The sequence below is a fragment of the Protopterus annectens genome, chromosome 2.part1 (genome assembly GCF_019279795.1).
Source record: "Protopterus annectens isolate FY-2018-M chromosome 2.part1, PAN1.0, whole genome shotgun sequence".
Lineage (NCBI taxonomy): Eukaryota > Metazoa > Chordata > Ceratodontiformes > Protopteridae > Protopterus > Protopterus annectens.
In genome coordinates this window covers 166,729,361-166,801,449 of record NC_056729.1, presented here as the reverse complement: position 1 = coordinate 166,801,449, position 72,089 = coordinate 166,729,361, and positions in this window count along the sequence as shown.

Sequence of the window (72,089 nt, the reverse complement as noted above, 5' to 3'; positions counted from 1 at the left end):
ACCAATACTCAACTGTGTGCAAACTAAATGCTCTTGTAGTTAAAAAATATGTCTAGATAATAATACCACAAGAGTGTACACCACAAACCTTCCTAATGTAAAATAAGTGGGTTGGAGCCCAAGTGCTTAAACCAGAACAAATACACTTTTAGAATAACAGGCACAATAAGCCTTCTCCAGCAATTCTCAGTTCAGAAGGTTGGAGGCTACCCTTTCCTCCCACAAGAGTGAATATCACAAACCTTCTTAATGTAAATAACTGGTTGGGAGCCCAAATGATTAAACCAGAACTAAGACGCATTTAGAATAACAGACACAATAAACCTTCAACCAGCAATTCACAGCTCAGTAGGGTGTAGGGTACCTCTCCTTCCACAGGAGTGTAGGGTGCAAACCTTCCTTATGTAATATGACTAGTTTGAATTAACACTAAGAGGTTTAGAGTAACAGTTATAATGTAATCAGGCTACTAACAAGCAGTAATAAATGCAGCAGATTAAATGCAGATGAGCACTTTAAAAAATGTGTGGAAAACAGCTAAATAAAGTAGGAAGAAGCACTGAATAAAGTGTGTTGTTTTATTTAGTAAGTGGGAAGGGAGGAAACAGAAGATAATTCAAGTTTAAAAGACTAAGAGGGAGGGCCTTCCCAGCTGATCTCTCAGTGCTGAGTACAATGAGCTGATGAGATGGGAGTGGGAAAATTGTTCAAAATCAGATTTATGGTAGGGGCAAGAACTCAAAAGCCACCACATAAAACAAAACAAAATGCAATATAAAAAAGATAAAAAAAAGAAAAATTAGAAGTCCAGCCACGGTGTGCACCCAGCCTCACTTCACTCCTGAGCCTGACCGATCCAGCCCTTAGAGCCAATCCTTATTCCAAAGTTACGGGTGTTGCTTGCCGACTTCCCTTACCTACATTGTTCTAATAAGCTAGAGGCTATTCACCTTGAAGACCTGTTGCAGATATGAGTATAGTCCAGCATGAGACTTACACCCTCTACCCCAGATTTTCAAGGGCCAGCGAGAGCTCACCTCACGCAGCCGGAACAGTGGCACTTTCCAGGGTGTGGGCCCGTGTCTCAGGGCAAACCCATTCCAGGGTGCCCTGCCCTTTACAAAGAAAAGAGAATTTTCCAGGGGCTCCTGCTAGCTTCTCTGGGATCATTTGCATCACCACACTGGACACCACGAGGCATCCTTCTCTGCCGCTCTGCATTCGGGGATCTGAGCCCGACTCCCTTTTGATCGTCTGAGGGCGACTGAGGCTATCACCTGTCCCTTTGGAATGGCACTCTCCTATCTCTCAGAACTGACTGACCCATGTTCAACTGCTGTTCTCCTGGAACCCTTCTCCACTTCAGCCTTTAAAGCTCTCATTTGAATATTTGCTACAGCCACCAAGATCTGCACCTGCAGCAGCTCCACCCAGGCCCCTCAGCTCCCAGTGCTGGCAATAGCTAGGTATGGGCTCAATGCTCCAGCATCATCCATTTTCAGTGTTAGTTGATTCAGCAGGTGAGTTGTTACACACTTCTTAGCTGATTCTGACTTCCATGGCCACTGTCTTGCTGTGTATATTAACCAGCACCTTTTCTGGAGTCTGACGAGTGTCAGCATTGGGCGCCTTCACCCAGCGTTCGGTTCATCCTGTAGCGCCAGTTTTGCTTACCAAAAGTGGCCTACTGGGTGCTTGCATTCCACTCCTGGCTCCAAGCCAGTGATCTGGGCTTCTTACCCATTTAAAGTTTGATAATATTCAGCCCATGGCCTCTAATCATTCACTTTACCAGATAAAACTGCATCCACCAAGTGCCAGCTATCCTGAGGAAACTTTGAAGGGAACCAGCTACTAGAGGGTTCGATTAGTCTTTCGCCCCCTATACCCAGGTCAGATGACTGATTTGCATGTCAGGACTGGTGCAGCCCTCTACTAGAGTTTCCTCTGGCTTTGACCTGCTCAGGCATAGTTCACCATCTTTCAGGTCCCATCAAGTACGCTCATGCTCCACCTCCCTGACAGAGAGCAGCAGCTGGAGTCACCAAGGAAATCACTGCAGGGTCTGATCTGGGGTTAGAAAACAGAAAATAGAAATTAATAAGTCTGAGGAACCTTATATTGTCTGCCTGTTTTCTAGGGGCAGCAGTTGGCTATCAGGCAAGTTACAAACTCTGATAAATACATTTGCCAAAGACAGAAGATCAGGAAAAACTGAAGTAGGTTCACAAAATTCTGGCTGCAACAAATCATAATCATTAAAAACAGTGGAAGATAATTATGTTCCCACTAAAACAATTGATTCAGTTTGTATATATTTTCAGAAAAAGAAAATCCAACCAAGGGAATAAACAGTCTCCCCAGAATCAGAATCAGAAATCTGAGGAGAGAAAAACAGAATTTGCCCCTTCATAATCATTTTCCTGTTCAATGTCCTGAACATCTCCAGTCAATGAAGAATTCAATTCTCTCTTACCAGTAACACCAGAACTGCATGAGCCTGAAGTGAGTGCTGAACTAAGACCAATACATTAGTCCAATCTAAAGTAAAGTCTAAAGTAGCTGAGACAGGCAAGGATACATTATTACATTTTTTTCTTCTTTTGAAATGCATTTCTGAAGATGCAGAACCTCCCTAAGACAGGCATCCTAGCCTGACTAAGCAGATAGGCATTGCCTACATCTTCTTCCAATATTGACAACAGTGGTTCTCCCTAGACCAGCAAGGCCAGCCACAGAGGACATCTGGTAAATGCTAATCCCCCCCTCTGAGAAAGATGGAAAAGCCTTTGAAAAATTTGCATTCTTCTGCAACACTTATTTTTATAATTCTTTAATTTGTCAAGTTCACATGTTAAAGTTTATGCTTGCCTCTTTTGACAATATGAGAAACATCATCACTCATTTTCCCTCATCCGAGGAAAATTCTTCTTTATGTAATCTTATTGCATCTGTACCTGAAATAGCTAAAACATTCTTTGAAATGTGCTTATGATTCAACTGATGCCACTTCTAGTGCTGCTGATACTGGAAGGATAAAGAGGAAATTTGCTTGGTTGCATACATAAAACCTTTCTCAGGATGTTAAAGCTGATGTTTTGAATACTCCCATACATTTCTCCATCTTAGAGCCAAAAATCTGGACGAAGCCATAAACAATGGTGGGACAAAGGCCCAAAAATAGGGACAGTTTTTAAGCATTGCTCTTACAAACTTAGAAAGTTGGTAGAATGAGAGGTTTTGCATTAGCATGAATTTTAGTAAAGGGTATGGAGTCTAAAACTCAAATTTCTGCCATTATTTTCTGACTTTATTCTTCAATGGTTTGCCAGAAAACCACACATTTTGGAGAAATAGATCAAAAATAAGAGGAAAAACATCTGAACATCCTGTAAAAATCTGGACAGTTGAGAAGTATGAATACTGCAGTAGATAGAGAGGTTGTATTTGGACCACCTACTGCAGAGGTCCTTAAAAAGGATGATGAAACCTCTGATTCAGGGAGTTTCTCAGATTTTTCAGCCTTCCTTCTCCAAATTTGTCAAGGTTTTTACAGTTATCTGTACAACATTTTATGAAAACTAAAGTAAGCAAACACAGCAAACTGCTTTCAAGCAGACTTTTAAAACACAATGGCAAGTGGGCTTGAAAATGATAGTAGGCATTCCCAGAAACAAAGACAGTTCATCAAGTCTGAATAATGATCTACAGAATCCCCCACATACCCTTACAAGCATTAATTTCTTCCTAAAAAATTGGCCCCCCATTTCTCTCTTTAGCAGAAGATAGTCTCAAACTGGTCAGGAATTCATATGTTAGTGGGAATCTTTCCATTCTTTTCCGGAGATTCCTCCTCATCCAAAAGATCAGACCTCTTGTGTCTCTCCTGTCATTCATTATCTTCTAACTTAGGTCATGATAGAAGCTGTCCGGAAAAAGGAGAAGGTTTGATTCAAGAATATTTCTGGTGCAAAAGTAAGAAGCTTCATGGAGACCAGCCCTAGATCGTTCCTTCCTAACTCAAAGTTCAAAATGTTACCCCTTCATGAACTGTTACCTCCTATTCCCCCATTTCACATTCCTATAGACAGATCTCAAACATTTCTTAGAGTTACTATGTCTAGATCACACTTTCAGTTCTCTGCGTTACTTTTTGGATTACCCACCCAAGCTTATTCATAAAGTGTCCAGACTCAGTGGTATAATAGGTAGACTGGTATAAACTACTTAGGTAATGGTCAAGTAGTCACTGTTTTTAATGGCGCATTGAATATAGTCTAGTTTGGTAAAAGGAGCTGCTAAATAAAGGTAATGTTTTCAGACAATCTCAGTTCAGTCTTTTGAAAAGGATGGAGAAAGAGAATTATCTCAGTTACTTTGGAAATTTGATGAATAAAGGCAAAATAACTTTAACCAAACTAAGGGAAAATTTTTCTCTTACTTTGTTTTAGTCAGCTGTAAATAATAAGAGAAGAAGTCTCCCTTAGTTTGGTGAATAAAGGCAAATGAACTGTAACCAAACTAAGGGAGAATTCTTATTATGTACAGCTGACTGAGACAAAGTTCCTCTGCAGACCCTGCTTCATTTAGTGAGTTATTGGCAATGTTATCAAGCTTTTAAATATAGGATGAATGTGGAGTGGGAAAAACGTAGTGTTATATATGTACAACAATCCTATGAGGTTAATACAAAATTATATGCATAGAGAATGAAGAATCTTAACCCACAATCAACAACAGCTATTATTATGATTATTTGTTTTTTGTACTTCACAACTAAAAAATGTGTTTCTAAGTGTTTTTTTTTTTTTTTTTTTTTGTGTCGGCAAACCAATGAGTGTATCCTTATCAGGCATCCCCCAACCCACTGTATAGTACATTGAGAGGGTGAGACATCACTTGGAGAGAAGTAATTCAGTCTCAGCAGTGCATTGTGCCTTTGCTCACTCCACAGTAATGGCAGTGAATTTATATAGGCCTGTCCATTCTCTTCTCTGTATAGAGAGACACATAACCCTCATCACCACAGGACATAAACCTATCTGCAATGTGTGTGCAGGTCCTATGCACTCATGATAAGAGCTATTACAAATGTTGTTTAGTTACTGAACACATACCCCAGGATAACATTTTGCAATGCAAAACCTTCCTCGAGTGACTCTGACACTGGATAGGGCAGGATATTGTCTCACCCTTTCAGCATGGGCATGTCCATTGTCTTCTTCCAGCTTCATTAAGTGCCTGAGATGCAAACTGAGCAGAGGTTGTCTTGGCTGTAGTCAAGCCTTTATCCCTCAGTGCAAATGGAGCTAATTGGTAGTCAAAGAATATTTCCTGAGAAACAGAATTAAATGAATAAGAACAAAATTCAAGAAAAAAGAATGTATCAGGAACAGTAAACTCCCAGCGACCAAAAATCCAATAAGTATAAACAGAAATCAGTGGGACAAACACGGCAGTAAAATCCACAAAGGTTTAATGGTAACAGAAGGTTAGCGCTTTCATGCCCAACAACTAGACACTTCTTCAGACAAATGCATTTAAAAACAACACAGATACTTATAATATAGTCAATAAAGAAATTTACGTTCCTTAAGTAAAGGCTTTAAAGGAACATATCCATTCAAGCTAGGACTCTTATGTGCTTGTAAACATACTATCCATTTAGTTTCAGCTTTCTTAATAAAATTATTCAAATCACCACCTCTGTCATTTAATTTAAAACACTGTAATACTAAAAACAAAACGTGTGACCTACATTATCCTGAACATGTTTAAACAAGGCGCCCCATTATTGGTTGGTCACCCCATTTTTGTTTTAAAACTGGAATGTCATTAAAACGACAGCTTTGTTATGTTGATAGGAGGGTTAATACATTTTTTTCTAATAGGAGAGGTACTTTTGCTTGTAGGAATTGTGCTGCATGTCACTATATTTCAGCATCAAAAGATTTTCAACATCCTGTTACAGGGTACATGTTCAAACGTAGGTTTTATGCTGATTGCTCTACACATGGATTAGTGTATCTTGCCTTATATAAACAGTGTGGCAGTTTTTATGTGGGAAAGACGAGTAGAACCCTAAGAGAACATCTGTTAGAACACTTGGGGTACATTAGGCATAGGGACCCTACTAGTGCCTTGCTTAAACATGTTCAGGATAATACACACACACACACACACACACACACACACACACACACACACACACACACACACACACACACACACAGATATATCTATATCTCTATCTATTTATCTCTCTCTCTCCCTATATATATATATATATATATATAATAAATAGATTTATATGTTCCTAAATAAATACTAGGCAATCAGTCTGCAGACCATTATACATCAAGTCAATCACAAGAGTGTTACCAAAGATGGGAATCAAACCTTGGACCTTTGAGGTAAACAGTAGCCATTATGCCAAATAAATACATTCTCACACACACACACACACACACACACACACACACACACACACACACACACACACACACACACACACACACACACACACACACACACACACACACACATATATTTATTGCATTTGTTAACTGGGTGATGTCCGATTGGCTAGGAGCCCATTTTCAGTGGAGACCCGGGGAGAAAAGCTTCACAAGTCACAATATAAGCATACAGAATATATATCCAATACATTACAGAACATACAGGATTAGAGTTAGGAACTTCTAATACTGACATGATACTAAGTAGGCTAAAAGCAGCATGGCAAAATTACAGACTACAGTCAATACAACTTCAATTGCAATCCAGTAGAAAACTTGCAAATAACAGTGAGAGAATTCTGTATACAGAAGTATAGTTAAATAACAGTGAACAAAATATATGATAAGTTATTACATCATTTTTTTGTGTTTGTTGGAGTTTTTCTCCCCGGGCCTCCACTGAAAATGGACATATATCTAATTGGACTTGCCCGGTCAACAAATGTAAAATAAATAATAAATAAATAAATAAATACAATATGGGAAAAAATGAGAGTTGAATGTAATAATAGAGCCTGGATGAAATTATCCTGGAGAATAGCAGGAACAAAGCCAATGATTGGATAGGTGATGTTTTAAGAGTTTTTTGAATTCTTGATAATTGGGGTTTTGTGTGATTGGCTGATGAAGTATGTTTCATAGTTTGGCAATTTTGTAGGACTAGAGGGAGTCAGTGAGAGAGAGAGAATGCAACCTAATACTGAGGAAGTGTATTTTTCCAGCTTAAACAGTAGTGTGCAGTTTCTTTAAAGAAGAACAAAACAAAAAGGGGAACAGGTAGTTGTATAAGAACTGTTGTGATATCAACACACACACACACACACACACACACACACACACACACACACACACACACACACACACACACACACACCATCTACAATTCACTTCAATGTGTTAAAAAAATAACTATACATACAGAGGCCCTCAGTTCAAACACATTCCAAATATATGTCAGGTCCAGGTTTGGCTATTACTAAAATACTGATGGGATTCATGAAAACAGAACCATGGTAATGATATGGCACATTCTTCAAATCAATCTGAGATGTGTCCAGCATACTGCACAACCTCAGTATCCCATAAATATTCAGAGCACACCACTGAAGACAAGAATTTTGAATGATCCAGGGCATTTTTTACCAAGGATTTAAATACAGTCAAATGCAATACATTTGTTTATTTGTCCATCATTCAATTATATTGCTGCATTTTGAACAGAAGCCCTTCTAATGGACTGTATGTAGAATGCACCCCTAATTACGTCTTTCTACTCTTATACACTCTAACACACTCCTCATTTTGTTTAGTCACACTATGAGCCAAGTCTCCCTTAGTTACCTCTTCCTCCACAACGTTTCCATTAACTGCTTCCCTTTCTGGCAGTCTTCTAACGTCATCAGCTCCAGATGCCTCTTCTGTAATATTCAAACATTTCCCTCCTCTGACAGGGACATGGTTTAAGGCCATGGAAAGCACCCCAGCCATACTGGGCTATAATGCATTCCCCACATTCAGACCACAAACTGAAAGTGTGAGAATTAAAGGAGGTGGAGTATCAGTATTCATCAAAGATAAATATACCTCCAGATTGGTTAAACAACTGATGGTAGGTAAGACCCTTCTCCAAGTTATTGCCAGTTATAGGATCCCCTCCATGAACCAGGATACCCGCACTGCATACTTGGATCTACTTGAATCACTCAAGATACAACCAAACACCCTAGTTTTAGGTCACTAACACACTTGCCCAAAGGTTTTTGGACTTTATCAGCTCCAGTGCCCTGGACCAGTTGGTCAACACCCCCCCACAAGGGGCCCCGACATTCTGGATCTGATGCTCACTAACATGGGTGATCGTTGCACCACCCCATGTGTGCAGCCATTCCTAGTGAGGTCTGATCATAAAGCAGTCTCATTAGAAGTAACAATAACATCTGATCCCCCCATTAGCAACAATTAGACTAAAAAAAACTTCTCCAAAGCCAATTACAACCTAATACGTGATGGCATTAATAGCTTCATAGCCCCTGTCCTTAGTGATGGCATGAACACCTATACTGGGGTTTACACCAATGCCTTGTATAAGCATCTCTACAAATGCATTGACTCAGCTGTACCTAATAGGATCAAAACAAGATCCTCAAGAAAGAACAAGCCTGCCTGGTGGTCATCTGCCATTAACAGGTTATACAATAAGAGAAAGAAATTGCTATCCAAGAGCAGGAAAGAATGGTCTGTAAATTGGAAGCATCCCCTCTTCAGCTTAAACAATCATATAAGACACCTCATATGGCATTCTAAAGCTAACTATGAATTAAAATTAGCTTGCTTCACTAAGGATAACCATAAGGCCTTCTTTAGCTATGCCAGTAACCTTAAAGGAAAAACCCATATCTGCGAAGAACTTGGTAATGGCACCACATATTCTCAGCCTGCAGAAATGGACAAACTGCTAGTTGACAGGTTCAGTGAAAACTTCTCCCACTTTTTCCACCACATATCCCCCAAAGCATCCATACCACCTGCCCCCCACATACTATTTCCAAGGAGCAGTTCATAAATGCTCTCTCCAAAGTCAGAAACACAGTCTCTATTGGACCTGATACTATCCCATGCTGTGTTCTAAATAAATTAAAACAGGAACTAGCTGTACCATTGGGCACTCTTTTTAACTACAGTCTAAGCACTGGTTTTGTACCTGCTGAATTGAAAACAGCAACCATCATTATACACTTAGTCAATAAAGGAGGCACCTCCACAGACCTTGGGAACTATAGACCCATACGCCTGACCAGCCTTAGGTTGTGGAAAGAATAATCATGGACTTTATCAACAAAGATATAGGAGACCTCCAAATGCTTGACCCAACCCAGCCTGGCTTCATTAAAAGGCGATCCTGCCTCTTAAACTTGGTGGACTTATTTGAGACAGTCACCAAAGCCCTGGATGAAGGCACATCCATGCATATGGCCTACCTGAACCTTGCCCACATCATAAGTAAGGGCACTGCATCCAGAGCAAAAGAGGTTATAACCCCCTTGTACACCTCACACATCAAGTCAGTAACAGAGTGCAATGCTGCCTTTGGTATGTATCTTATCAGGCACCTGCAGCAACTGGAAAGACCTCAGAGGTTTGTTATAAAGAAACTTCAAGGTCTTCACATATGTCATATGTTGACAGACTGATATCAGTGTCACTATACTCTGTGTCTTACAGACTACTCAAAGGTGAACTTGCCTTGCATATAAAGCAATCTCGGATCCTGCTCTAATGGAAATGCTACACATTCGTAGATCAAATGGTATAAGATGCACTCACTCTAGGAAACACAGCCTAGTATGTGACATAAACAGGATTTGCTGGAAAGACAGTTATGTCTCAAAGAAGTTACCTCTCCTCTGGAGCAAGCTTCCAATTCATGTAAAGCAGAGCCCCTCACTGACCCTATTTAAGTGTAATTTAAATGATTGGATGGAAAACTGCAAATTCACTCCTGGAGTTTCACCTGTGTGCCTCCTGGACAGGGGCAATAGTTGTTGGCTTAGTTCCACTTAATACCTTGATATTCTTGGAAACAGGGGTTGTACTTGGCTAAGCTTTTAAGGGCCCTAAGCCCATTAGTCTAGTCACCTTTTATGATCTGATGATCCTGTGTAAATGCAGAGTCCCTACATGTTTTATTCTATCCTATCCTCAGCTAGTAAGGCAATTGAATAAAAACAAAATGTATGTATATTTTCTTTGAAAATTGAATGAGTAAGAATGTTTCTGATTTCAGACATAACTATAGTTCATCCTGCAGAGATTTACTTGGGAAAGGCTCATTTAGAGTTCTCTAAAGTAAATCATGATCTAAAGAGGATTATAATATGGTATTTTTTTAATCATTTTTATTTTTAATTTTCTATTAATATGAGTCATATATCAAACATAACTGACAAGCATGACCAAAAGTACAGTGGTATCCATTGAGATTCATACCATAAGATATAGGTCAATCAACAAAATTATCTACACTATATACATAGATGTTTTCACAGTTAAGTCGTTTAGGTATAACAACAGTACATATATTTGTAAATCAAAACCATAAAATATTTTGAGTGGTTGATCATATGTGTCGTTCTGAATTCCATTATGGTATATTTCTAAGTGTCTCTGTGGTGGCTTATGCTAGTATAATGTTATAGGCATGTTCCCATATTTCCCTATATCTTGTATTTTTGTCTTTTTTATCCATTACTATTTTGTGGGCCAATAGATGTTTTATGGCTGGCTATCTGAATCCCTCCCAAGAGATACTACTTGAGTCAAGCCACTTAAACTCTCTATATAGTTTCATTAGGAGAAAAAATTTGATCAGTGTGGTGGCTTGTTTCACTGGAATGTTGGGTGAGAGAATTAGTATAGTAAATTCCCATGTTAGTGTAGATGTCTGATAGCCTATTTTTTTGTAATTGTAATTTAAGAGAATTCCAAAGTTTGTAGACACATTTACAGCTCCAAAATATGTGAAGTAAGTCAGCTGTTTGATCTTTACAGTGTGGACAGAATGGTGATCTCGATGCATTAAGTTTAAGAAGGAATACAAGTGTGAAATATGTGTTATTATTAATCATGAGCTGAGTTTAGGCCAGTTTTTGGAGCGGTATGGTCTTTAGTGTTAGGTTAATTGCTTGACTTATTTGCTGGTTTTCAATAGATGGATTCATTTTTCTCCAGTAGTTCGAGAAAAGGAGATCCCTCTGGAATTTAATGTCATTTATTATTTTGTATGAATTTGTAGTGGCTTTCTTTGTTAAAAGGATATTTTTCCAGAGTAGGTTACAGACTTCTATGTCATTGTTAGTTATATTAGTGTTTTGGAGGTAACTGGAACACAATTCTTTAATTTGTCTTAGGACCACCGTGTATGATTTGGGAAGGTTTAAGTTATTCCTCATTTCCTGTATCAAACAATTAAAATATGGATATATATCTTGGATAGTTTCATCTATTAATTGGGGGCAAGGGTCCAGATTCAGCATTTAATTGTTTATTTTTAAATTTGGGTTTTTATGGAGGGGTTGTAGCATTTTCATGGCTTGTGTGAGGTTCAAGGATTGAAAGAGTTTTTGTGTTAGATTGATGGAGTGTTTTAGGGAATCTATGATATTGTAAGATTGCATTATTTTTTGGTTTAGGAATGGTAGTCCTTTAGGATTGATACCCAGTGCTTTAATATATCTATAATAGATTGTTACCTAGGTAGGAGACCAAGTTTTAGTTGTTGGATTGTGTTCAGCTATTCTCAGTATTCTATTAGTGTTGATAATTAAGTAATAGGTTTCAAAATCCGGAAGGCCTAGTATAATATGGTATTATTTTATAAGTTTTTGGTGGCCGGGAAAGTCCAACTGGGCAAGAGCCCTTTTTCAATGAAGCCTGGGGAGAAAAGCTCCACAAAAGAATAGTGAGCTTAGAAATGGCAAATATTTAATATTACTAGCAGCACATTAAATCTAGAGTAATACAAAAATGGCAATGGTTTTGGAAATTAATAATTAGCCCATAGTTGACAGAGCAGTCAAAACAGACGTAATACATTTGAGAAAAATGAATTTACAGGTATGAATTCTGAGTTAAGAGGGGATAGAAAGAGGTGATGAGAAGTTAGAGTGGGGGGATAGGGCCTTAGGCTGAGACAGAGAAGTAGTGATGAAGAGTGTTAAGGGTGAGGTGTATTATGTTGTAGTGTAAGAAAGAGTGGCAGGACAGAAGAGGTGTTATATGCATAGTGAGTAGAATGAGAGGTAGGAGAGAAGATGAGCTGGGTGTGTATCAAGGCAAAAGAGAAGATTAGATAGACATTTTGATAGGAGAAAGAGAAATGGGGCTAGGATTGTTTAGTGTTGGGTAGAATTATTTAAGATGGTTAGCTTGGGTAGAAGATAGTTAGAGTGGGTAAGTGAGGCTTTAAGAATGAGATTTAGACAGGTCTTGAGCAGGAGCATAGCCAGTTGTTCTTCAATTACTTTTTCAGTTGTTTTTGGAAATGTGAGGGATTAGTTGCCGCTATGATGGGTTGAGGGATAGAATTACAGATTTTGGAGATATAGTTGGAGTAGAGAGAGTCTCCAGAGCTGTTATTGGATTTGGAAACTTGGAAGAAAGATTTGTTAGAGAAACTAAGGTCCTGTCTATTGGCGGCATTTATTTGTTTGGTATATAAGGCTGTGGGCAGTGATAAGCTGGGTATAGTTTAAGTAGTAGTGTCATTCAATCAGTTCAGTTGTAGTGCAGTGCTGTGATACAATCTGTGTGCAGGGTTTGTTGCAAATTTGGCTATTTTGTTGTAGCAGGCTTCTAGTTTTGCTATATCTTTTTTCTTTAAGTTGGTTAGAATTGGGGAGGCATATAACAGAGTGAGAGCAGATGAGTTATGGCAATTGACCATCTGGTAGCATCGGTAAGGTATGGTTTGATTTTACATAGGGATCCCAGTTTCATATGTGTATTTTTGATAATCCAAGATAGATGTTGGTCAAACTTCATTTTTTTCATAAATTAGAACAATAAGCAGCTTTGTTTGCAATACTGTTGCTATTATGGTATTGTTGGAGGAACAGATGTGGAATGTGTATGTAGAATCTACCGACTTTTGGGGTCCAAACAGCATTATTTTAGTTTTGTTTGGATTAAGGATCAGATGTGAGTTTTTTAGCCAGGATTCCACAGCTGAGAAAGACAGTTGTGTCATTTCTTGAAGTTGTGGCAGAGTAGGTGCAGAGCAGATGAGTGCAGAGTCATCTGCATACTGAACTATTGAGGCAAGCTGGGTTACAGTGTGAAGTTTATTGGTAAAGATACTGAAGAGAAGTGGTCCAAGAACTGAGCCCTGAGGGACCCCCATAGTGACTGGTAAGAGTTGGGAGAATTCTTGGTGCCATTTAACTCCTTGTTGTCAAACATTTAGGTAGTTATACAACAAATAGTGATGAGAGACTGATCTAAGGGAAGAGAGATTAGTAAGGAGTTTCTGATGAGAAACCATGTTGAATGCTTTGGATAGGTCCAAGAAGATGGAGGACACTAGTTTTCCTTAATTTCTGTGTTTGTTGATTGTATTTGTAAAACTAAGAAAGGCAGCAGTAGTACTATGATTGGGACAGAAACTGTGCTCTGTATTTGTTTAGAAGGTTTTTAAAAGAGAGGTAGGTCATGAGTTGGGTATGAATACATTTTTCCAGTATTTTTGACAGGGCAGATAATATTGCTATTGATCTGTAGCTCGAGAGTTCAGTAGAGTTTCGACTTTTATGTAGTGGGATGATTTATGATATTTTCCAATTTTTGGGACTGTAATGTTCTGTAATAGGGTGGTTACGTTTGCTGAGCAGTTTTTTATGGTGTAGGTTGGGATAAGTTTCAAGGAGAAAGTGTCATTTATTTCATTGGATGGATTTGAGATCATTTGAGGAGCTTTGCCTTTGGTCTTAGCAAATTGTATAGAATTAGTAAAGTATGTGTTAACGCATTTCCTCCACTACTGTTCTTTTGAGTGTGTACCTTTAACTCTCAGTGGGTGTGGCTTTAGCCTTTAAAAAATTATCACCTTACAGTTCAAACAAACATTCTTATCTCTGGAACCGTAAGTGTTACTAGAAAACTGTAAATGGCAAACTATTCAGGATAAATTAATCTTGATATTGGTGGCATGCATTCAGTTTAATGCTTTAAATTGAATTTTATAAGACAAAATAAAGGCAGTGAATATTAATTTTGTAATGTTATATAAACAGCCTATGATATGTCACCGCGGTGGTGCAGCAGTTAGCATTGTCACCTCACACCAAGAGCTTCTCCCGTTTGATTCTCGGCTGGAGCACCTGTGTGGAGTCTACATGTCCTCCCCATGATCGAGTGATGTTAAAGACATGCAGGTAGGTGTGTGTGTGAATGGGCGTGCCTTCTTTGAAGGTTGGGCATTGGGCTGGTAACTCGGCACCGTAAAAATCCACTGCCCATCATGAGTGGACCGGAGTTCCGCTGTGGCGACCCCTAACCAGGAAAAGCAGAAAGTCTAAGATATCTCACTGACTAGTCAAGTAACACATACTACCAACAGGATTTGCTTCATACAGCTGTGAGCTTTCATATGAGGCTATGCAGTTCTGTCTGTGTTTCCTGAATGTTGAGATATTTAGAGAATATGAAAATGATTATTATATAAATAAACAGTATACAAATAATATTCAATATCTCTTTAACTTCACTAGACAGATGTCAAATATCAATACAATTGTGTTTGCCATCATTTATGCTTTAAAATGAAGTCTTGTATTTAGCATTGTTGTGGAATTATTAATGCAAATATGAATAAGCAATATTTGACGCCTAGAGGCATCAGTAGGAGTTAACTGCAGGAACACCTGGTGGCACACTAAGCTGTAATGAGTTAAAATGTGTTGTTTTACTGTCCATATTGCTTGTGGTTGTTGGGGTTGGTGTAAGAGAATGACCAGGATGGAAGAGTTTTTTGATTGAAGACCAGAATTTTTGTGAGTTATTTTGGTGTTTTTGTTGAATTTCCGTATAGTAGGGTTGTTATGGTAGGACTGTTTGTCTTGTTTGACCTGGATTTTAGATTTGTTTCTACATTGTTGGTAGCTTTCTAGGCAGACTTGGATTTTATTAGTATGCCATTGTTTCCAAGCTTTATCTCTTTGTTTAAGTAGTTGCTTAGTGTCTTTTGTTAGCCTAGGAGCAGAATTTTATTTTACTCTTATAGTTCTGTATGGTGCTAATTTGTTTAGAAAGCTTAGGAAAGTGCTATTAAAGTAATCTATGGCAGTATCTAGGGGTAATATTTTTAACAGAATCTAGTTACAGAGCTGAAACATGGAGATGAAGGTTTGTGCTTTAAAGGATTTCAGATTGTGGACTTGTCAGTATGTGACAGTTCTATAGAGACAGAGGCATTGTCTCAGTAGGTAGGTTGGGAGGTTGCCACTAATAATATCAGGGAGGCATCTTGAGAGATAAACATTTGAAGCTTTGTTTGTTAAGATCCAGTCTAAAATCATGCGTCTTTCAGTAGATGTGCATACTCTGGTTGCAGATTGTTGGGAGGGTGGCCTAATGGTTAAGGTGTTTACCTTGTAAACACAAGGTGCAGAGTTCGAGTCTCACAAGGGATAATTGGCTAGGCTTAAAGTGGCTCGTAAGGGCAGTTAGCTTAGTACTAATCTATGAACCTAAGATTGTATTAACTGGGTGAAGCCATGCAGGATTATGAAATCTGATGGGGATTCTGAGTTACAGGATAACCAGTGTTAAGATCATCCATTATGATGGTTTCTTGATGAATCATTAAGGAAGCCCAGTGGAGAATATCCTCAATTATATTTAAGTTGTTGCCTGGAGGAATGTATATTCCTATAATGGTTAAATATTTACTGAAGTTTATTTTGAGTTTACTGAAAATTATTTCTGCCTTGTTGAATTATGAGTTGTTCAGTTCTAGAAGTTTGAGGGTTTTTTTTATATAATGCCTATTCCCTCTTTGTGTTTGTTTATTCTATGAAGTCTGCATATATTATAACCTGGGGGTAGAATTTCATTGCTGTTTATTTCTGGTTTTAGCCATGTCAGGGGAGTGCTGTAAGATCCTGGCATGGAATTCATGTATCTTATTTGCTATGCTCGTGAGATTCATGTTGAGGAGCATTAGGTTAAAGCCTTTAGGAGCAGCATCTATTGCAGCATGGCGGTGAAATATAGGGAGGTTATGGGGGGGGGGGTTATTGTATTATTTTGGGGCCAGGATTTGGATGAATGTTACCACTAAGTTTGAGATGAAATACTAAGTATAAGTGTGATTTTGATAATTTTATTATTAGTTTGCTATACTTATATATTTTGGGATGTGGGATATAGGCTTTACATTTCTAAATGAGAAATGTTCTGTATATGTAGTAGTACAGAGCTCTGTTGATATATCAGAGTTTATGGGTTTTGTGTAGTGTGGGTAAAGGACATAACTGGTAGTTGAGGAGAGGATGGTGGGTGATTGTGTATGATAGGATGTTAGGTGAACAGCTAGAGAAAAGAGTGTAAGGGGAATTATGTAGGTGAAGAACATTTTGATGTGATTAGGGATAGAGGTAAGCTTTTACCACTGTAGAGGGGTTGAGGGTTAACTGTTGAGGTAAGTGTATAGATGGTGTTTGATTTTGAAAGAAGAGTTGTACTGTGAGGTGAGATAGAGTTGAGTTGAGGGGGTGGAGCAATGTAGTAGAAGGTTTATTAGTTAGAGAAAGGTGGAAGGTGATGTTAATTTGGTGGTATGGAAATTGGGTGTTATGAGATAATTGTGGAGGGGGGGTAGGGATTATGCGATGGTAGTTTGGTTTGTGATTGGGTAATCAATAACTGTTGGGTAGATAAGATAACAATGGGAGTGAGTAGGAGGGAATGATGGACTGGAAGCCCACTGTAATTATACTGGGATGAGAAATGGGAAGAAAGGGTGACAAGAAAACAAGGTAAGGGAAGAGATGTATATGAGAATATTGGTGTTAGCAGACAAATGCATAACAGTACAGACAGGTGGCTGTTCTGACACTAGGATGGGAAGACATGGGATGGATTGACACAAAAAGGGAAGAGAAATGCTGGTAATGAAGATTGGGCAATGCACAAGTATGGGACTGCTCAGAACAGGAAGGGAGCACACCTGGTTGGGGAATACGGTTGTGTATATGCAGCATGTTAGATGCTACCTATTCCAGAGAGAAGGTTCTCCCTCTTGTGGCCTGATGATCAGGGTCTGCCAGGTAGGTGAACTTGATGTTTGCATATAGCAACTTGTCAACCACAGACTCCACCATCTGCTATTGTTATAATAGGCTCTTCTACAGTTAATGCAATATGGTTAGCTGCTAGTGGGGTTGGAATCCCCTTTTTAGTGAAACACACTTAGCCGGATCATCCTCCCCAGCTACAGCACTGTAAATGATGGGTTGTGGTCAGGACACTGCCTCCATCTCTTATTCATCTGTTCTCAAAGAGGCACAGTATAAAGAGTGCCATAGGTGTATTAATCTAGTAACTACAACTGCTATGTACTACAGGACAGCACACATCACTTATACCAACCCTGCTTTACTGATAGTTTTACAGCCTTTTTCTACAGCCAATGTGATTGATATCCTGTTATGCTCATGCAGAAAGAGAAAGTTGTGCATCTGTGAACTGTGACAGATAGAGGTGAAAATGGTCAGTGTAACATGGACAGCCCTCAGACCTATACCTCATAGCCTGTTGTATGGATGCAGGCAAGCATGTGTTATTAGTCTGAAATACAAGATGACAGACAAGCTCATACACTGCAGACTAAAATGATCTTCCATAACTTTCATATATGTGATCTCCTCATATTACCCCACTATAAATATCAAGTATATGTCACAGACAAGTCTGCCATTAACAGTAACACTTCTGCACAAGGCAGTGATGGTACTGCCCATTACCACCTCCTGCATACATATTAGCTCCTCACATTAGCTCACCATAAAACACTTACCTATGTCAGAACAGAACTTTTTTTTCCAGGGTACCAGGCTTTCCAGGATACCCGTCCACAGCAATGCAAGATACCTGTGTGAAACTTCCATCAAAAGTACTCCTGAAGCTCCATTTCTTCCTCCGCAACTGGGCCTGCAATTCCTCTCTGAATTTGCTTGTAAGCTAAAGTATGTGTAACCTAATTATTTTCCTGCTTACACCAGCCTGTGTACAGCTGCCTGCACATCACTACACATCTCCTATTTCTACCCTCTTTTCCTTACTCTGCTGTTCCCAGTCTCATTTTTATCGACTCTACCTACTGCTTATCCCTACTGTAGTTGCTCATTCATTCCTTGTTCTTAACTGTTGCTGACACTAGTGACCTCTTCCTCTTATTTTCAAAGCCACTAACAGCAACTCTGCTATACCTTTGTCCCACCACTTAAATTACTTTGCATCCACTCCCATTGGAGCTGCAACAGAACACTGATTCCTTGCTTTTAATAGCCTCTACTTACTGTTCTCACTGATTGTTTCTGTTGCTGATCCACCTTTTCAGGTGTAGCCCTGCTCCATTCACCCTTTCTGCACTTGGGCTCACTCCGCTCCCCTACCCTAACCCAATTACCACCCACACCTGAATATTCTAGCATTATACTCTAGCTTCCCTGTATAGGCCCTCCTCCTCACTCCAACTATCCAATAACTATACATCCCTACCCCTTATCACTAGACCCTTCCCTTCTTTACTCACCTTCCCTCACATCACACTACCCCCCCTTCTTTATAGCTCTATAACACAATTTAAATTTCCCTCTCTCCAGCTCTACCTAACCCAGACTTCTAACTCCTTACTTTTTTTCTACCTCCTCTTACTTATTGCTGCTCCCTATACCTTCTTAACTTTCTTACCAAATCTCCCTACAGCAAAAACTCCACTCTCCTCATCTCAGTAATACACTCCCATAAAATAACAGCATGCTAGTGGATTTACACTTACCACCCATCCTGTTCCTCCCCTCTGGGTTATCATCATATCACCCTAACCTACTTTACCCTCCACTATCACCCACTCTTACCCAAGCAACATTCTCCTTTAATTTAGCACAGCACTTCTCTATTTCACCCTCTCTCTATACCTCCTACATCCAGTTTCACAGATTAAAACATTTAAATCCTTCTTTCACCTCCCCTAAACACAAGTTCAAACCCACTACCTAGTAATTTTAGTTCTCTAAACCTAATTTACTTCCTATAACACACCTACCAGATGGGGACATCCACTCCAAACCTGGTCCATCCCCTTCCTCCAACTCTACCTCCTCCACCTCACCTATTGTGCACCAATCTTCCACCTCCCCCACTAAACACCTATCTACTCCATAAACCTACAAAGCCTCCCTAACAAAATAACTGAATTACATGCTTGGATTGCCCACCACTCTCCCCACATCTTAACTCTCTCAGAAACCTGGGTCAAATCTCATATCACAAACTCAGAAATTCTACTCCCCAGCTATAACATTTTTCAGCAAGACAGACTTTCCAAAAAAGGGGGAGGTTTTGCTATCATGTACTCAGAACAGCTTAACCTCTCCCCTCCCACCTTACCCCTTCTTGACGTCTCCCCTGTGGAACTTATCTTTCTTAACTGTCACCTTAACCAACACAAAATATTGTCCATAACATCTATTTATATACCTGCTGATAACACTATCCCAGTTCTAAACTCTATTTTATCCTGTATCTCTCAACATCTTTCATATGAGACAATCATACTAAGTGATGTCAATATTGATTGGAATAAAATTTCCCTCCACTCTCCTAGCCACAATATTAACCTTTTTGGTTTCAGTCAACTTATTTCTACTCCCACTCACATTAATAAAAACTCCAGCTTCATTCTTGATTGGATCTTAACTTCCAACCCAAATTACTACCATAATCCCATCACTTTATCAGACTCCTTAAGTGATTACCTCCCTATCTCAGTATGAAGACTACCTTCGCAAACATCAAAATCTCACCTTTAGAGAGACTGATGCAACCTGTCCAGCTTCAATGCAGAAATTTTTAACAATCAACTCTCCCTTTTCAATTGGTCTCACCTGTACAACCTTCCTCTAAATTATGCTGTTCTTGAGTTTAACATTTTTTTAAACATACTAAATGCCCTAGCACCCATCAAAAAAATTAGGGTTAAATCGAATCCAGCGCCCTGGCTCTCCAAAATACCCTTTCCACAATTAAACTTAGAGACAGTACCTGGAGACAATGGATACAGCTGAAATCTTTTTCTCTCCTCCTTAAATTCAAAGAACTAAGAAACCTTATTAAAAAACGCATTATCCATAATAAGAAAAACTTATATCAAGAAGCTCAATCTACCATCACTTCAAACCAAAAAAACAATATTGGAACACCATGAACAATATTCTCCACCCAGGGAAACTTTCTACCCCCAATCTTTTCCCCAACAGAACACCTCTTGAAACTGCCACTCTACTAAACAATTACTTCATAGACTCTATCCGCAAACTTACTTCCCCCAACAATAACCAGTCACAGCCCCCACTTCTTCTACCACCTCCCAATCAGCATTTTCCCTGAAACTTGTTTCTAGTGCCTATATAAAATTCCTTTTGCAGAAACTTAAACAATGCTCTCCCTCCTTTGACAACCTACCCCCCCCCAAGTTTCTCAAACCTGCAGCCAATGCTTTCAACTATTCCATCTCAATCCTTATCAGGCGTTCTATCAAAGAATCCTCAATCCCTGATATTTGGAAATCCTTTTATACAATTCCACTTCACAAAGGAGATAACTGCACCAATCCACCCAATTTCCAACCTATACCCATCCTCTCCCCTCTTTCAAAAATTATAGACAAATGCATTCATAGACAACTTCTTAAATATCTACTCTAGGAAAACCTCCTCACTCTCTCTCAACATGGTTTTAGGCCCCATCACAGCATGTCCACAGCCCTTCTAATATTAACCCAGACTATAGCAGAGGCAAGAGATAACAACAAACTGGTGTCATGTCTATTCCTTGACCTCTCCAAAGCATTCAACACTATTTCCCACCCTAAGCTCCTTACCAAACTAACTCAACTCAACCTCTCTGCATTCACTCTCTTTGGTTCTCTGCTCACCTTACTTACCTATCTAAACTGATGTCCCCCGAGGCTACATTCTAGGACCCCTTCTCTTTAACATTTTTACTAACAATCTATGCTCTGCCTGCTGTACCTCACCTCTGATCCAGTACGCAGATGACTCTACTCTTATTACCCTCTCTGACAACTCTACTGACCTTCACTCCCTCACACAGACTTCTTTTATCACCATTGAACACTAACTAATCAATAATCAACTCATCCTTAATCCTAAGAAAATTAAGCTTCTGCTTTTCCTTCCAAAATCAATGTCCAACATTAAAACTTCCTTCAGTCAGTCTTTCTTCCCTAGACAACACCGTCATTCATCCTGACTCCCATACCAAACTTCTAGGAATTACAGTATACAAGCAACTGAAATTTGACCATCATATCCAACAATCCATCCTAAAGACCAATCAAAAACTTGGTTTATTGTATAGGAACAAAAAATTCTTAACCAGTTCCTCGAGGACTTCTCTTGCTCAAGCCTACCTCCTCCCCTGCCTAGTCTATGCTTTCCCTATATTTACCCACCTCCATGCAAACCTTTTAACAAAACTTGAGCAAACTTACACCAGATAGCCAGATTTGTCTGTCACCTCCCTTACAAATTCCATCACTGTCTTGCTCTTAAACAACTGCAGTGGCTCAAATTCCCTCAGCTACTTCGACGTTCTCACTTACAGATGACACATTCTCTACTCTGCAGACCTGCAGACTATCCCTCTCTATCAACCGTCCTATCCCAATACATACCTTCATGATCCCTCTATAGCACTGACCAACTGTTATTTTTTATTTATTATTTATTTATTGGCATTTGATTACTGGGAAAGTCTACTGGGCCATGCAAAGCCCATTTTTAGTGGAGGCCTGGGGAGAAAAACTCCAGGTTGTACATAAACAGAACATGATACATTTCTTTCAGGACAGTTTACAAGATTTACATAAAATAAGTTGCTTGAAAATTATACAATAGAATAATCAAACTCATGCATAAAGATCAACTACAAGCATATAGGTAGAATTTACAACAATGGAGTATTGGTTTGCATAACATCAATAAGGCATTAGACAATACTAGGAATACATGGACTATAAAGTGTAAACAGGATGAATGATTAACATTAAGTTATACTACTAAATAAAATGTAGAGGTAGACTCCAAGTTAGAGAGAACAGGCAAGTAACAGGTAGTAATTGTCTAGGAGAGGTAGGAGGGTTTAAAATACAGGTAGGAATTTGATGACAGATATGATATATTAGTGTAACAGAATAAGAAATATAGCAGGAACTAGGTAATGACTGACTTAGTTCAGTGGAGAAGTTAGGTAATGGCAAACACCTATAGGCCTAACAAACCAATAGGCAGATTACTTTATAAATGCTCCTTATCTCAAATGTGGAACAAACTTCCAACTTATATACATACTATCCAATCTACTATACTTTTCAAAAGAGAATTGAAAAACTTCTTGCTAACTCTCCCTCCTGCACTTGTCACCACCCTACCTAACATATACTCCCCAATTATTAGACTATAACAATTCTCCTCTCCTTGCTTTAAAATAACATTATAACTAGTACTGTGGCACCTGAACTGAGAAACTCTGTACTAAAATCTCACCTTTTCTCTTCCTTAGCTGCTATACTTTTCTCCCCTTTCTCTCTTCTCATGTTTTCTTTCACTCTCATGTCTTTCCCAAACACTCCTCCCCTACCCCTCTACTTCAACCCATCTACTTAACACTTCTTCTTCCTCTCTAGCAACATGGTTTAGTCAGTATAGATGCCTCTGGGGCTATTTTTGTTTTCTAATGCCCTATTGTAGTTCCACATTTATACTTCATGTTTCTACAATTTGTAAATTTTTAGCTATTCCTTTTGCTGAATTATACCCTTTTGTCAATTTCCATTATGGCATGAATGTATGTAGTTATGTATACATCCCATGTATGGCATGAATGTATGCAGTTATGTATTGATTCAAATTACTTGTAATGTAATCTTTGTTGTTCTTATTTTTTATGTGTGTGGAGCTTTTCTCCTTGGGTCTCCACAAAAATCCCAGTTAACAAAAGACAGATAAATAAATAAATAAATAAACCAATCAATCAGTCTGCAAGTAGCAGGACTATATCTGTTTAGGGCAGTCACTATAGTTCCTAAAAAATAAAACAATTGTGTAACGACAGTTTCAATACCACTCGTGTCTTGCCAAACTTCATGTTGTCACTGCCGGTGTTATTTAGGGTTGTGGAGTGATAGCACAAGGGTCATCATATTTGTGCCTGCACTGTTCTCCCATCCAGAATATGCTCACGGTCATAATCAGAACCTCAGCCATATTTTATTATGAATTAATTTTCCTAAGTGGGTCATCACAAAACCTATAAAGCTATTTCTTGCACTGTCTGTGACTGAAACAGAATTAGTTTTGTCTCCTTCCTGCAACAAAGATTTCACAAAAATAAGCTCTCCAGGAACTTCTATAGCAGTTAACTAACCAAATAAAATGAACAAAGCACACAAGTTGAGCTGACTCTACGGCAAGGAGATCCCATGGTAAAAATAGGTAAAAACTTTAATCACAATGAATAGAATACTTTTGAAGCAGATTGCAATTAATAAAAATGGTCTTATTGCCAAAAATACTACATGTAGCATTAGCAATGCAGTTAATTCATGAAAAATGCATTCTTAACTAAATAAACTCATGTTTAATAAATTTTTTATGGTATCCCAAAAAGAATAGATTAGCTCTAACTCATTACATTAGACCCTGGAAACAAGGAGGATTGAACTTCCCAGAAATAGAAATATATATAAAAGCATCTATGCTTAAAACTACAATAGACTGGATAAACCCAAATTATTTTGCCAACTGGAAATAATTAACAACGGCTATATTAACAAATTAATTTAATCTGTTAAAAAAATTTTTAATAGTAGACAAATCAAACAAACCCTGGTATATACTATGCATAAGTATACAATATCATATAACAAAACCTTCTAAAACAACACTGATTAATCATTACATCAGTTCCCTTAGGAAACTTATCAATACAAACATAGATCTAAAACTTTGGTTTGACCTTTTAACCCCATTTACCATCACTAAGAACTTTCCTCACAAAATACATAGGGAAACAATAAAATCTTTGGAACAAAATGGATTCTTATGCTGGTTTCAGTGTATAAATAAATGAAATGTTTTAGATATACATATGATAAAAACTGCTTACAATATTCCAACACAGGACTGGTTTGCCTTCCAAAGCATTCTAATGCACACTCTTTATGCAGATTAATTAATAATTCCTCATTTAAAGATATTCCAAATCTAATAAATTCTCTGTATGAATTTATATATAATAGTTGTGAAAAAAAAATCCATTTCAAATCTATATAAAGAGTTAATAACATCCCAAACCATCATACTGGCAGTTCTTAACAAAAGGTCAGTCATTGCAGTTAACAGAAGAAATTAAAACTAACATCTTATTATCAGTTAATTATACTTCTAACACACAGTACTGGAAAATATTTAACTGTAAATACTTACATAGAACATTTTTAACAGCAGATAGAATTAAAAAAGATCAGTGCTACTACAGATGGTTTTTGCTGGAGGTGTGAAAAGTCAAATAAAGCAGACTGGATTCATATATTTTATGAATGTAATAAAATTAAATCATATTGGAATGGGATCAATCATTTTTTACAATATTTATTTAATGAATCCTTTACCTTAACTAAAGTATTGATTATACTAAATGTAAATGAAGGTCCCTACCTGAATAAAACAAATATGTATTTGTTACGGACAATACTTTCTATATCTAGGAAATGCATAACCAGAAGGTGGAATTCAAATACACCCCAAACCTTGGAAGAATTCTACACTTTATTGAAGACAACTGCATTGATGGAAATAAAAATCAAAGAACTACGAATCTATCCCAGGCCATTGGTAAATAATCCTTGGAAGAAAGTTATATCTTTGTTGGACACTGCAATAATCAATATTGTATCTCTGATAACTGATCTGTTAATGCTATATTTAATAACATGCAGTGTATATAACTGAAAGTCAGGCTATTGTAAATATTTTATATAGCTGTTTAAAATTATATTTAAAAATATTATGTAAATGTTATTTTAATTGAAAATAAAAAAATATTTGAGGACGATGAACAGAATATAATAAAATGAAATAAAACAACAGGAGATAACGCTTCCAGCATTTGCCTTCATCAGATTTTAATAAAAAACTCATCTTCATTTTAAAGCTCCTTGTATTGCTTCAGCCAATAACATTATCTCCTTAATTTCCCCTTCACCTGTCTGCCCATGTGCAACCTTGTGATTTTAGCAGACAACATGTCGACTCACCAATGTGTAGCCCAACCTTTTCCTATATATACCTGTGGTAACTATGAAGACTGTATTGGAATCTTTCTTTTTGAAGCTGGTATTCCAGCAATATGTGTGCATGCTTTTTTTCTCAGTCAGTATAGCACTGAATAGCTATGTTACTACTGTTTCTATAGATAAATTCTTAACCAGAGTTTATAGCTATGCTTCTTTGTTTCCACTAGTATTATGGTGCTCATAGTACATGGCGATAGTCAGATGCTGAATACCTTTAACCCTGCTGAGAATGAAGTCCTGTTACTTGCAATCAGGACCCATGGATGACATCTGCAAGGGAGAAGGAATGCTGATCAGCCTCAATTGGAGCAAGTATGGTGAACAGTAATTCATGACATTAAGTGCTGTGAGTGGACAAAATTGTACACTGTAGCAATGTCAATAGCAAGTCACAGACATGGTTAGTAATACTAAGCAAAGACTTTAAAGAGAATGTTTGAGAGGCTGACCATAGGGGGTACACCATGACACATAGCCACATTAAAGGATGTAGAAAATTCTGGAGCCCTTAATGGGGGAAAGAGATATGGTGACAATCCTGGCAGGTGTAGATGTTGGTATCAGGATAGTCTAGCTCCAATGTGTCTAACCTGATGATACTCAAGGTTATATATATAGCAGACATCTATATACCAGAACTGCCAGCACTGACTTTAGGCTGACTACATTGTCCCACATTTTTTTTTTGTTGAGCTAGGAATATTGGTTGTATAGTAACAGTTAGATGGAAGCAGACATCCAAGCTAATGTCTCTCGGGTGGGTTTGAATCCAAGTTTGCTGCTGACTGCAAGTTGAGCACTGTTACCAACTCATCTGCTGATACTAATATGCATAAAATGGGGTACTGAAAATAATTTCAAGCTAAATGCAAAAAAAAAAAAAAAAAGTGGTTTAGTAACGCTCAGCAGAAAAGCTGTTCTCATAAATGATTCTCATCTTCAAACAGATATGGTTATAAGACACTTAGGTATTTCTGTGTGCGACTCATTCTCAATCAAGCATTGTCTTTCCAACACAGCCAGGAAATCCTTCTATTTAGCTCATTTACTTTGCAAAGGAATGTCTTCAAAATCTAAATAAGTAATTTTACTACTGCATTCTGCCCTTACCAGACCAATTATCAGATAAAATGGTATGTACAAATTCAAACATAGCTTTCATATGGAAAGGCCCCAATGACATTTAAAAAAAAATGAAAGACCTTATATCCTTCAACTGTCATAATAGTTTATCAGAAACATCCTTATACTTAATAACCTGTGTCTGCTCTGAAGTGACCTGTGCCTCTCTATTTGGGCCATGGAAGACCCAGTATTATCTGACCTCCTATTTCTTTACAAAAAGAGTAGCTCTACAAACACTCTTAGTTGTCATTAAGGAGAGATCCAGATCTGAACAACTTCATCTTGGTGTAGGGACTACGCTGGCCTGCATTATCTTTGGTTCCATGAATTTTTGTCCCACAGGTTTAACTTACCAGATCTTATAACTTCTAACATTTTTCTTATATCATTTTCTTTCTTTTTACACAATTTTTTTGCAATTATTACAATGGCATTTGCATATGTTAACAGAACTGGAATTCTTAACCGTTCAGGAGTTATATACCCCACCTCCTTCATTTTGTAATTTTTTTCATATACTGTCACACTCGTAATTAATATAAAAGTACACAAATTATTCGACATCCCTGTCTACACCAGTCTTCATATGTACCTCATGGCTTAACCAACCATTTACAAGTATTTTACTTCATTATTGCTGTATACTGACAAACATAATTTCCTAGCGTTCTCACTTATATCATATTTTTTTCATTATTACCCATAAGATTTCATGTCCAATTGTGTCAAATGCTTTATTTAGGTCTCCTTATTATGATTTTTGCTTCTTCTTTTCTGTTCAAATCATCTGCAATTTCTCTATCATTAATAATTCTTGACAACCCTTTTGCTTTATACTGTATATGCTATCTTCCATAATAATTTCTATTTTACTTTCAGATCTCTTTTGTATTATTTTCAAAAAGATCTTATAATCATTATTTAATACTATTGGTCCCCAGTTTTTTTTAATCGTCTTCTATCTTTCTTCTCCAAAATGAATTTAAATATTCTACTACATCATTCTTTATACGTAAAACCTTCATTTAAAAATTCATTCAAAATCTTTAAAAATGTTTTTTTTGCCAACTGTTACATTTTTATACATTTCATATCCTATTCCATCTGGGCCTGCAGTCAAATCTATATTTACTTGTCCTAATACTTTATCTAGTTCATTTAAAGAAATCTCCTTTTCTAACCCTTTATTCTGTTTTTCTGTTAACTTTTTTACTTTCCGTGTTTTTTCACTGCCTACTTTTTCTTTAAACATTTTTTGTACATATTGTACTACACTATTCATAAAATTTTCCTGAGCTCTATTTCTCCTTTTACATTTTTATTTCTCTTATTATACTACCATCTTCTTTTACTGATCTGCTTAAGTAACTCAACACTTCTTCTCTTTTTCCCTGTAAAAATAACTTTGCTTATTAGGCAATTCTTGTATTTTTGGTTAATTTTTTTCATGTAATTCTTTTTCTTTGTCAAAGTACTTTCTGTCATTATGTTCTACATCGTCCAATGCATCATTATATGTTCTTTAACATTTTTTCCTTCTCTACTTTTCTCACATTATATTGCTACTGTAAAAAACATTACCCGGGATTCATGAAGCTTGCGCCAGGTGCCGGAGTAGCGTCTGCGATCTAGCGCCAAATATGGCCGCCGAGTGATTCGGGTACGAGCTGTTTCCATGTGCACTACCAGAGTACTGCAAAGCAGCACAGCTCCCGGCGCATGTATGCTAATTACCCCATGCAGAGCAGTGTAGAATGCAAATGAAGGTATATAACAATTTATAAAGTGGTGCAGGCGTAGCTTAAGCATGTAGAAATGTAAACCAAAACAAATGGTTTACATTTTGTCAAACATAAAATTGGAGCCATGAAAGCGGACCAAACCTACGTATTATAATGTTAATATATGCCAATGGCTAAATATATAGCCAATGGCATAAAACAACATGCACAACATATAAAAAAATAACATTTAATGTCATGGCCACACTAACGCAAAGTAAAACCGCAGTGCATCTGTGCACAAATGGGATCACAAGGAAAATAGATTTAGATGTCATAAAACTGCAATGTAACACAATTCATGATATCCCCATAATAGTCAATGGCATGCATGCTACACCACAACCATGGCACAAGGGTTGCTAAGGGTCTGTGAGAGTGTTCCGTGCGGTAACTAGGAATTAGCAGTCAATGCCATGCAAATGAGTCAAGTAATACTGAATCACAAACGTCCCGCTGGTGTAAGGATGTACCACATGGCGTAGCGATACAACACCGAGGAGTGGCCTGGAGGTAAACATGACATCAAGAAAGGGGCACGCCACCATAGCTGTAAGCACATTGGATCATTGCTAATCCGTGTTGTGTGTTGCTAAGCAAAGCCGCAGGATAGGAGTGTGGAAGTAGCCATAGCTTTGCTTAGCTGAGATTACACAAGGTAACCGAAATTTCATGTGAACGTGGATGAAAATGCGCACGGAACCCAGTAAACGGCTGTGCGCGGTGCGCACCACAGCTGAAACAGGAAGGATACGGGAAGACAATAAGGAAATGCTGCAGCATGGTAATTGGAGTACAAATGTGTAATTAACACCTAGAAACTCACAGTGAGCCATAGACAACAACTAACAAGGCTACTAGCAGCTACCTGCAGAACAAGAAAGGGGAGTTGACGTACAGCAAAGTAAAGAGAACTGTCACAGCAGAACAAAGCAAACTTGCAGTAGATCAGCTACATAACACATTTACCAGCACAATCCTGGGTTGTGAAAGTACAAAACAAGAAAGGCGGTAGCTGGATGCATGCCTGACAATGGGAGGGGAATTGGGTTGAAAATTGAAGTAAAGGGCAATAGATGAATCATGGCAGCCAAGCGTAAGTCAACACCAAAAGCCCCACAATAGCAGTACCTGCTGTAAAACCAATAATTAAGATACCCTGCAGCTGGAATAGCACAGACACACCCAATTACACCAGCATCATCCATTGCACAATAGTATAAGGTGTGAAAACCCCCCACACTCACTTGTGTATTCCCAGACACTCTGCACCATTGGTGTATACAGACAGGGAACTTTTAATATTACATGTTAGGGGCTGCCATAGCTTTGATTCACCAGCATGTGTTGGAGACTGACGGTGGTGTGGAGGATGATGCTGACAACCATCTCAGGCAACAGAGGAGGAGAAGAGTGTTCAGACCCAGGGTAACCTACCAGGGGCTACATGATCTGGAGATAGTAGAGCATTACAGGGTGGACAAGGACATCATACAGCAACTTGTTGAGCTGTGCCGGCCATGCCTCAGAGCCAGAAGTAACAGAGGGGAACCCATCCCAGTGGACATGACGGTATGTGTAAGCTTGAGAATACTAGCCACAGGTACCTTTTAAAGGCCAATTGGGGATATCATGGGGATCTCACAGGCATCAGCATCCAGTGTACTTTACCAGTTCCTGGATGCCATGTTACCACATGCTAATGAGCACATATACTTCCCCCGAACGCAGGTGGAGTTAGCCAGCAATATGCGTCTCTTCCACCATGTGGCAGACTACCTGGAGGCACTGAATGCAATAGACTGCACGCAAATACACATCAAGTCACCACCCGGTGAGCAGGGTAGGTGCTACATAAACCACAAGGGATTCCCCTCCATCAACTGCCAGGTCATGTGCAATGCCCAGGGCATTATCATGGATGTGTGTGCTGGCAACCATGGAAGCTATCATGACTCCCACATCTGGCATGCCTCACAGCTGTATCAGGTATTTGCCAGGGGGGACATCCCATATGGCCACCTGGCGGGGGATGCTGGCTATGCACTGAAACTGTGGATGATGACTCCCATCAGAAATGCACACACAGCCATGCAAGAACGTCATAATGAGGCATATGCAGAAACCAGAATCATCACAGAGCACGTGTTTGGGATGCTGAAATCATGGTTCCATTGCTTGGACATATCTTGTGGAGCCTTGCGGTACTCTCCAGGAACGTGAGCCCACATCTTCATAGTATGTGCCATGCTACACAATATGATCCTGTGGAAACAGCTGCAGCAGGGACAGAATGGTGAAGACCCTCACAGCCCACCACCATTGCCAAGGGACCCACAGGCACAGAGGGACTCAGACCACGAACACCGTGTGCTAGCCCCAGTAGGCAGTCAGAGGCATGTCCAGTATGCCGATGCCTTGGCAAAGAGGGAACGTATAGCACACACACTGACCATGTAGGCACTCATGGACTGACACCCTTCTCCACCTGCACACAGCAAACATGGATGGCACACACACATGACCACCTGTAAATTGTCATGTTTAGGTGGTTGACTGTGTGCATCCTACATAGGTAGCCCTCAACTACTGTACACACAACCGCCATTGGCACAAGGTAAGGCAATACCTGAACAGTAAATTAAGCTATCAGCATGTGTCCATACTGTATGTACAGGTTCATAGATACATAGGCAGGTACATGCCCAACTGCCAAGGCCACTCATAAGCATAGGCAAAACTTGTCTGCTGTCGCCACCCCATCAGTTAACTAACTGTCCCTCTGTGGAGCAGAGCCAATTGCGGGATCCCTGGGGTGTAGCCACAGGATTCCCTGGAGTGTTAGTGAGGGATTTTGTATAATGTAATCAGGGATGTAGTTCCAAATAATGAGGAGTATCTCTGACAGGAATTTTCACAGATGGTTACATGTTACATAGTATACCTTAAACACAGCTTGCATATATAGGTAGATCTCCACAAAGTAATAAACATGTGGAACACACAACCACTGAAATTGCGTTAATCACCCTTGCACTAACAGTGCCTGCTCTGAGAGGTAAGATATCACTGCCAGGATTAGAACACACAACCATGTACACATTCATCACAATAACATGCCACTAAGCTACCTGAGATGTACCAATGGCAGTCGTGTATACTGACAGGATAAAACACAAAAGGTAGGAATGTTTTGAAATAGAACAAACCGGCATGTACCCAATGAAAGGTGTATGTTATTTATATATATATATATATATATATATAGATATATATATATATATATATATATATATATTATATTATATTATATATATATATATATATATATATATATATAGATAGATAGATAGTTATACATCATTTTATATATATATATATATATATATATATATATATATATATATATATATATATATAAATATAGAGAGAGAGAGGGAGAGAGAGATATATGTCGATATATGGCGATATACATATATATGTAGATATATAGATAGGTTAACAACATCTACATAACCATGGCGGTACATCTAAAAGGGATACCTACCACATACCGACTGCTTTACATACCAACGCACGTAATCCCGAGGCTTAAGGTCCAAAAGAACACAGTACCGAAACACCATATGCGGGGGGGTGTAAAATCACAATGTTAAGGGACAGTTAGTCAGTGCTTCTGGTGTTACGGTTCAGGTAGGTTACTGTGTGTAAGTGTGTTTCTTAGGGCTGTAGTGTGTGTAAGTGTGTGTTCTGTGTGTGGTGTGTGTTCTTGGGGGACTGTAATGTTTGGGTGTGGGTTAGCTTTGTGTGTCTGTTTGCATGACCTAGGAGGTAGAATATTAAAGTAGGGGGTGATGTGGGGGGCACAGACACCTACATGGGGGGTGTAGGGGGGCTTGGCCACATGCTCATATGTAGTGTAGGATGGTTTGTTTGAATGTGTTGGGTAGCAGTTTGTCTGTGTGCGCGTGTGTGTGTTCCATGTTCGTGTTACTTTCGCAAGTTACTGTCGCTGTCAGTAATGTGGGGTATGGGAGTCTGGTCCCGGTACTGTGTGCGTCAGAACTCTGTGGTTTTGGGATTCCATAGGTATCCCGTATACAGTGGTTGAAGTGTTCATATATGTGTATAACATGGACCATAGCAATCACACATTCCGCCACTACCAACCTTTATGAACAAAGGATATGGAGAGTATATGCCTATACACTATTACAAATATGTGCTATGGACATGAGCCAGTGATAGTGTTACCACCTGTCCCACTTTGCGATGGACACTCCCTCTTTGGGAGGTTGTGTCATGACCAAATATATTAAATGTGGCAAATGTCCTGGGATTGTAGGACATAATTATGTCCCATATGTACTGTAATAGTTGCATACAATAGTTATTTCTGTATCTACAATACCTACATGTTACAATAAACAGGATAAGCAACTAAACTGCTACAAGAATAAGCTTATATTTAGGCAAGAAAGGAAAGTTCTATCCCTTGTACTGACCATGGGTTTGTGTCTGCCTGTAAATTCTGATGTGTGTCCTGCAAAATATCTCACTATGGCCATATGAAAATGTGGCAACCCTAGCCAAAGAAGGTCAGTCACCAACACAACTACGATGACTGCAAATACCTATGACAGAAATACACAGCTTTCATGTAGTAACACGTTATTACATTCAGATGTATTACCGAAGGGATTCAAGGACTAACATCACCTGCATGCTATACAGGAACTACATAACAGTGCCTTAATGAATTTTCCTGCAATTACCATTGTATTAGTCCACAAAAGGATAGGTGTTCAAATAGGGAAGGAACCCTCACGCACACATCAATCATGTATAAAAGCAGTTCCTACACAACCTGCATCTGCTATGCATACCCAACAACATCACGCCCACACCCAAACATATTACAATACAAACTGTAATAACATCACAAATCATTCACTCACTGTACGACATCTGCAGAAGCCTTAACATACCTTGTTAGAGACACACTAACATGGCCCTATGTGAAATAGCTGCTGTTATACAATGGAACAGCTTCTGATATTATAGGGTTTGTTTGCACTAATCCCGTTTCAGAGGGTTGTGTGTACACCAGGATGTGTTAGCAATTACTGAGTAACAGCACAGTATGCTATACTTGTACACCAAATCAAGGATGTCAGCTGAGCACACTGTAAACCACATAACAGTTCTGGCATAGCCATAAAGCCTTGAGCTGCCCAAACATCCTTGCCAGCCTTAAACATCTGCAGAAGTATCAGGGACAAACAAACCCTGCATAAGTAGCAATGTTCTGAAATATAACAGCTGTACTCACATGTAGAACAAAATTGTCTAGCCATTACACACAGTCCACGGGAGTCATGAAGCTAACATATCTCTGTGTGTCTCCATATAGCTGTTGAAATATATCACAAACAACACATCCAGGCTGTCTTCCTCGAAAGTAAGCAAACAGACAATGCCCAAAAGGAGTACTCAGTTATACACCACTATTGCCATGGTATCGGCTAATGGAGGAGCTGCACAGCTGATGTGCATCTAATTAACTACTTTGGAACAGCAACTGGTGGACAGGATGTTGTTAGTGCATATGCTCCACAAGTTGGGTGTGCGATGGATGAGAAAGAAAAATTTTGGAGTGAGTTGGATGAAGTGGTGATGACTGTACCCAAAGGTGAGAGACTGGTGATTGGAGCAGATTTCAATGGGCATGGTGGTGAAGGGAACATAGGGGACGAGGAAGTGATGGGTAGGTATTGTGTTAAGCAAAGAAATGCAGAAGGTCAGATGGTAGTGGATTTTGTGAAAAGGATGGACATGGCTGTGATGAATACGTATTTTAACAAGAGGGAGGAGCATAGGGTGACATACAAGAGTGGAGGAAGATGCACACAGGTGGATTATATCTTATGTAGAAGGGCCAATCTGAAGGAGATTGGAGACTGTAAAGTGGTGGCAGGGGAAAGTGTAGTTTGACAGTATAGGATGGTGGTTTGTAGGATGACATTGGTGATCAAGAAGAGGAGGATGAGTGTGAGGGCAGCACCAAGGATCAAATGGTGGAAATTGAAAAAGAGTAATTGTGAGGTGATGTTCAGGGAAGAGATAAGACAGGCACTGGGTGGCAGTGAAGAGTTACCGAATAGCTGGGTAACTACAGCAGAGCTAGTAAGAGAGATGGCTAGAAGGGTGCTTGGTGTGACATCTGGAAAGAGGAAGGAGGACAAGGAGATCTGGTGGTGGAATGAAGAAGTACAGGAGAGTATACAGAGAAAGAGGTTGGTGAAGAAGAAGTGGAATTTTCAAAGAGATGAAGAAAGTAGACAAGAGTATAAGGAGATGAGGTGCATGGCAAAGAGAGAGGTGGCGAAGGCTAAGGATAAGGTGTATGAAGAGTTGTATAAAAGGTTGGACACTAAGGAGGGAGAAAGGGACCTGTACCGATTATCTAGACAGAGGGACCGAGCTAGTAAAGATGTGCAGCAGGTAAGGATGATAAAGGATAATGAGGGAAACGTACTCACAAGCGAGGAGAATGTGTTGAGCAGATGGAAAGAGTACTTTGAGGGGTTGATGAATGAAGAGAATGAGAGGGAGAGAAGGTTGGATGATGTGTGGATAGTGAATCATGAAGTGCAGTGGATTAGCAAGGAGGAAGTAAGGATAGCTATGAAGAGGATGAAGAACGGAAAGGCTGTTGGTCCAGATGACATACCTGTGGAAGCATGGAGGTGTTTAGGTGAAATGGCAGTGGAGTTTTTAACTAGGTTGTTTAATGAAATCTTGGAAAGTGAGAGGATGCCTGAGGAATGGAGAAAAAGTGTTTTGGTACCAATTTTTAAGAATAAGGGTGATGTGCAGAGCTGTAGTAACTACAGAGGGATTAAACTGATCAGTCACAATATGAAGTTATGGGAAAGAGTAGTGGAAGCTAGGTTAAGAAGGGAGGTGATGATTAGTGATCAGCAGTATGGTTTCATGCCAGGAAAGAGCACTACAGATGCAATGTTTGCTCTGAGAGTGTTGTTGGAGAAGTACAGAGAAGGTCAGAAGGAGTTGCATTGTGTCTTTGTGGATTTAGAGAAAGCATATGACAGGGTGCCTAGAGAGGAGTTGTGGTATTGTATGAGGAAGTCGGGAGTGTCAGAGAAGTATGTAAGAGTGGGATACAAGATATGTACAAGGGTAGTGTGACAGCGGTGAGGTCTGTGGTGGGAGTGATGGATGCGTTTAAGGTGGAGGTGGGATTACATCAAGGATCAGCTCTGAGCCCTTTCTTATTTGCCATGGTGATGGACACGTTGACAGACGAGATCAGACAGGAGTCCCCGTGGACTATGATGTTTGCAGATGACACTGTGATCTGTAGTGAGAGTAGGGAACAGGTGGAGGAGACCCTGGAGAGGTGGAGATATGCTCTAGAGAGAAGAGGAATGAAGGTCAGCAGGACTAAGACAGAATATATGTGTATGAATGAGAGGAAGGATAGAGGAATGGTGAGGATGCAGGGTGTAGAGGTGGTGAAGGTGAATGAGTTTAAGTACTTGGGATCAACAGTTCAGAGTAATGGTGAGTGTGGAAGAGAAGTGAAGAAGAGAGTACAGGCAGGATGGAGTGGGTGGAGAAGAGTGTCAGGAGTCAGTTGTGACAGACGAGTACCAGTAAGAGTAAAAGGGAAGGTCTACAAGAGGGTAGTGAGACCAGCTATGTTATACAAGTTGGAGACAGTGGCATTGACAAAAAGGCAGGAGTCAGAGCTTGATGTGGCAGAGTTGAAGATGTTAAGATTTGCACAGGTGTGATGAGGATGGACAGGATTAGGAATAAGTATATTAGAGGGTCAGCCCAGGTTGGAAGGTTTGGAGACAAAGCCAGAGAGGCAAGATTACGTTGGCTTGGACATGTGCTGAAGAGGGATGCAGAGTATATTGGGAAAAAGATGCTAAGAATGAAGCTGCCAGGTAACAGGAAAAGAGGAAGGCCTACGATAAGGTTTATGGATGTGGTAAGAGAGGATATGCAGGTGGTTGGTGTGACAGAGCAAGATGCAGAGGACAGGAGGAAATGGAAACAGTTGATCTGCTGTGGCGACCCCTAATGGGAGCAGCCGAAAGAAGAAGAAGAATTGGTGGACAGGATACCACATGTTATTGATATGTAACCAGAAAAGGATGTGTTATCACACATTCAAACCATCCGTATATACCAGCGGAATGTTACAAAGAACATTGAAACCAAACTGAAAAGGATTGAATCAACAGTTAACGACACTTCGGGTTACTAATAAGGTATGTAGAACAGTCATTATGTCTGTGTATGTAGTACCTTTCTGTAGTATTTAAAGTGCACGCAATCCATATAGTGGAAACAGTTATCTTGTAGTGATGTATTGTTGAGCATAGTAATTGCTTGTAGTATTTGTGTGTACTGCTGTAGGTCACAAGGCAAACACCGCATACACCACAAGGGATGCTATATAAGGGCTTTGAACAGAAATACTCTTCACCAGCCGATGTCAGTGGCAGGGCTGGACCAACAAGTATGTGCTATAACAGGGGCTAGTATATGTCGATATATTGTAACTGTAGCCATATGTATGGGTGTATTGCTGAGAATAATATGTGGAAGGTTGGGCCACTGTGCAATTATTATTTGCATTGTAGGATATTGTGCCAATAACTGTGTAATGTACAGTATTGTAGGCAGATATGTATTAAAAGCCACATAGCATTACTGTAATCTTAGGCAAACATTAGTTATGTCTATTGGCATTTACAATACACAATAACAGATACATATGTCTTTTAGTCATCCAACAGTTTATCAGCATGATAGCAAAGTAAACTGGAAGAGCTAGTTAACTATCCATGCACATAAGGCATGTAATATGTGCAAAGGTAGGTACTAGGCTGTCTTACCAAGGGTATTTGTAAGCCTAGCTAGAGTGTGTTGGCTTTCGCTAACCTCATAGGTTGGTTCCCTGTGCCTCTGAATGGCAGAGCCATTAGTTCCCTGTGCCTCTGTCCAGCAGAGCCACTGCAGTGATCCCCAGGGTACATGTCTGTCTCCCATCCACACGTCAAGGTTTCCCTTGAAGAGTGCTAGTGAGGGGCCCTGCCTGATGTACATTGGAATCATGTTCCAAAGCATGGGGAGTGTCCGGGTCAGGAATCTATCCGTCCAGCATGTCCTACTCATCGTTGTGGCTAGGTGTAACTCCCTAGAGCATGTGGATCTCAGGGGCCTCTGTTTAGGTGGAGCATATCCAGCAATATAGGGTTGGACATGGGCCTTGTATGTCAAGCAGAGATCACCTATGAGTATGCGGTATGCAACGGAGTACAGCTGGAGTTTCTTAGGTTGGGCTGCATAGGTCACCAGTTTGAGGTCAGTAATCCTCTTGGTGTGGTACTGGTGTGGTCTTCCAAGCTGTTGCAGTTGTCTTGTAAGGTATATCCCAAATGGGGTGTTGTATCCTTTAATGAGTCTAATATGTCATGAGTAGAGTCACAATGGCCTCCTTTGATCCGGATGTGAACCCATTAGAGATTAGGGGTCCATGTAGAAGGATATTCTAACCACCTTGTCTTTATGGGTATCGAAGGAGAGATTGCTATCTACTGGGGTTCCCGAATCCATTATTATGTTTTCTGTATGTAGGGGACTAGCACCTATGTGGTAGTCCACAGGTGATTAGTTATATCCAAAGGGGATGACTATGCACTTTTAGGCATTCAGTTTGATGCCATGATATTAACACCAGGTATCTGTCTCAGTACGACCAGTGCAGTCGTCTGCAAACTTTTTCAGCCAAAGCCCTCCTGTGCTTGTCTGTACATCAGAGACGTATATACTGAACATGAGGGGTCCTAGGACTGAGCCCTGGGAGATGCCACTTGTAACTGGTATACAGCTGGACCTTTGGTATGCAACTCCCACTTTGTGGGTTCTGTCTGTGAGCCACTTTGCAAATCATCACATGACGTAGGGGTTAATGTTCAGGCGGATGGGTATGTTGATAATACCAGAAGGAGGAATGGTGTTGAAAGCCTATGAGAGATTTAGGTAGGCTGTGTAGTCCTCCTTACCCTCATCTATTGCCTTGGTAACTGTCTCTAAGAAGTCCACCAGGTTTAGGAGGCATGGTCTGCCCTTAACAATGCCATACTGGGAGGGGTCAAAGGTTTGGAGGTACCCAATGTCTCTGTGACTGAGATCCATGATGTGCACCATAGCCTTGTAGACCAGGCTAGTCAGGCCTATAGGAAAATAGGTTCTGTGGTCCATTGTGGTGCCGCCTTTGTGGAGTGTGATAACTGTTGCTGTGCACCATTCAGGGGGGCACTATGCCCGATGTGAGGCTATTAATGAACATAGTGAGTAGGTGGGGAGATGGTACATTCTGAAGTTCATGTAAAATGCAGCCTGGGATGTTGTCCGGTCCTATGGAAGCTGTGATGTTGGCTTTAGAGTGTGCAGCTTTGAGAGAGAGGGTGGAAAGGTAGCACTGAACCTATCTGCCAGGATGTTGACAATATCAGTTGTTTCTGTAATGTTTGTGCCTTTGTGCTGTAACTCAGGGCAGATCTGGCTGCTGACATTGAGATATGTGACATAGCTATAGAATGCTTTGTAGTTGTTGTTGGAATTAGTGGCATTTTAGTTTTCGTAGCTAGCTTTGGAGGATCTTATAAGGGATCGCACCTTCTTACTGAGGCTGTCCAGGGAGCCCCTCCATGCATGGGATTGTACTCTCATTTGCAACAGTGTATTCCTCTTGTAGTACAGTTTGTTTATGGCAGAGGACCACCAGATTGGTTTCCTTAATTAGGAGTATAGCGTCCTGGTTCTGTTTGGGATATCACAAGCCATGCACTTGTGTAAGTGCTTATAGAGAGCATTTGTGTAGGATTCAGCAGTTGTAACAGTATTGTCCATCTGCATGGGTGTCATGACGTTCACCACGTTTGTCTTAAGAAGCATGTAGTTGGCTTTGTAGACATATTATACTGTGGTCCCCTTAAGGGGGGTGGGGGTGAGATGTGGATATCAACGGTGTTCTGCTCATGGTCGGATCGGACCAAGGAGTTGACTTCACGTGTGGAGCACCAGTCACTCATGTTGGTAATGCCTAGGTCTAGGATATTGTTGCCACTGGTGGGTGTGGGGATATGTTGATTCAGAGCATTGGTGTTTATGAATTACAGAAAGCGTTGAGCTAATGTGTTGGTACACGAGTAGATTTTCCAGTTAATTGTGGGGTAGATTCAGTGAGACTATTTGATGAGTGTGGTGTGGTGCGAATGTTTACATTCTCCACATGACTGTCAGCATCAGGCTTGGTTGGAGAGACCTTTACCTCCACAGGTTGAAGTGTTGGGTGGTAGGTGGAGAGGCTTGTCTGTGTACATGAAGCAATGTGTACATTGCCTCAAGATGTCCAGATTCATCAGATAGACAGGTGAGAACACTGGCAGTTGACTCTTGGACATGCCTGAATATAGAACTACTTTCAGCTAGATAAGTGAGGAGAGTGAGTACAAGAGCTAATTTACTCTAAGCAAGTGAGAAAAGTATGTACAAAAACTGTTTATCCTTACCTTTAGGTAATGAGGAAGATTGTGTGCTATAGTAATTATTAGCTTACGTAGTGCTTACAAGTTCTGAACAAGTGCTGAGCATGAATAAGCAATCCAGATAGGGTCTTGGATAACATAAACACACGGCCCCCTCCACCAAACAGGTACACAAGCGTATATCCATGTACACAACAGGGCCCCTGTACCCTCAACTATGCAGATACAAGCTGCACTCAGGCTGCATGGGACCTGTCCACATTACAGGTTGTATCATACCCATATGGCAAAACAAGATGCTCTCCACATACACATCATGTAAAACATAGCTCCATGTCAGGTTGTGTACACACTGAATGATGCACACCAACACGTGTCACAACCCACAAAGGGGGAGACACCACCGATAATGGGAAGTACTGCACTCCTACCCTGCTGAGTCTGGTCTGGAAGGCCATGAACCTTGATCAATTAATTGATGTCAGCAGTACAGATGTAGATGACAGTATGGTTGATGTCACACTGCATATTATAACCTTGCCAGGTCATAAGACATCATCACCCATACTGTGTACCACATACACTCCATATACTAGCTGTATATTCATATGTCACAGGAGTGTTTTGCAACAGGACTGCTGGCAGAACCAACACTACAGAAGGTGTCTGAATAATACATGCTCATCACACCAGTGGTAACTACAGTATGTCAGGGTTAATGAATTTTATTCCTCCTCATTGTAGTCCATACCTCACAGACAAACAGAAGGCATCTGCCTATTGAAGTATGCGAATGACTATGACCTAGGAGCAATAGCTGACTCAGGAGTGTTGTGGACAACATACAGAAGGGTCTTTGTGGGTGAGGTGTGTGTGACATATGGCCGCAATTGGACAGCTACATAGTGCATTGTCACCCCTATGTTAATAACCCTGTACCCATGAACTACCACCTAGGCAGTGGTCAACATAATGGACACTTGTGTGTAAGGGATGCAGCTGGGCAGATGTCTTTCCTGTGATAGCTACGTCACCACACCTGTCAGGTAGTCATATGTGGCAACCCTAATAATGATAGGGTGCCATCCATTAAATATACCAATCCCAATAATAAAAATCTACCTAACTATTCTTACAAGTTACTTTACCATAAACACATCACATACCTTCACTCCCTACTAGATGGAGACATACACCCAAACCCTGGTCCTAACCATACCTCTACCACTGATAAATGTACTCTTATTACTAGTAGCTCCACAACCCCTTCCAAGCCAGCTAACTCTCTCCTTATAGCACATCTTAATATACGGAGCATTAATAATAAAATCCCAAACCTACATGCCCTCCTAGATGTCCACCAATTTGATATCCTATGCCTATCTGAAACTTGGCTTAAACCTTCAATCAAAGATAACGAAGTAACCCCTCCAGGATATAATATCATCAGAAAAGACCGTACTACTATAAAGGGAGGAGGGGTCTCAATCCTCCACAAAATCAAACTACAAATCAGCACCATTGACCTTAACCCACCTTTAGACAATAATGCCGAAATACTCATCACTAAACTTCAGGTCAACCCTAGTAAAGCTATTAATGTCATCTGTTTATACCTTCCACCAGGAAACAATATAAATACCCTTGAAAATATCCTGAATTTTATTACTATCAACCTCCCACAAGAAACTATAATTTTAGGAGACGTCAGTATTGATTGGCAGTCCTGTAATAGTATACACCCTTCCACCCATATTAACTTATATGGCTTTACACAAACCATTAACTCCTCTACCAGAACTCACAAACCCAACAACAAAGAAACTACCTTGGACTGGATACTCACTAATAATCCTCTACAAGCCTACAAAGTAGGGACCCTCCCAGATGATCTAAGTGACCATTCCTAACCTACTTTATTAGATCTAAAACCAACCTCACTCTTCCCAGCACTGCCAGAACTGTTCGCTGCAAAAAACAATTTAACCATGATCTATTCCTGACAGAACTTAAACAATGTAATTGGACACCACTAAAATATCTTCCACTTGATGAAGCTGTAGCCTATTTTAATACTACATTCTTAACCATCCTGAACCACCATGCACCATTACGCTCTATTAGATGCAAAGCTAAACCAGCACCCTGGCTCTCAAATACCACAAGGCATAAACTCCATCTGAGAAACAAAGCCTGGGTCAAATGGCGTTCTACTAAAAATCCATTAGATCACTTAATTTTCAAACAACTAAGAAATATTACTAAAAAAGCCATAGTGCTAGATAAAAAGAACTTTTACCTCCAAATACAGCAAACCCATCAAAATAAACCTCAAATGTTTTGGAACAGTATCAACAAACTTCTTCACCCAGGACAATCAACCACCCCTAACCCTCTAGGCTCCAACCCAGATAATCCCATTCACACTGCCAACTCCTTTAATTCCTTCTTTACCAATGCCATCCAATCTCTTGCTAGCCATCTTTCACCTGACACCACAAATCTGCTCAATTCATCTCTAAATCCTCCTCCATCCTTTCAAATGCAACCAGTGTCTACTTCCAGTATATGCTCACTTCTACTAAAACTTAAAACTTCTACCCCTTCTGCTGACCAACTCCCAGGAGAATACCTCCAAACTGGAGCCAAATCCATTGCCTACCCTATATCTATCCTTATCAATAGAACTATTAGTGAAGGAAATATCCCGTCCATCTGGAAAATTTCTTATATTATTCCTTTACACAAAGGTGGGAACTCTAATGAATTCTCAAACTTTCATCCTATAGCCTTGCTATCTCCTCTGGCAAAAATTATGGAAAAATGTATACAGAAGCAACTTTTAAACCACCTTCTCCAAAATAACCTACTGGCAAACTGCCAACATGGTTTCAGACCTCACCACAGTACCACCACAGCCCTGCTATCATTTACAGATTGTATTAACAATAATCATAATAACGGCTTTCTTTCCTCTGCAGTGTTCATTGATTTATCCAAAGCTTTCGACATGGTTCATCACCAGCTGCTCTTTCATATTATGAAATCTCTATCACTAGACCCATTAGCCATCAAATGGTTCAAATCTTACCTTGATAACAGAAAACAAGCAGTTCTCTGGCATAATAATCTTTCTAATCTCCTCCCCATCTCCCTTGGTGTCCCTCAGGGCTCCATATTAGGGCCGCTCCTATTCTCCATCTATATTAATGATCTTCAGTCAGCAATTCCACATTCAACCTGCATTCAGTACGCAGATGACTCCACTATTATCTGCTCAGCTACTTCTCAAATTGAACTGCAGTCCATCACCCAGAAAGCATTTAATACTGTTGAACTATGGTTTACAAACTGCCTCCTACTAAATCCAAAGAAAACTAAACTGCTACTATTCTCCCAACCCGCAAGTCCACCCACACATTTTACACTCACATCTAACAATGGTACTATTATCTCTCCAGACCTATCTACCAAACTCCTAGGAATATCTATAGACAACAACCTCAACTTTGACACACATATTAACAGTACTATAAAAACAGTCAACAAGAAACTAGGATCCCTCTATAGAATCAAACCCTTTCTTACTCCAGCAGCCAGGACTGCTATAGCCAGAACTCATCTCATCTCTACACTACTCTATGCCTCACCCATTTATACAAATCTTTCTAAAACCAACATTAACAAATTGACTGTATCCTACAATAATATTGCCAGATTTACTGCTGCCACACCTTTCCATACCCATCACTGTCTAAATCTTAAACAACTTGATTGGTTAGAGTTTCCACACCATCTGCACTTTTCACAGCTTACTATTGCCCACAAAACACTGTATCAACCCTCCAATACTCCTATACTTTCAAGCCTACTTACCCTCTACCACAGTCCTAAAAACTTACGCTCTTCTAATAAACTTCTGTTTAACACCTGTAGATCCAACAATTTAGCAGGTGACTCCCTCATCTGTAATACCATTGGTAAACTATGGAATCTATTACCCACTGAACTCACAACTCTCCCCTCTCATACACATTTCAAAAAGAAGCTCAAGCTTTATCTCATGATATTCCGGCTATGTTCCTGTTCTATCCCTGACTAACTGCTGTTTCTTCTCACTAATTACCTCCTGCCTCAACTAGCCTTCCCTACGAGATCTGCTTATTATGTATCTTTGACTGAATTCTTCTTATATATACCTATATCTCATCATTGATTACTGCTCTGGCCATGCTTATTGGTAGTATAGCAGTTAACATTTAAAAAAAAAAATCTGCTCTAATCTTTACTGTCTTTGTATACAACTTATTGGTATTTCTTTCTTGACTGTATTTTGCAAATGTTATTCTGTATATTTTTTCAAGTCTGTACTTAATTTTGGTTCTTATTGTATATTGTTTTATTGTATATTGCTTGTTGTATTGCACATGGAGCTTTTCTCCCCAGGCCTCTACTGAAAATGGACATGTATCCAGCTAGACTAGCCCGGTCAACAAATGTAAAATAAATAAAATAAATAAAATAAAATTAGAGATCATTGTCCAGGCATGCACAACACTCAAGTGACCCATATCAGATCACGTATTTCCTTTAAGGGGTATTGCCCATGTGCAAATGGCCTACACCAACCTACCCATTCCCCATCTCCACTATGTAGCATGATGCATATCCTGAACAAATCCATGTCCAACCCAGTGATGTTGGACATGCTACATGTACTCATCCTGATCTAGAACACATACGTCATGGACATCCATCTTCCACATGCTGGACAGATCCTTGTCCCATACACTTTACATAGTCCTGCTATACTATGCACTCCTGTCTGTCAAAGCTGCACATCGCTCCCCTCTCAGACATGGTGTGATGACTGCATGGTAATGCATGGTAAATGTATCATTAACCCTGTGGATCAGTAATGTGGCACTGCTCCACCTGGCCCCACAGACCCACCTGTCGGCTACTGCCAGGTAACCTTTCATCCTAGATTCATACATAGTCCATGGCATATAGCCCACTAGTTGACTTTGACTGTACATGCTATAGTTGATATCCATCCCTGCAAATACCATCTGGCTAGCCAGTGTTCCATGTGTATCACATGTGCAACACAGGTGATACATGGCAGGATGTTGAAATGCTGTACAGTGCAATGTAGATGTATATGGCAGAACACATACATGTAAAATCTTATGTGAGCAAGTCTGCAGGTTCACAAGTCATGTCTGTTAAGGCAGTGTAAGTCCTTATATGTGACATATACAAAGCATCAAGGTTGATTGCATTAATATGGACACATCCAGCCATGTGCTGATAGGTAGGAACACCAATACAGGCAAACAGACATGCCCACATCAAGACAGCATCCACATGGAGTATGAGCAATGTAATCAGGTGACACACACACATATATGGTGATAATATCCACTCGACATTGAGTGTCACATGTGTGACACAAACACATCAGTGTCATGTAGGTTTGCAAATACAACTATTTAAACTTAATAAATGCTATACACATGTATGTTCAGCTATAGCTCTGTATGTCTCTGTGAGTTACTGTGACCTGTCTCCATCATTATGTCTTCCAGGTATGCCACGTGCAAGGCCACCCTCTTTTACCCGCTTGGAGGATAAGGCCCTCATCCCATACCTACTCGACAATCACGATATCCTGTTCAGCCATGTGCCACAGGATGCACAGCAGCGGGATGCCCTGTGGATGGAACTTTGCAGGAGGGTTAATGATGTTGGTGGCCACAACCGCACATACCAGCAGGTGGGCAGACACTGTACAAACCTCATTAGATGGGCAAAACAGCGTGCAAATGCGATCACCAGGGAGCAAGGTGCAACAGGTGGTGGACCACAAACCCAGCCCCAAATCACACGTACCGAGGAGCTACCAGCCAACCTAGAGACACCTGCAGAACCACATCCACAAGCCTTAGCCGATATTGTGGAGGTGGGTGTCTCTCAACCACTGAGCCTGGAGTTGCCTGGTAAATCAGTACTGCACCTATAACAACTATATTCCATATAGTTGCATGTGTCACTGTACAATATGTAATGTAACATCATATGCAAGGCATGTATACACACATGCCTCATACTATAGTATGCTACTCTGTGTATGCACACGTACATACACCATAGTATAGTCAAATGTACTGGTGTATCTGTTATGCACATTGCACCCTGTAGCCATTATACAGGCATGGATTAAGCTCATACTGCTGTGTTACTCCAATTTAGGTACCTCTGGCATTCCGCTGCAACAGCAGCCCATTGCAGGAGAGAGTGTTATTATTTATCAGGAATTGTAATGCGCAACTCTATCTGCCATGTGGCTATTTACAACATAATGTATGGTCCTGTCACAATATACAGGTCGGACCTGCAATGCATCACAATGACTACTCATGTGCAACACTTGCAAACTATGTGAATCATCTCACTGATGTTGAATCCTCACAAACTGTCATTGCCAGATGTGTGGACAGCTGTGCATGCAATGGTGGAGGTGCTGTTCACTTTAGGGATGTACTACAGATTAGAAATACACATGTGGTGAATACAAACAGTACTACACAGTGAACTGGAGTATGGCCAGCACACAGGATTCACTGGTGTGAATCATAGCCCTGCTATGAATGCCACACAATGTAATGTGCTATCTTGACATGCCCATGACATCTAGTGGCCTGGCTGCAACACTGCCTACCTAACCTGAAAACATATCCCACATACCACCCTTTATCTGCATAATCCTGTCATCAGTGGAGCATACATGTCATATGACAGCACAGACATGTGAAATAGATGCCCGTCACAATAATTTGGACAACACATGTACACAAATGGCCATGGAGGATGGCCAGAGACATGGAGTAACACACACAGTAGATGTGATGTGCTTGTGTGTACACCCTGGCATATAATGGCTACACATGGTCCAACTATGGCCTTTGTATAATGGTCATATTATAGATGTGGAGCACTAGACATCCTACAGGCCTGTGCACATCTTGTGTAGGCATAACATCAATCCACCACATAAGATGTGTTGAACATCTTGAAGATGTCGCAACATGACAGCAATCATCTGTACAGTATCCACATCAGCCCACAGATACAGTACAGTCCCCTTGCTGGTGTTGGACATCAATGTCATACCTGCTCCTCGTGTGTGTGTGTGTGTGTGTGTGTGTGTGTGTGTGTGTGTGTGTGTGTGTGTGTGTGTGTGTGTGTGTGTGGTACACAGATGTCATGTGGGATATGGTGTACCGACGTGTTCACCATGTCTGGCCATAGTTGCCAAGCAGCAGCAATATGGTTGCAGATGTGCAGGGGTGTCATCCGTATACCCATCAGTGACCTGTGTCACAACTTCCACATCATGGTTTAGTGTGTATACACCTCAGTGATGAGGGTCACATTCCACAGTATATATTTATTGTATCTGAACACAGTCATGGCTATGAACCCTGTCTGTAACTCACACTGTATAGCACTAGAGATGCCTCATGATTCCCTGAAATGGCCATGCACATCAGCTAAATGTGCAGTCCATCTGTAGGGCAGACAGACAACACTGCATTGGGACACCATTGCCCCACTGTATATTTGACAAGACACCATTGAGTTAAACATGTATGCATGTCATTGCACACGTCAGCAGATCACATGTCATACTACATGTGATTGTCAAGGTCATATGCCACACATCAGGCAGGTGGACTGTTAACCTGTGCTGCTCTACATGGTGTAACACAGGGATGTATGCTAACTACTACTATGACTGTGTAATTTGCATGTCGTCTGCAATGACACATGCATGCTGTTGTGTGCAACCCAGGGATGTATGATAACTACCACTATTATTGTCTGCGCTGCATGGCGTCTATCATATCACATGCATGTTACATGCCTTCTGTCATATCACATGCGTGTGTGCCTGTGTGTCTGTCTATTGTATAGATTGTAATGTACAGTTCTTGTCTGCCCTCACAGGTGATGTAGGTGCATTGCCCTCCTGCGGTACATCTGATGTTAGTGTCCCCACAGACTCTAGCAGTGATGATGAACATATGATTGATTCACAGGCAGAGTTGTCAGGGGCTGAAACTATGCCATTGGTTGCCATTCCATCTATATCCCCCTCATCCCCACACACAGATCCCATACCTGCACATACCCCATCACCAGTGACCATAAAGGAAGGACAGTTGGCATGTGGTAGCTTGGAACAGGAAAGTGTGGGGGCTATGGAAGGTGTGCCTGCACACCATGGTGTCAGCCAAATGACTGGTGATGCCCCACATAGGCACATGGCCAGTGCTGCTCATAGGAGGACCTCTGGCCAACATGCTCCTGCAAGACAGAGCACAGCAGCTGGTGTCACCAGACACATGTTTCAGGCTGTAATGGAGGCACAGGCACATGCTGAATTGTGCAACAGAGAAGATCAGGGGCTACAGAGGGCTGCTGTCTGTTCTTTAAACAACATCCAGGCAATGGTAAATGCTCAACAGCAGATTGCTGAAGCTTTGGATAGATGGTTGAGTGACATGGTTGGAGTCCTTGACCGTGGCATGACAATCTGAGAGCATGAGCTGTCTGTGTTGGAACACCTCATAGGATTGAGGGGTCATGCACATGGACATAGGCCTGCTACATCACCTGTGTCAGGTCTACATGTACGAGCTACCTCACATGTCCGCTTCCATAGTGGTGGTAGCAGCAGCGGTGCAGTTGGTGCTGTGCTGTCTACACCATGACACAGCAGGCCACGTGCACCTGGCCTGGGATGGTCCCAACAGGGACATGCTTCCAGTGGACAAGTGACAACAGACGTATCCAATCTGCACCTCTGCCTGGTAGTGCCCGTGCAACCCCTGGCAGGCACAGGTCACATGTCCATGGCCGGACACCGTGAACTGTAAAACCTCACCTGTACAGTCTTCAGCTGTCAATAATACTCCTGTGTACCCAAACACATGGCAGAACTGTGTGCATACATACACTCACACACTGGAAACATATGTAGGGCACTGCAACACACACATGCATAACATCCACACACACACAATTAGATCAAAGGCCCAAACCCACACACATGGTGTCATCCAATGGTGCAGTCTAGGCCTCTGGCAAACATTAACACCCTGTGCATATGATGATGCCTGTGCCGCATCCCTGACATCCACACCATCGGTGCAGGGACATGCTCATATGGTCTGATGCACAGGGTGCCAAAAACCAAAAAAGTGGTGCAATAGTGCTCAGATAAAAAACTTGAAAACCAAAGAAAGAGCACTAATGTTGTGAGTCCTCAGATAAAATTTATTGCAGATAAGGTTTAGCACTTTCGTCAATACGAATTGACTTCATCAGAACAATAAAAAATCAAACAGAATAAATTTAAATACTACATACGTAACAGTGATTGTTCTCCCTTCCCCCAATAATTGAACAATGTATCATCAGTTCGTGAATATCAAACTCAATTAATGAATATTAAGTACGTTAGTTAAAACCAACATTAAAAACTTGCTCTATTAATTTTATATTATACATTTTACAACAAAGAAGATATTTAATCAAAATTTTCATCATTGCAAAGGCATATTAAACAACCCCACACAATAACTTTTTTATTTAAAAAATATATTAAATAGTAAACCATTCAAACCTGTCCTGCCTTTTCTTTCAAAATTGGTAGGATGGTCAAATGGTCATTTAAGCCTGGAGGAAAGTTTGCAGCTAGTCTTAATTGCCATACTAGTTCTTTTTTGTTTAAGACATTTTGCCAATACCCCCCTCCCCCCCCAGCTTCAGTGTAAACAAATCAAGGATAGCAAATTTAAAAAGACACAAAAGTCAGCACATTGTGTACTATGTTTGTATAAAGCATTAGTTTCCTTTTTATTTTTCATGTCGTATAAATGTTCATATATCCTAGTTTTAAATAACCTCTCCGTCTTTCCAACATAAAATGATGTACAAGTTTTACACCCAGCAATGTACACCAGCTTACTGGAAAGACAATTACCACTTCTCAAAAATACAAAACTTCTGTTTTGATTATCAGTGTTAATAGAACTATGCTGTAAAATATATGAACAATAGGAGCATCTGCCACAAGGCCTGCTCCCATTAAATTTCACCTGTACACCTTGATTGTTGATTCCCCTTTCCAGGACTGACTTTATATTGGGTCCTATTTTAGTTGAAAAAATAGGTTTATCACCTACTACCTGGAAAACTTCACTGCTGGTTTTAAAAATGTTCCAATTTTTACATAATATTTATTCCACTTGGTGATACAGGTGACTATATTGAACAACACATGCCTGTTGAAAATCAATTTTGTTCTCATTCTCAATAAATGTCATGGTGTTGTTGATTTTATTAAGTCCCTTTCCCAACAATGGTAAATACCTTTTACCCCAGTCATCCAATACTCCTGTTAGAATGGTGTCAATAAACTCACCAGGGTAGCCTCTTTCAAAGAACATGTCCTTCAAATATACAAATTCCTGAATTACATCATTTTTTGAAGATGTCATTCTGGTAACCCTGATTGCCTGACCTTTAATAATGCTTTTCTTTTGGAATATAGGATGATGACTATCAAAACTTAAGTAACTGTTACAAAAGGTTTTTTGACGATAAATTTTAGAAATAAATTTATCTTGGTCCTTTATTATCTTGGTGTCTAGATAATTAATTTCTTGTTCATGAAAATCAAAAGTGAATTTAAAAAAAAAATAGTAGTCTCATTTAAATATTGGATGAATAATGGTATGGATTCAGAAGTTCTTTTCCATAATAAAATTTCATCCAAAAACCTACTATAAAATAATACATTAGAAAAAAATCACTTTTAAAGACATGTTCTCATTCCCAACCTAACAAAACTAAATTTGCATACAAAGGGGCGCAGGCAGCTCCCATCACCACTCCCTTTACCTGTTGAAAATATTCCCCGCTCAAAATATATATAGCTGTTTTCCAAAATGAGACTCATAAGTTCACATATTAAACTAATCTCACCAGGGGGCAAAAAAGAACAAGTAAAAAGCACTTCTTCAAAGAAGCTTAAACCTTCCTGTTTAGGAATACAGGAAAACAAATCCTGAACATCTATAGTAAGGAAAATACAATTTGCAATAATGAAAATTTTGACTAAATCTCTTTTTTGTTGTAAAATGTATAATATAAATTTAATAGAGCAAGTTTTTAGTGTTGGTTTTAACTAACATGTACTTAATATTCATGAATTGAGTTGGATATTCACGAATTGATGATACATTGTTCAATTATTGGGGGAAGGAAGAACCAATCACTGTAAAGTATGTAGTATTTAAATTTATTCTGTTTGATTTTTTATTGTTCTGATGAAGTCAACTGGTATTGACAAAAGCGCTAAACCTTATCTGATGCACAGGGTGAACAGACTAGGAAGATAAGTGTAGTTTACAATTGTTGAGGACTGTTGACAGGCAGCAGATATACCATGTAGTACAGGTATACAATACTGTTAATAGTATGTGTCTTGTGTAACAACAGTAATTGCATGTTGGTCATAATGTTCTGCTGTCCTCCTTCATGTCTAATTGCACGTGCCAGTTGATGTCAGTGTTTGCAGTTAGTGTCCCATATGTCAATGTGGACTACTCACAGGTATGTATGAATATACCAGCATGCAACGTGTAGCTGACACATACCAGTGAGAATGTCCCAAGTTACAAACACGTCTACCAATCCAGGAGCATGATAGCTGTGTATTAAGCTACTGTGGCCACAGATGTGACATCCATAAAGGGTGACATCACAGATATAGTTACATGGAGTGGTGAGGTAAGAGAGTGGTCTAGCTGATTACAAGGGTAGAGGCCAGTGGGAAGTGTGATGCCTCATTGGGAATCAGTAATACACATTCCCATGACAGGATGCCAACACACAACTGCACCCACACACTCAGATATTAACACACATGTATTCAGTGACACAGTAACACACCCACACACTCACGGATTCATCGACACAGTAACACACACTCACACACAGTTGCTACTGGTGAGGTGAGGACCCCTGCCTATGTGCAAATCATCATTACAGTACTGTGCACCTACATGATGCACCACAGAGAATACACATGTACAGGTAGTCAGTACGGCCTAAGATCGAGGACATCAACAGGGATAGTAGAATGCATGCCTGGATGGTGGGAGAGGTCTTATCAGTTCAGTATGGTAACATGCATCCTCACTCCAGGGACCAGTCAGCCCTACATACACACACTGTGGCATTCAGTATTTAATACATCTATGTCATGCACATACAGATACCTCACATGTGTGAGATACATGCCCCTGCCTATGTCCTGCTTTCTACATTGCAGTCTGTACAGATGTGTACACTATGTACACTAGTGTACAGGAGAGTGAGTAACAATTGAGATGTATTCCCCACAATACATGACATATATGGACACACACACAACCACACATGCCAGTACTGTGAATCTCAGACCTGCCTAGCTCATGTTATGTATCTCAGATGTACAGCAGTATTGCACACGTTACAAACTGTACTAATGCATCCTGTGGCAACAGTGCTGATATATGCACACAGGACGTCTTAACTATTAACAGGTGTCAAGTGATTTACCATCGCTGTCACCCTGACCACTGTCTAAGTTGTGTGTTACGTCCTTCAATTAAAGAAACCATTGCTTACCAGGTACACAAGGTATTGTAGGACCACTTGTGACACACCTGTGAGCTGTCCACAGCAAACATCCATCTGCAAAGATGCCCCACCACTTAGTTATTTCCACACATCTGTCCATACCTGAGGTACATCTTTATGTACATTCAGCATATCACCATATACAGTTGGCAATGTTGAGGCTGCATTGCAACTGCATGATGTACTAGGATACACATCACCTGCATACATCAGCAACTGCACACGCATGTTATCTGAATGCACAACACTGCGTGTACAGGTGTGTAGGTCCTACAATCCTGACATTTGGGCATTGCAATTGGTGGACATGTGTAATGACATACATGACACATGGACTGTTGCATGATATGATGGGTGTAATGGGTGACCAGTACAGAGGGAATGTTACCTCTGTCAACATTGATATCACACCTTATGTACTGTTAGCATTCAGCAGCCATGAACCTACATTCCATGTGCAAGTGTGTAATGGCTGTAGCTACCTGTTTGCATAAAGGACAACAACAGCTATGCTATTTACATGTATGTTTTGTGTGTGTGTGTGTGTGTGTGTGTGTGTGTGTGTGTGTGTGTGTGTGTGTGTGTGTGTGTGTGTGTGTGTGTGTGTGAGTGTGTGGCATGTACATACCCAGGGCGGGTACATGTATGTCATATCCATACATGAGGGTGTGTACTGGTGTACAGCAACAGTCACCTGCTAATGGTGGAAAGTACTGAGGGCCTCTGGTATGTATACAGCTGACCTGGTCACAGACAGTGGTATCATTGCATTGCATAACACATGATGCAACTGTGTCAGTACATGTGTACTCACTACAATTGATGTAGAGCTTAGTACAGTACACAGATCAAGGATCACATGGTGGTGTATTCTTCTATGTCATACAACATTTATGGATGCATGTTGGTGGTCCGAGGGCATGGTGGTGTCTGAGGTTCACATCCTAGAATGCAGCATGTGACACTGTGTCCTGCACATGACTCATCTGTGATGCTGTTCATGGGGGGAGCGGTCAGTATATGTGAGTGGCCTTTAAGTATGTGAGTACACCACCTGGAGCGGTCCGTACCTCTGTTATGGCCCACATGTCCGGTTCTGAGGTATATGGTGGTAGTGCTAGGTTCTGAAGTATATGGTGGTAGTGCTATTGTGCACTACAGAGCCATCAGCCAGGTGTTCCTCACTGCACAGGTGTCAGTACTCCCCATTGTTGGATCTACAGTGACCAGGCGTGAATATGGATGCTACACATCTAGCACTGGTTAGCATAAGAAAACAATGCAGTTGTCCTGTAGGTGTATGGGAGTTAACCTGTGTTTAGGACATTTGCCTTGGAATGGCACTGTGTGGGCATATGTGACTTGGGTAATATCCCCACTCCCTTGAATCATGGATGCATGTGATATGTGACAAAGGCCTGCCTACTGTCAGCCATGTCATCCCAGAATGACAGCAGATGTTGTGTAAAAGCCCAGTGTCAAATATATGTAGAGCAGTGGTCCTGCTAACAATGACAACTACTAACACCAGAGACCATTATAATGTGTTCTTTACATCTACCTGTAATAGCATGGCCACTGTGGCCTTCCATGTTTAGCATCAGAGTGCATCCCAGTCAGCCCTGTGCTACTAGGAGTATGAGCATGCCTAGTATATCCTTGTGTAGATGGACACATAGTGCATTCTGAACAGCCCTGTGCTAAGTGTGTGAGCATGCCCAGTGACACCTTGTGTCAATTATGTGCCTCTGTGTATGGGCATGGCCATTGTAACCCTGTATAGTGGTAGTAGTCGTCCATTCCACAGATGGGCATACGCCAGGTCAGGATGGATTCCTACTTTAAACACACAGGTTCACGGGTATGTACATCTTAACTGCCAGCATTCCTGTTGATGTCCACATTCCCAGAAAGTTATAATGACAGCCTTGAAATGTGTAGTCTGTGTGGTGTGATTCATAAGTATGTAGTATTGTAATAGTAATCTGTAAATAGGCAGGTGTTCAGTTCCTGCCACTGGTGTGTGTGTGTGTGTGTGTGTGTGTGTGTGTGTGTGTGTGTGTGTGTGTGTGTGTGTGTGTGTGTATGTCTGTCCCCATTTTCCAGAGGACTGTAAATTGCTTTTAGACTGCCCACACTCCATACATTTCTTATACCCACCGTTAGCAAGGCCAGTGATGTCACCCATCTACAAATACACCTCTGTGAGTGCTGTGTCCCAGTAATCTCGGTGGCACGTTCTGTAACTGCGTAATGCTGTAGTGTAATAAAGTAGTTAGGTTGGTGTGTGTGCGTGTGTGTGTGTGTGTGTGTGTGTGTGTGTGTGTGTGTGTGTGTGTGTGTGTGTGTCTGTGTGTGTGTGTCCCCGTTTGCCTGAGAACTGAGTAATGCTTTTATACTGCTCACACTCCATACATTTCTTATACCCACCGTTAGCAAGGCCGATGATGTCATCCATCTACAAATACACCTCTGGGAGTGCTGTGTCCCAGTAATCTCGGTAGTGCGTTCTGTAACTGCGTAATGCTGTAGTGTAATAAAGTAGTTAGGTCAGTGTTCTAGTCCCATACTTGCCGTGTGTGTGTGTGTGTGTGTGTGTGTGTGTGTGTGTGTGTGTGTGTGTGTGTGTGTGTGTGTGTGTCCGTTTGCCTGAAAACTGAGTAATGCTTTTATACTGCTCACACTCCATACATTTCTTATACCCTCTATTAGCAAGGCCGATGATGTCACCCATCTGCAAATACACCTCTGCGAATGCTGTGTCCCAGTAATGTTGGTAGCGCATTCTGTAACTGCGTAATGCTGTAGTGTAATAAAGTAGTTAGGTCGGTGTTCAAGTCCCACACTTGCCGTGTGTGTGTGTCCCTGTTTGCCTGAGAACTGAGTAATGCTTTTATACTGCTCACACTCCATACATTTCTTATACCCACAGTTAGCAAGGCCGATGATGTTAATGTCACCCATCTACAAATACACCTCTGGGAGTGCTGTGTCCCAATAATCTTGGTAGCACTTTCTGTAACTGCGTAATGCTGTAGTGTAGTAAAGTAGTTAGTTGAGTGTTCTATTCCCAGACATGTTAAGTGTGTGTGTGTGTGTGTGTGTGTGTGTGTGTGTGTGTGTGTGTGTGTGTGTGTGTGTGTGTGTGTGTGTTATGGTAGGGGTTTGTATACAGGACATGGCAAGTGTGTGTTTGTCTGTCAGAGCCTGTGTAGTGGTGGCCATGATTGTCTTACCATTGGACATGTTTGGGAGTGGGTTTTGTAGTTTTCCTATATGGTATCCATCTTATGACACATTGGCCATCTCACGAGGAGTACAGCTGTCAGTCAGCCACAGCACTGTGTTGGCAAGCCATACCCATACATCTGGCAAAAGGCCTGGTGAACTAAATATGCAGCCAGGAGTACAGCTGTCAGTCAGCCACAGCACTGTGTTGGCAAGCCATACCCATACATCTGGCAAAAGGCCAGGTGAACTAAGTATGCAGCCCTACTATTACCCGGTATATGTCCCGCACCCATGTGCCATGCACATACAATCTTGCCTAGGATATCCCACTATGTTGCTAGTAACATGCACATTGAGGACAGATAGTAGGCATGGTGTGAATGCAGTGGCTTGCAGAGTACATGGCACCATGTACAGTGGTACAATAGGCACATATATGTGGACAATGTGCCTTCTCTATGTTCCACACTGAATGCCTGCAACATATGTGGTGCCATCAAATGTGATCCACTAAGGCCAGACAATGCTGTACACGTGTGCCCTGTATGGATCCATGCCACTGACACCACAGAATACCTGTATCATACTATCCATGCAGGTGCAGGGCCGACCTGCTCACTATAAGCAGGTTTCGCCACACCAGGCCAATATTGGCATATCGGGGTATAACAGGCTATATAGGGTATAACACACTACATGTGTCTGCCAAACCAGGTACACCTGTACATGTCACTGTACAGTATTGTGGGACATGCACACCCCAGGCAATGTCCATGTGAAGGACTATCAAACACAGACATGGCATGCATTGCAAAGCTATGGCCCTACACATTGGTAACCAGGATGTCAGGCCAGATAATGCAGTACCCATCTGTGTGGGACATTGCAGACACTACACCCCTGCACTGCACACCATTGTTGGGTGATGCAATAGCAAGGATCACCCCTCACCCAGCCTTGTACAGCCATCTTGCACAGCCGCACACTACACACCCATGGAGCAATGCATACCTGCATGCCAGTACTGGCACCCTGTGTCTGCATGTGGGTTGTGATGCTCCCAACCACAGTCACTCCCAGTATAAACCTTGTTGGCATACTAACAGTTGTCAAGCACTTTCACATGCCCTAGGCCATAGAACCTCCAGATATCCCCTGTGGTGCATGTGGTCCTATGCAGTATTGCAGTGTGGCAAACTAAGTAGATACATTGTGTATTTGTGGCCCTGGAAAAGGTGTCAATGCGTGTCCATTAGAGAGTGTGGTTGTGGTGACAACAGCATCCATTCACATGGACTGACATGTGTGCCACACCTAATGTATGTCTACTATATCTGTTGCAGATGGCACTCACTCACCTACACACATGTTCTTACAGCACAGCAACATGTCACCTTTGTGGCACATGTAGTAATGTCATGCACATGTCATAGTAATGAGTAGTCAGGGATTTGCCCCTGCACTATTCAGCATGAGGCAGATGATGCTTATGGTTAAGCCACCAAGCCCTTCCCTAGTGTACATTGCCTGTTCCGCCCACACACTCTCTGGTGGATGTGAAGGTGTACACCTTTGCAGCAGTAGCATGTGTATTGTAAGAGATGGAAATGGTCAGGTGATGGCCTCTGCACCTATTGCAGTCCTCCTCTAGCTGATTGCATGTGGTACAGCTGAGATGGTGTTCCCATAGCCATCCACATGATAAACACAGTACACTATCTAGGGAAACATGTTATTATCTGGCCATGACAGTTGCTGTGAGTGGTACCTGGATGTGGTGTTCTGACATGGCATCACAGATGATATCTGGATGTACCTCAATCATTTTTCACAGTGGAAAATAGCCTAAAGACAGGAGGGTGATTTGCCACACAACTACAACATGTAAGTGTAGCTATGCTGCATTGAGGCTACTGCCTGTTTAACATGTGTGTGGTAATGGCTATTCTGCATGTTATAATACAGACATGACAGTACTCTGTTCATGAGGGACCCCCATCTGTAGGGCCATGTATGAACTGGTCAATGTGTGCAACCATTTGTTTCCTGTGTTACACACTGAACACACTTCTGTGCACAGCAGAAGCATGGTATGAGGATTGCAGACAGTACATGATGATAGGGATGTGTTACTGCCATCTCATCCCTGACTGGACATGTGTCACATGAGACAGTGGTATGACTGACACTGTGTGGGATTCCCAGTGACAAGCCAATGATGGGCAACTGTTCATTGCTGCGGTCACACGTCTACTACTCATTGTACAGTTGGCATGCTGTATATATGCATGTGTTGTGCTCCCTCTGCAAATGTATACCATCTGTTGTGTTGGGTTGCTGGTGATATCTATGCATACTGTCTTAGGTAATTCTGTATGCTGTTGTCTAACACTAAGCCATATGTGGGTTTAAAACACAACACCATAGGCTGAATGGGATGGGAGTTCCCAGCAGAACTTCCTGTCCCACTTCAGCTGACCATGGTACTGGGCACTAGCACATCTGGGGCCCTGCCATCGACATCATCTGTTGGCTCTGCATCACCTTCTGGTGGTACCACCACTGAGGATGGAGCATGTTCCCCTTGGGAGTGGGACCAGACAGGTACATATCTGCTGTCATGTGGTCCTGGATGTGTTGCGCTGGTGGCTCCCTAATGGGTTACGAAGCTAGATACGCCAGTTCAAGGGCGGAGTATCACATTTACAGGGTGATGCTGCCCCTGCTAGACAGCCCCCAGCACTGCCTCCTTTGCAGCTGTGTAGGTGCAGTGGCAGTTGCTCATGGCTGGAGACCTCCGTCCCACTGTTCCCATGGACTTTTGAATGCTGAAGACCCATCCCCGTCCAGGTAGTATCCCCACCACATGTGTCATATACCAACCCTGTATGCTGTCTTTTCTGTGCTCCTACCTATCCTCCACAGCCATACTTACACTCCTTCCCCAACATCTGACCCTCACCAATGGACAAATAAGGCCATTCAGCTCCTAGGACACCATCTGCCCTATACATAGCTGTCCATTACATACACGTGCCCACTGGACACATGAAACCCTTGTAATATGCATCATAACATACTACTGTTATCCTCACCCCTGTCCCTCAGGTGCATGATCCTGGTATGCACATCACTCCTACATGGTCCAGGTATACGTGAGGAGGACAACCCCATTGTACACAAAACACTGCTGGTCCCTCTATGGTTACCCAATTTACCTTAATCATGATGATGATGTTGCACACAGCACTTTGCAGAAGTACTGTTCACACATAATGACTGGACAGGTACTGTTGTGTTAATGTACATTACATGCACAGAGTGATGTATACGGCCAATGTACAACTAATTGCATGTATGACTGACACATGTCTGTCGGAGGGAGTCTTGTGATCACATAGAGCAACACCACTACATAATACAGGCATTGCTGGTGTTTCCTGTTTCATTCATTTGTAATGCTTTGTTGCCACATGGTATGTTCCTGATACATCTCTATATATGTATGTACCTATATGCTGGACATAAACGCTCACATATACATCTACATGATGGGATACATTCCTATACTATTGAATGACTGCACTGTATGATATGTTTGTGGTACTGTCCATTGTCAGTGTATCTGCCATGGCATATTGGTAATACACATTAGCTGTGTGCGTAGGGTCCTGGTTCCAACCCTTGTCAAGGATGTTTAGTTGGTTGCAGGGCAAACAAGCCCATTGGATACGGAGGGAGTAAGGCACATTAAAGCAGTTGGGAGTGGGTGTGCATGGGTTTGCGCGGTGTTAGGCACTGCTGACCTCTGGTTACAGCCTCATATGCTCGGTTAGCCTCTACATTGCTTAATCAGTGCAATACTCGCATACTGGTAGCCAAACATGCTTAGACCCGCTCGCTCCCACACTTGCTAATGCACCGACATTGGTGCTTGCATCTGTCACTCACACCACCCCTGGGTGTGAGCGAGGACCACAATATTACCTTGTGATGCCTATTACATCGGACTACATGACTACAGTATCAGGATTGGCTGCCCATTAGGCGACGTCATCGCGTTCAACTGTACGAAATCAGCGGCCTGTCCAGTGACACAATCATATTTGTGTGTACCTCATACAATGTGCTCCCACCTTGTGATGCCTATTACATCAGAATACATGAATACAGTATCAGGAATGGCTGCCTATTAGGTGACGGCATGGCATTCGACTGTACGGAATCAGCGGCCTATCCGGTGAATCATTCATATTTGTTCGTTCCTCTTACAATCTGCTCCCACCTTGTGATGCCTATCACATTGTACTACATGACTACAGTCATAGCCGGCCTTAGGCATAGGCCAACTAAGTGGCAGCCTAGGGTGCCGCTATAGTGGGGGCACTTTACCAGCATTTATTTGGTGTAGGTAGGCCAGGATGGGGGCCCTGGGTGGTGTAGTGGAGGGTGCCATTGTGCTCTCTGCCTAGGGCACCAGTTGACCTAAGGCCGCTCCTGACTACAATATCGGGAATGGCTGCCCATTAGGTGATGGCATGGTGTTCGACTGTACGGAATCAGCGGCCTGTCCAGGGAATTAATCATATTTGCGTGTTCCACATACACTCTGCTCCCATCTGGCTGATACATGGGAACCAAGACTCTGCAATACAGACATGTAGTTGGGTTGTGGGAGCCACATCTGTCGGATGAGTCATGCTACCGCATACCTATTATAGGTTTGCCACCTTTTCAATTGGCCAAGGTGGGAATTTAGGGTTACCACCTGTCCCACTTTGTGAGGGACACTGCGAAAATAATCAAGACATAGCAAATGTCCTGATTACAGGACATTATTATATTCTATGTTTCATTAATAATTGCATAAAACAGTTATTTTATATATGACACTTCTATATGTTATGTGAAGTAGCATAAGCAATTCAAATTCAACTAGATTAAGCTTTTATTTGTGCAAATAAGTATAATCCTGTACTATGCATGGCTGTAGGTATGTTTTGTCCTGGAATATCTGACATTTCTATAGAACATGTCCCACTCTGGCCATTTGGAAAGGTGGCAACCCTATAGGACCTGTATGTAGAGACGTCAGACATTGCAGGGCAACATACCCACAGCCAGTAGAAAAGGGAGTACTTCACTGTTTTGCCTAAATAAAAAATTACTCTTGTAGCATTATAGTTACTTATACTGTTACCTATAACATTTAGGTGTTTTAGGTGAATATAATTGTTTTATGCAACTACTACAGACAATATAGGTAATCTTTGCCCTAAATCACAGGACATTTGCCATAATTACAGTTATTTTGCAAGACACAACTGCCCAAAGGGGGACTGTCCCTAACAAAGGTGGTCAGGTGGTAACCCCAACCCTATTATTCTATCAACATTCTAAGTTAGTCAGCGGAACATGCGCTTTCTCTCACTATCAGACCTCTCATACGAATGGGGAAGAATGAACACTGAATCAGGGACACTGCATAATGACCTCAGGGACACATTTAGAAGGTTGGTGCTATTAACCTAACACATTGACAGACACAGAGAACATATGTATTCATACAATTTGATTTACATGCTGACTCTTACATGTTGTCATTATTCATTACGTGTATTCCGCCACATTTCCTCCTAATATCAGTAGTTCTAGGAGGGTTTAGTTGGGACTGTGTTAGATTCTGATTCGTAATCACGGACGTTCCTGGTAATCGGGGACAGTTCAATGATATGGTCCCTATGTGTTCCCCCAATGGTTTATGGACTGTCCAGTAGATGAGCTCTTAAAGTTTGGGAGGTATGGGTGTCTGCTATACCCACATCAGACTATTACTTACACTCATGGGGTGGTTCTAATATGTGTCTGTCAGCCAACACCTGCACGCCTAGCCCCATAATCGCATACCCATAGTTCCCGCACCTGCCACTACTCTACAGCACTCATCCTTACTGTGGGCGCAGGTGGACGCAGGTGAGATATGAACACACCCCTACACACTGACCAATTTCCCATGTCGGGACACATATCATATGTTGTGTCAACCCATGTGTTATCAGGCTTGCACAACCTACTATTCCGTGTACAGCTACATCCTGGTCATAATAGTGTTACTCCCATTGGTTGGAATGTACAAATTGTTGGTGTCCCACAAGGGACATCGCTGTCCATGTTTAAAGTGTAGACCTTGTAGATCTCTCCCACTGGTAGTTTCCTGCTGGTGGTCTGGGAAGCAGTGTTGTATTTACCTTTATTGTGCGTCTGTATCTCTCACCGGCCTAGCTGGGGGGATGGGAGGTAGACATTTGTTGATTGGACTTCCCACCAACATATGCTCAGTCTAAACATATGTTACCCGTAACTGCTGTAACATAACCTAGGTATATACATGTGTATATTTACTGTAATATATATATATATATATATATATATATATATATATATATATATATATATATATATTTATTTACATTAATATATACAGATATATCTGCATATGTATTCATACATGTATATTCATATCTTGCTGTTTTATATATATATATATATATATATATATATATATATATATATATATATATATATATATATATTTGTGGGTGTGTGTGTGAGTGTATAGATATATATATATATATATATATATATATATATATATATATATATATATATATATATATATATATATATATATATATATATATATATATATATATATATATGTGTACTTATGTATATATGATTATATATATGTACATCAGTGTGTCAATACATTCCCTGCTCATACATACTTACACATGCGTAATGGTGTTTATATGCTTCACCAGCATACTAGTGCCTTATTCATTATAACACCTACACTTCACTCCAGTCATCTTGTAATCGGTATGTAGCACGTTATACAGTGGACAAATGTCGCTATATGTTCATGTACGGATTACCGATGGTAATTGGAATGTGATAGTGTGATTTGACCCATCCCTCTTCTGCACAGCCTATTATTCCATCTACTGTCGATGTTTGTATGGGCATATTCCTATTATTTATGTCAACAAATGGAATGCATGTGTTACAGAATTTGTACTTCAACATATATTGTTGTCTGCATGTGACTATTCATATATACCTATTACAACCTAGCTGATCTCCACGGGGCAGTCCATTAGAACCGGCCCATCCAACCCTGGCATGCCTGGATCCATAATTGCATACCCATAGTTCCTGCACCCCACCCTTGTTAAATTTACACGCGTAACATCCATTATCCACTTGTTACCGCAGCCATGACACACCTTTACACATTGCCCTCTCCAGGGCTTTTGCGGCCCTACACATATTTTGTCCTGCCTCGTGTATTCACAGGGTCTCTCGCCATGTATATTTGCACATACATGTGTTGTCTGGGATTATGGACTCCAGCCATTTGTGCTTCCCAATTTGTGGAGGTCCCAGCATGGGACTGCATTCAGTCTGTGTGTAAAGTAGATGTAGCATTCCATCGATGTTACTCCCACTGGTAAAACCCTGCCTGTGGTGTGAGTAGCAGTTCTCTGCTCACTCCTGGGAAGCTTTTTATGACATATGCTGAAAGCACTATATAATACCAACATTGCTCTTGATTCCCTTTACATCCCTTGTGTATGCTTTATTGTTACAATGTTCATTCTTTATATATATATATATATATATATATATATATATATATATATATATATATATATTTATACATATATATAAATATATATATATATATTTTTTTTCATGTATGTAGATATATATCTATTCACACATATGTGTGTGTGTGTGTGTGTGTGTGTGTGTGTGTGTGTGTGTGTGTGTGTATATATATATATATATATATATATATATATATATATATATATATATGTGTATATATATTGCATCTGTATATACAAACATACATTTCCTATGCTGGGAGCTGCTTACAACCACACAGGCACATTCGCCTATGCTTACTGTGCGTTACATATGTTTACTGCTGCTTATTTGTGCTTATTTGTGCCTTATTCATTATGACAATACCACTTTGATTTAAAGGATCTGTTTAATAGTGTCATGTGATACACACGTTCACCTTTACATGTTTAAATGTCGGCTTTATAGCAGAGCAACATTCATTCCACAAGGAAAATGATATGTGCTATTGTCGACCTTGAACCATGAATGCCTTTTCATTAGGCGGATGATGTAACCACTACACTACTGGTGTTCTGCTTCATTTATATGTATACCTATGGTTCATAATTACCCGAACACACACCTCATCACTTCACTTACACAGCAGGCATCCATTTTCCTTTTGGGAAAACTGCACTACTACACATGTGCCATTCCCTATTCCCTACTGCTCTGGACCCGTGCCGCATGTTGACTCTCTCCGAGGATATTCAGACCTCCAAAGCCTATAGTCCTGGCACATACATGTGTTCGACTGTCAGGGTGTTAATATCGTCATCCAGGTTTAGGCTTGTCTGACTGGGGACTGGGACTGCCCTGTACCTAGCTCAAAGTCAGACTTAGCACGGGAGATTGTTCGTTCCACTTTTAGCATCCTACCTGTGGTTGGGGATGCAGAGGTGTGCTCACCTATGGCCATCCTGGATATATAACAGCACTAACTATTACAGGGATTTCCGCTGCTGTTTCCTTTCACATTCATTATGACTGCTATATTCATTCTTCATATCGATATATATATATATATATATATATATATATATATATATATATATATATATATATATCGGTCTGTACATACACATGCAAATACAACTACATGCTCATTTACATTTCCAGTACCGTTGAATCACCACCACTTACCGTCGCACATACACGCTTGCATACCCGTTTGCGTCTAGGGTTGCCACCTTTTCATATGGCCAAAGTGGGGCATTTTTGGGACATACATCAGATTTTACAGGCCGACACATACCCACGATCAGTACAAAGGTTAGAACTTTACTTATTTTCCTAAATGAAAGCTTATTCTTGTAGCAATTTAGTTGCTTAATCTGTTTTTTGTAACTTTAAGTATTTTACATACAGAAATAACTGTTTTATGCAACTGTTACATAAAATATGGGACATAAGTATTTCCTACAATCACAAGACATTTGCCATTGTATTATATTTGGTCTGGACACAACTGCCCAAAAAGAGACTGTCTACTCGCAAGGTGGGGCAGGTGGTAACCCTAATTACCTCTGTTTTAAAGCACCTTAAGCACCCTATATCTGACTGCCACTATGCGAATGTGTAAGGTATATATTCCCGATGATGCACGTGGGGAGACGTGCATCACAGTCAGATGTTTAATCCCGGGTCGTAGGTTCTGCAGGAACGGCTGGAGGCTGAGCAGTCTTGTGGACAACTACTGCTTATACAACTTGTGTCCAGATTACAGGACTGGACATCATGTCGTGACACCAAGTCTAATGTTTAGAACAGATACTTATCCCATGAGGGATATCCAAAAATTGTGGGGACCGATGACCTTCTTTGCTTTACGGCTATAAGGTAGGGTTATACATGCAAGGGATACATAGTTTGCAATCCTGAGACTGCCTAGGGTGAGACTGCCTACTAGATATGGGTAGGGATCACTATGTGCAGATATGGCTGCGCCTATCTAGCAGCCCGAGTATGGGTGGTTTTGGTGGACATTCAGGAAGGGGTGGTGTGCTGTGAAGGGGTTGATGGGTATTCAGATATGTATACAGGTGTGTTGGGGGTGGATAGCTCAGTTCAGGCCAGACCATTATGTGGGTATGTGCCAGTAACGTTTCTGTACATGTGTATTGCATTTTTTAATGTTCACATGTTTGTGGGATTGTATTGCAGATGTGTATATTTGTTCTTTGGTTATCTTCCTGATTCAGCCACTGCTCCCTCATAGACCTCCAGTTCACCTATTATGCATCCAACCCAGTCTCCCCTTGGCAAATTATTACATTACCCATCACCCCCCACCCCCATATTCCACCAGCACCATCCATCCCTTCTCTAGTTGAAGGCCCAAGGCACAGTCAACAGAACACATTGCGTACACTACATATCTCTGGGACCAATATGGTTGTGAGGACTACCTTAGCATTTCTGATCATCCACATGCTGTACTTCACACACATAGGGACACGCAAATACTTATCTTTTATGACATAGTAGGTAGACCCGGGTAATACCCGTTCATCTATGGGCTGTCCTGACAAGGACAACTTGGACCACGAATGGGCAGATATTGGGCGCATGCTCTCACCACTGGTAGGGTTGCCACCTTTTCATATGACCTGGATGGGAGATTTTCGGGACTCACATCAGAGTTTACAGACCAACACATACCCACAGTTATTACAAAGGATAGTACTTTAGTTTTATGCCTAAATATAAGCTTTTATTGTTGTAGCAGTGTAGTTGCTTATTCTGTTTCATTTACTTGCTTATTCTGTTTCTTGTAACATTTAGGTATTTTATATATGGACATAAGTATTGTATGGGACTATTACATAAAATATGGGACATAATTATGTCCTACTATCGCAGGACATTTCACATTTATAATTGTTTTGGTATGGACACACCTGCCTAGAGGTGGACTGTCCCTCACAATGTAGGACAGGTGGTAACCCTAACCATTGGGCTAGGCTTAGCAATTGGCGATGCGCTAACACGATGCGTTTCACTTCCAGTTGGTATAACTAGCGACACTACAATGGAATACAGGCATGGAGTTTTAAATATCATTTGTTCGATGGACAGGGACTCAATATTCAGCTACATGCCTTTGTGTTTACTTCTTATTGTGGTGTTCGCAAAAATGTCTTGTATGCTTTGCATACATTTCACTATCCATGGACACTGACAGGAGTGATTACTATTAGAGGCAGGCTGTACTAGTCAGCATTTTAGGCTGTGCGTATGCGGCCAACATGTTCACGCCTCCGTACAGCGCTTGGACAGGCCCCCTGCACTCGTACATGTTTCCTATGCACGTGGCCATTACGGCAGTGCACCTTCATTAATATGCATGTGGTGCTGCTGCACCATCTCTATGCCGCATGGTCAGCGCAAGGCTAAGGCCGTCCTTGTGCTGAGCTTCATGAATACTGGGGATTGTTTATATTTTTCCTTAAATGTCACCCAGCATTCAGACCAATGTTTATAAAATGTTCTCATAGTAATATGATCTTTCAGTAAAATATAACTAATCTCTCACCATCTTTATTCCATGTTTTCTCATGTATCCCTCTTATTCCTTTGCCTATTTTATATATTCCTTGTTTTCCTTTATCTCTAGACATATAGCAATATGATCAGAAAATCCTGTTTAAACTACCTCTTCTTCTTTAACTAAACCGACTGATATTATAAATGAATCTATTTCAGTCCTATATATACTTCTTTTGTATGGCCATGATTTTTTTCACAAAGTTTTAACTTATAACATCTTAAAACGTCTAACATTTTTCTTATATCATTTCCTTTCTTTTTATTCTTGCCCCTTTAATCACAGTTAAAGTCTCCTATTATTATAATTTTCAAACGTATCACTACATAGTCTAAAATCTGATGAAATAAGCTTTCCCTTTCTTTACAATTAGTACAAGCATAGAATATTATAATTCTATATGCTTCTTCACATTTTAAATCTACAGTGGAGGATCTTCCCATTTTGCTTAAGTTACAGTAAACATATTAGATACAGAATATGACTATTTCAGAATATCTCTCTTTCCCAAATTCCAGATTATCTTTCCTCCCATAGTTTCTCTGTTTGTAATCTTTCATCAGTTGTTAAAAATCTTGTGTCTTCTAATATAATTACAACTACATCACATATATTACACCCTCCAAAATATGAATTTTTCTTGCTATATTCTTAATACTATTTATAGAAAGCACGGTATAGTTTTCATTTTCCCTAGATTCATAAGTTCAAAGCTAATAACTAGGCCAGCATTCTTAATATGCCATTCTAAGCCTAACCAACTCTCTTCCCAAAGGTGAGAGCCAAACACTGCCTGTTGTGTCTGTGAGTCAGACACCTTAACCATTACTCCAAGACCCAGTCTGAAGCTATATGCTTTTGTTTTTCATCCATTTCCGTTTCTTTTTCTTTTGTATTTATCCCTTTAAATTGTCTTTTTCTGTATTTTACCATTTTACCAATAGATTCTTTCTTTTTTTGTTTACTACCCCCCAATTTATGTCTTCTTCATCACTTATTTCACAGCTTTCTTCTATGTAATCTTTATAATGTTTTGCTCATCTATTGTTTCTACTGTTTCTACTGCTTTTAAATTTTTTTTTCTTTGTTCAATTTCTTCTCTCTTTTTCCTCACTCTCATTTTTACTTTTGCAATCCATCCAAAAACATCCAGTTTTGTCACATTTATAACATTTCAAGTCACATTTTTTGCATCATGTCCCATTTACCCACAAATATAGCACTTTCTTTTGCCACATTTACTTATCAAATGCCCTTCTTTTCCACAAACAAAAGAACACATGTTTTGGGTGTCCCTAGTATTATAATATACCCCTGTTCACCTCCACATCTATCATGCTTTTATATGTATATTTTTTTCTCTTTTTATTTTTAACAAAATATTGCAATTCCAGCCAACAGTCCATAAATCCCTTTTGTCATAAACATTTGCAATGTCCAGTACTTCTTTATATAAAGTTTTCAAATGTCCTTTCAAAGTCTGTCTTTCTACCACTGATCAACATGGAACATAAATTTTCTTTATTGTTTCCCTATTGAATGCTTTTATCACATAAAGATTCCATGGATTACAGTCTTTCTTTTATTCATATAATCTATGAAAATTTTCCATTGAAAAAGCAGTCTCTAATATAAAGTCACAATATGTTTCCTTGTTAATAAGAATAAATGTTCTTTCCTGATATGCTTTTATATCAAAAGGAGCTATTAAATTGTTCCCTACTTCATACATGTCTATTTATTGTCATTTTTACTTTGAATATTTAACACTTACTTCTGTTTTTCATTTTCTTCGGCCTTCTTTTCTGCTACTTCACTTTTGCCTTTTGTTTCTTTCTCTTTATATGTTTTCTTTTCCATCTCACAACTATGCTTCAGGTTTGTCTCTGCATCCTCCTTTTGTATTTTCTCCATAATGCCCCCCCCCCCCACAGGAAACATCTCATTCATTTTCTGGTTCACTCTGACAATCCTCCCGACTGGAGGGCTGTAATTATACAGCCATATTTTGCTGACTCATCTCCATTAAACAGATTTCTACAAAAATGTACTGTAACTGGTGAGTTATAATTTCATTAAATTATAAGATGCCCGCCCAAGTGCATTTTGGTAGTATTTGGTGTTTTAAGTTTCTGCATTACTACACATCATTTTTTTCTTCTATTTTTGCTTTATTAAACAGGTTTCTTTGAAACATTTCCTCAGTATCTTGCATAAATTCTTCAGTCTCCCTCATTTCTTTCATCACTCCATCATCTCCTTCTCTCTCCATATGCCTCCCTGTTTGTCCATGCCTCATCTGCACTGAGAACAGAAACAGGAAGTGCTCCTCTAAAATGGGTCCCACTTACAACAATGATGAGTAGGATAAATTCCCTAATGTTCTGGCCAAATGTCCCCTTGTAGTGTAAATACCAGCTTGGTTCTCCCCTGAAAAGAGGCTACTAGCCTAGCCAGACTAAATCAGTCAACAAAGGATGAATAATTAAATAAATAAATAAATAATGCATGAGTGTATTTGGCCAGTGATGAAACTGCTGTTTCATCTAGGACCAACACCAGACTTATTCTCAAGCATGAAAGCAAATTATTTAACCCCTAGGTCTTAATTAGATAAAGCAGAGTTACAAAATGGGTTGATGGCTTGATGGATAGATGGGTGGGACTTTTTTTACCAATGCTTTTCTTTTCCTATTTCTCATTTTTCTTTTTCTTCTTATTTAATATTTATCTGTTTATTTACTGCTTTATTATTGGAAGTTTAAAATCAATACTACATCCTCTTCTGTTCAGATATTATTATATTCAAGCAGTCTGCCATAATGCATGAAGGGAGAAATCTCAAAAATAATCTACCCTTGGGATTTAATAAATATTGTGTAGGCTTAGTGAAAAGTCTGCATGGAGTTTACATGTTATCATGATGAGCAGCAGTGCTAATTGCATATGCATGCTGTGCATCATGCTTACATGAATACAAGTGTGGTTTCATGGCCAGCAAACCATGTACAGCAGCATGAACACCTGCAGACATGCAAAGCTGTTCACCTATAGGCAACTAGGTCTGTAGGATTGAGCAGAAGGTCACAATGACTACCAGGGTTTAATATAAATGAGTGTATACAGTTCTAACGCACTATATGAAAGTGCAGACAGTGCAGAGTAGTGTGGAAACTTGTTTTAGGCATGCTGAATAAAAGTTTTGTTAGAGATCAGCAAAAGTACATAGACTACATTAGAAACAAATATTCAGGGATAGTGTGTGTATTGAAAAGGGAAATACACATAAATTGTAGGAATGAATAGGGTAATGTACAGCAGATGACAGCATTTAAATATTCATACACCACAAAGACAAGACAGTTGTCACATGAGCAGTAATCACATATCTACATGATACAGTACATACTATTTACATATCATGTGTGGGTATAGTCATATCATCATGCAGTTATCGTATATTATGTAACTATTGCACAAGGTGACATATCAGTGGATAAGATTTTTCATGTTATAAACATCCAGACATGATCACTGGAGAGGACATTTATCAAGGACAATAAATACAATAGGTTATAGATGCATTTTGTGAAGCTGTGCAAAATGAGTTGCCTGAATACGATTGTAATGTCAGCATAAGTCTCAACCAAGTGGGACACATAGCAACAGGCTTTGATGTGGATGTCCCACAAATACTCAGGAGTTGTGCTACATACAAGGGATTAGTCACCACTGTGGGCAACTGCTGGTGGACGTTCCACATAGTATCTACCTGAGTACACAGGTCATATACCACTTGGCCTGCTCATAGGGGTGTGCTGTCTATATTGTAATCAGCTTGTGTATTTGCTTTCATAAAGAAAATAATCACCCCAAGCTTTTTGTTTATCTACTGTCTCTCTATGGCTGTGTCAACAATCCTTTCTGTGTGTTAGTACTGTCTGTTTTATATCAATACAAAACTTGAATTCAATTGTCCACAATTTGCAGTCTTCCACAAAGCTGGTTAAATAAAGAAAGTGTAAGTTAGTCTTGATGCTTAATACTTAAATGGTGAACAGGAAAGGGCCTAGTAGAGAACCTTGAGGTATGGACCTGGTCACTGAACTCTAGACAGAGGTGAATTCACACACGTCGGCATTATCTGTCACATATGTGATTGAGTTGTCTACCCACTTAGTGACATAGCTGTTCATGGTCACTTGAGACAGTTTCTCTGTAATACCTGAATGTGAATTTCTGTCAAATGCTTTGGCCAGGTCAAGTTACACAGGATGATAATGTTTCCAGTAGGCATGCTGTTGGTGATCTTCTTGAAGACATCAAACATATGTAACAGATGTGATGTAGTCTTCACACATCAAATGTGTTTGGTACATAGTCAGGAGATTACCTGTGCCCTTTTCAAGAAGGTCCATGATGACTTGTTGGTCTACCTCACAGATGAGGAGAGTCAGGAGTATGGGTCTATAACTCTATGCATCAAGTGAAGGTCCTGCAAGTCAGAAGGATGCATATTGCTGTATACCCTTCTATATGAACATAGGCTGTCTGTAGGCTGTGTTGAAGTAGGAATCCAACTTGGTCTGCTAGGGCAGGTTTTAAGTCATACTTTAGGCAACCTGTGATGTTGTCATGGCTCATTGATTCTGTGATATTAGCCATAGAGAGCACACAGATGAG